The sequence below is a fragment of the Impatiens glandulifera genome, chromosome 7 (assembly GCF_907164915.1).
Source record: "Impatiens glandulifera chromosome 7, dImpGla2.1, whole genome shotgun sequence".
Lineage (NCBI taxonomy): Eukaryota > Viridiplantae > Streptophyta > Magnoliopsida > Ericales > Balsaminaceae > Impatiens > Impatiens glandulifera.
In genome coordinates, this window is record NC_061868.1 from 29,933,478 (window position 1) to 30,005,566 (window position 72,089).

General features: G+C 30.7%; 3 protein-coding genes across 3 annotated transcripts; 2 read left to right on the top strand and 1 right to left on the bottom strand.

The window, feature by feature from the left end:
• The first annotated feature begins 8,671 nt into the window (after positions 1 to 8,671).
• LOC124945472 (plastidial pyruvate kinase 4, chloroplastic) lies at positions 8,672 to 12,959 on the top strand. The gene is made up of 5 exons (XM_047485918.1): positions 8,672 to 8,880; positions 9,036 to 9,108; positions 10,242 to 10,627; positions 10,702 to 12,270; positions 12,766 to 12,959. Exons 2-5 carry the CDS (start codon positions 9,049 to 9,051, stop codon positions 12,893 to 12,895), a joined length of 2,145 nt encoding a protein of 714 aa, XP_047341874.1. The 5' UTR covers positions 8,672 to 8,880; positions 9,036 to 9,048; the 3' UTR covers positions 12,896 to 12,959.
• Positions 12,960 to 30,454: 17,495 nt separating this feature from the next.
• On the top strand, positions 30,455 to 35,879 carry LOC124909709. The gene is made up of 4 exons (XM_047450361.1): positions 30,455 to 30,613; positions 30,695 to 30,905; positions 31,007 to 35,749; positions 35,860 to 35,879. The coding sequence occupies exons 1-4, from the start codon at positions 30,455 to 30,457 to the stop codon at positions 35,877 to 35,879; spliced, it is 5,133 nt and encodes a 1,710-aa protein (XP_047306317.1).
• Positions 35,880 to 62,126: 26,247 nt separating this feature from the next.
• LOC124945288 lies at positions 62,127 to 65,395 on the bottom strand. Its single transcript, XM_047485689.1, has 2 exons — positions 65,207 to 65,395; positions 62,127 to 64,625 (listed from the first exon to the last, which is right to left on the bottom strand). Exon 2 carries the CDS (start codon positions 64,541 to 64,543, stop codon positions 62,510 to 62,512), a length of 2,034 nt encoding a protein of 677 aa, XP_047341645.1. The 5' UTR covers positions 64,544 to 64,625; positions 65,207 to 65,395; the 3' UTR covers positions 62,127 to 62,509.
• Positions 65,396 to 72,089: the final 6,694 nt, after the last annotated feature.

The following is a 72,089-nucleotide window of genomic DNA, read 5'->3' on the forward strand; positions in this document are numbered from 1 at the left end:
ATGTCAAACTCTCATGGTTGTGTTCGTTTTAGCCATGGAACACGCGCCTGGTTCTTTGAAAGGGTCTAGAACTGAGCTGTACAATTCTTTCAAAGTGGCCCCACTTCTCCCTCACATAGGTGATCTCTTTGCTCACAAAGAATCATTAAAAGCGATATGTTTATCCTCGCTAAAATATATATTGTTTCGTTATAAGATTAATCATCAACAATAACTTTCCAAGTCAGTACAATTATGTTGTCCCATTGAACCTAGTTCTTGGGATCTCTAGTCTGTATAGGTTGAGTTTTTCTTCATACCAACTTATAGTAAGCTCATGTTTTAAAAGACTTTCAAACTAACTATATATTCAATAATTTGATTAGTGGATCCACAATATTATTTTTAACTTACATAGTAAAATTTGATAACTCCATTAGAGAGTATAGTCTAATAACATTATGTCTAAGACGTGTATGTCTAGATTTGTCATTGACTCTAAGCTTGTCTAATTTCAAATTACTATCACAATAATTAGAGATTTATGTTGGTGCATTCTTAGTTAACTTTGGAACATCTTCTAATAAGAAGCATAGTCATTCGTACATGCTTATCATTTAATTTTTTTATGAAAATATTGTTTAATTGGTTAACTAGTAGACAAAATGTCTGTGAACTATTCTGCCTTCGTGTATACGATTATATATTTTGCATAAAATTATTTTATTTTTCGACATAAGTCAAAAATATAGATTATAACGTTTAATCTATCCATCATAATTTTCATAGAAGATTTATATACGTAGATTGCACTTTTAAGTGTAAACATATTCACTTTTAGACGTAAAATCTTTCATTTAATAATATAAATATATTATTTGAAAACAACATGATATTTTGGGTAGTGCAATTCACATCCTTAATCGATTTAATCATTTTTATCGTAATTTTCAACGATAAAAATATTATACAAAAGACACGTAATGAAATAATTTACATTGTCTTCATGATATATATAATTGTCACATTCACTTTTAATCAGAGTATGATCAAATTTTCATATCATTATTAAAAAAAATTATAAGTCATACAAAAACTTTGTAAACTTTTTTTTCATCTATTTCATAAAATCATTTTGAAGACATTGGTTCTTCAAATTTTTTATGAAAGTAATGTCACAGAAATGACACGTTTCTTGATCTTAAAATTCTCAAATTTTAAATATTGATTTGAGCACCAACTCAGTAAATATAAACAAGACATTTTCTTATTATTTTATTTCTTTTGTCAAGTTGCGCAATTTTATCTTTTATAGAGAGCATATTTCTCTAACAATAAATTATTTTTTTACATAATATACACAATTATTTTTGTGTTATTATCAATAAAATATTTGCTCCCACATTCGTGTTGGTACTTTTTTTTAAAATCACACACATTTATAATTTAAATTAATAATTTTCTAATCAAGAAATTGTCACACAATTCTTTTACAAATTTCTTTTTTTTATAATTATCCTACAATGAATAAGATAACTATATTATAAATATTTAATTGAATAAAACATAATTTCTATACAAGAGATTAGAATGTTTATTTATATATAATTCATTCTTCATATAATCTCTACATAAGAAATTGTAATACTTAATCAATTAAAATATTTATTTCATCACATTATTTCTATAAAAGAAATTAAAATATTTAATCAAATAAATATTCACCATGTCACATTATTTCTACAAAAGAAATCATAATGTTTCAAGCATTTTTGCCCAAAACCGCTTAAACATTTATATTGGTTGCACGTTTGCATCTTATAATGTCGGTATGTTTGGCACATTATTTCTCAAATCAAACACAAATTTTCTTGTAATTATTAGATTTCAAAAACATCAAATTAAACAAGTCTTTATGATGAAATTGAACCATGTGTATCAAATATATAATCGAATAACATAATCAAATGATATGTCATATATTTTATAGTTACTTCATATATCATTAAGCAAATATATACCTTTCTAAAATACATCAATAATTGACAATTTATTTTTAATCAAATATAAAATAATTAATTATTATAAATAATTATTAATGTCATCAATTCCTCAATTTCTTAATTAATGATGACTTTTAACTTTCTACGGGAGTTATTATATACCAAAAGACACAATAATTTTATGAAAAAAATTAGAATTTTTTATTAAAATAAAATAGATATACAATAATCTTTATTCATGTATGTATATAAATAACAAGTTAATCATACATATTATGAATTAACACAAGTTATCATATTATTAGCTAATATGCATGTTAAATATATAAGCAATCACTTAGAAACACAATATATAACTATAAATGTACTTCATATCTGTCATGATTCATCACATAATTTCTATAGAAGAAATTAAAATACTTCAAAATATTAATGATAACATCATTTTGACAAATTAAATTTCTATATAAGAAAATCATTAAGTGTCCCAATTCATTTCATAATTTCTACACAAAAATTAGAATGATTCCAACATCCATGATTAAAATCATTTAACGGACCTCATTCATCTCATAATTTTTCACACAAGAAATTGGACAATGACTAGAGTCATTTTGACATATTTAATTTCTACGAAGAAATCATTGACAATCTTATTCATCTCATAATTTCTCCACAAGAAATTAGAATGATTTTCACATCAATGACTCAAGTCATTTTAAGGAGTCTGGTTTCTATAAAGAAATTATTGACTACCCCATTCATCTACAACATCAATGGATAAAGTCATTTTAAGGAGTCTGATATCTATAAAAAAGTTATTAACTACCCCCATTCATCTACAACATCAATAATGACTAAAGTCATTTTTAACTAGTCTGATATTTACCAAGAAATCATTGACTATCCATTCATCTCATAATTTCAAACAAGAATTTGGAATGGTTCCAACATCAATGACTAAAGTCATTTTAACGAGTCTGATTTCTACCAAGAAAATATCATTGACTATCTCATTCATCTCATAATTTCTAAAAAAAAACATTGGTCATTCATCTCATAATTTCTAAAATAAAAAACATTGGTCATTCATCTCATAATTTCTACAATAGAAATCATTGGCTGGATTTGAACAGGGGACCCTTACGTCCGAACTTTGAACCATTGCACCAACGTGCCTTTTCATCATTCTACTATTTTTGCAACCTTTTGTCTTCTTTCCGGGGATAACTTATTCTTCATATTTGACTCAACTCTGTCAACAAACGAATATATATACTTATATAAGACAATATATATACTTATATAAATAAATATATTATCTATTCTTAGTTATCAATAACAATATAACATTTTTATTAATTATCACGCTTAATTAATTTAAGAATGTATATATATTATAATTAATTATTTTAAAACTAAAACAGTATGTTTCAATTATAATTAATTTTAATTATTATTAATAAATTATAATATTAACTTTTCTGAAAATTAAAAGCTAACTTTTTACTTACTTTTTTATTTTCATTTATTATTAATAACAATTTTAGTAACTAATAAACATTTAATTAAAAAGAAAACAAATTATTATTTTCTATATAACTTTTTTATAATGAATATATATCATTTTTCTTTAGATTATATATCTACATCAAAATATATTAGCTTATAAAATTAAGTTTTTACAAAACAATGTGTTACGACTTATTTTGTAACTAGTGTTTTGAGTTCTTGATTTCAAGAATCGAGTTCTTGATCTTTAGGACCGTGTGGGAAATATATAATCAAAGTGCAACGGAAGGGTTTTGTAAAAAAGATTCTAGATGAGAGGAAAAGAAGAATCAAAGATGAGAAAATAATATTGTTAGTCTATACCAATCAGTCCAAAATAAAGGTTCAAAACATAATATAACATAAGTCCTCAAAATGCAACTAAAAAAAATTAGAGGGGGGTCACAGGGGGTGTAGAACTTTCACAAGAAATTTCATATATTCATTATTCGATGGGTCCTTGGGGAAGAGGGATCAGCCTTATATAAGTGCTGATTTACCCAGAATATTCAGGATTATTTTTGCAACAATATAACAGAATTTAGTTTGAGAAATAACAGAAAAAAGAATAAAAACAAAATATTAAACAAAAAATATAAATCTAGCCCAAGTGCACAATAAGACCGTGGAGGGTGCTGAAATTATTTTGGGACCGCAACATTAATTTCCAGACCGTAACATTATCTCCCCCTTCAAAATTCGTCGCCCTTGACAAAAAATTCGTGGCCTGGTCAGCCTTTAGTGCGCATGCTCCAATCTTCAAAGAGAACTCTTTTCTCTTGTTGTTCGGTCGGATTTTTAGTAGGTCCAACAAGGGTCGGAGTATAGGACCACAATCCTTAAAAAGTATTCGGTAACATCTTTTCAATTGTGCAGCTGGTCGGGTCCTAGTATAGATAAAAATAACTTCTTTCAACTCCTCTTATACACTTGGGTGTTATCAAAAATCCAGGACCAATCCTTCTTTCGGTCCAGCACCATAGGGGCAGCAAAGGAGCCATTCTTCTTCCGATCATACTCTAGAGTGTCATCAAAAATTCAAGTTCAGTCCTTCTTTCGATCCAGCACCCCTTGATCAACAAAATAGCCATGGCTTCTAATTATTCTCTTGACTGATGATCAGTCTTCAGGTTGCTGGAATAGAGCATTGAAGCCTTCGATTATGTGTTGGGATCTTCAGGAGTGTCTTACAATGTCATTGCCACGAGTGAAACAATTTGGCCTTCGTGTTTACTCCTTATTTGCACCATAGCAGAAACATTATATTCTTCCAAGGGCTTCTCTAGCTGGTCTATCATGTCGACATGTGCCTGAGGCATACCCTGCAAGACCATCAATGCATGCAAAGAAATGACGGGTTCATCCATTGTCTCAAGCAGCAAAGGTGGATCATCAAAACCTGGTTCTTGAGTGGGTTCTTGGGCGTATGGTATGACTCTTTGATGGTTGGCCGAGACCATGAATAATTTGGATCTGCACCTATGGTTGGGCTCTCATTTTTCATTGCAAGTATAACATAGATCTTTCTTGGGGTTGGTTGTCCAGTTGGTGCTTATTTAAGAATCGTCTTGCTCTGATACCAAGATGTTACAACTTATTTTGTAACCAGTGTTTTGAGTTCTTGATTTCAATAATCGATTTCTTGATCTCTAGAACCGGGTTAGAAATATATAATCAAAGTGCAGCGGAAGAGTTTTGTAAAGAAGATTCTAGATGAGAGGAAAAGAAGAATCAAAGATGAGAAAAGAATACTGTTAGTCTATACCAATCAGTCCAAAATAAAGGTTCAAAACATAATATAACATAAGGGTGTAGAACTTTCACAATAAATTTCATATATTCATTATTCGATGGGTCCTTGGGGAAGAGAGATCAGCCTTATATAAGGGCTAATTTACCCCAGAATATTCAGGATTATTGTTGCAATAATATAACAAAATTTAGTTTGAGAAATAACAGGAAAAATAATCAAAACTGAATATTAAACAAACAAAATAATTTATCCCAAGTGCACAATAGGACCGTGGAGGGTGTTGGAATTATTTTGGGACCGCAACATTAAATTCCGGACCGTAACACAATGTTATTAATAATTAACATTATATATATACAATAAAGACTTATCTTATTAGTCAATTCTTCTATTCCTTCAAATGAATAACTTTATCTTGTCGAAATAAAGCATCATCACAACTCGTATTTCTGAAACATCAAAGACAAAATTTCGACGGTACAAGCTAGTAAATAACTTAACACAATTAACTGTTTTAAAATTGTTAGATATCTTGTCTTTAAATAAACATAAAATATATGTACATATGATTTTACAAATAAATTAAATAGAATTAAATATACGAAGAACGAAATCACCGATTAAGATGTCAATTCGAGGCATGTGCTTAGCACATTTTCCTTAAAATAGTTTCATCGTCTCCCGTTTGTGATGGAGTTTATCGTAGATGACTGTCTCCCAAAGTACAACGAATCTAGTAGTGATTTTGCACTAGAATCACTATACATCGAACTTTATTTATGTACCTGAACTATTACCGAGTTTCAACGAAAAATATCGAGCAAAGAACTCGAAGAACACTCACAAAACAAAAGAGAGCTTTTGGAATTCTAGAGTGAGAAAATATATGAAGATGAAATAAATTTTAGATTGGAGATGAGAAATTTTATATTGTTAAAAAGTTAAACCATTAAATAAAATCATTAATTGTTCTAACGGTTGACATTGTTTGCCTCTTCATTAACCTTAATGTTTTTCTCTTCATTATAGAGTAATTATTTGTCAAAATAATTAAGGCATTTACAAAATTTAATATTAACGTTTAATTGTTTTCCAATATGTTAATAATAATATTAAATTATCATAACAATCTATATATATATATATATATAATATGATGTTTAATTTCAAATGTGTCTGGATTGTCGGGTCAAGAATTGTGGTTAATTTGAATATATATGTGAGAGTAAATGGATACTTAGGTCGGATTGTGGGTTGACCCACCCATAAACTTAAAACGGTTAAAAATAAAATTAAAAATATTATATGTAATTTTTGAACTTGCAATTTAACAAAAACAAGTACAATCCTTTAACCAACTAGGCTAATAATATTTTATATTTTAAATTCAACACCAAATTTTATGAACGCGAGACATTTTAACAATATAAATTCAATTTTTTAACTAACTAATATATATATATATCTATATATATATATAATGATGCTTAATTTTTAAAGTGTCCGGATTGCCGGGTCGAGAGCTGTGGTTATTTTGGATACTTGGGTCGGATTGTGGGTTGACCCGTTTTTAAATTTAAAACGGTTAAAAATAAAATTAAAAATGCTAGAGGTATGTTTCGAACTTGCAACCTAACAAAACAAGTACAACTCTTTAACTAACTAGGCTACAAAGACTTTATATTTTAAATTCAACACCAAATTTGATAAACGCGGGACGTTTTAATATTAATATAAGTTTAACTTTTTAACTAACTAATCTATATATATATATATAATGATGCTTAATTTTTAAAGTGTCCGGATTGCCGGGTCGAGAGCTGTGGTTAATTTGGATACTTGGGTCGGATTGTGGGTTGACCCACTTTTAAATTTAAAACGGTTAAAAATAAAATTAAAAATGCTAGAGGTATGTTTCGAACTTGCAACTAGGCTACAAAAACTTTATATTTAAAATTCAACACCAAATTTGATAAACGCGGGACGTTTTAATATTAATATAAGTTCAACTTTTTAACTAACTAATATATAATGATGTTGAGTAAATGGATCCTTGGGTCGGATTGTGGGTTAACTCACCCATAAACTTAAAACGGTTAAAAATAAAATTAAAAATGTTATCCGTAATTTTTTTCACGGTTTTTTATATTATTATTCGTGCAAATGCACGGGCTAAATGCTAGTTTATATAATGATGCTTAATTTCAAAAGTGTCCGGATTGTCGGGTCGAGAGTTGTGGTTAATTTGGATATATATGTGAGAGTATATAGATACCTTGGGTCGGATTGTGGATTGACCTGCCCATAAACTTAAAACGATTAAAAATAAAATTAAAAAATGTTATATGTTTGTTTTGAACTTGCAACCTAACAAAATAAATATAACTTTTAACCTAACAAAATTTGTTTTTTTTCTTGATTTTTATATCATTACTCGTGTAAATGCACAGGTTACTTAATAATAATAATAACAAACTCATGTAAAATTATGTTACAAATTAACATTTTCATCATTAAAACATTTTAGATCAATTAATTAATTTAAATTATACATTTAGATTAAATTTCACTTTTTAATTCATGTAAATTTGATTTGACTTAATTTTATTACTCACCTTTTAATAAATTAATTAATATAATTTATAAAATTAGTTTAAAAATTCAAACATATTAATTGAAACATATTAATTGATTGATTCAGGAAGGAATGAATATATGAATCTATAATTATTCTTGTGGCTCTCCTGAGAGAAGACGGACACATAAATCATAATTTTTTCTTTAATTTATATAAAAAATAATAATATAAAATTCTAATTATTAATTTGACATGGTAAAAAGTTAACTCCATTTAATTTTGTTCAGTTAAATTAACAAATTTAATAAAGTTTATCAAGTATGTATACATAATTAAATTAAATTTAAATAAAATATTTAATACTTTCGTCCAACTTATACATAAATTGAAATCTTCCATGAAATTAATATGTTTTTAACTTTTTTTTTTCTTTAAAAATAAATGGAGAAGATAGTGCCACGTCAGCTCTCCAATTGAATCAGCAGTGTTGACTGAATCATGAAACTTTGTTTTATATATATATATATATATATTAAGTTTTGAAAATTTAAACTATTACACTAATTAAAAAAATTAATTTATATTTATAATTTTACATAAATATATATAAATTGATATGACCTAATGTTAACTTTTATATTGATTCAATTGATGCTCATATTTTAAACTCAAATTATAAATTCCGGACCGGTCCGGTTGGGTTCAGGAAAAAGATTCCTCTACACACGAGCGTGAACCGGCAAATGATTCCTGGACCAGAATCTGGCGTGAGTTTTCCACACGCCGACCTCTCTCTTTCAGTCTTTCTCCTTTCATCGGGTCCAATTCCAATTCCAATTCCAATTCGCTCTCTAAAGAGAGATCAAGAACGATAAGATAACTCCAATATGCTGTAGATCTAAAGACAGATCTCGAGAACGACAGTGGAAAACTTGTTAATGCTCTAATTCTATAGCCTTTACAGTCATTGTTTTGCTCAACATACGGATTTTGGCTTCTTCCACCTCTCCAACCAGGTATCCCGTCTTCTCTCTCTCTTTGTTGTGTGTTCTTTGCAAGGACCTGTTTCCTTTCTATATATCTACTCAAGTTTATAGATTGCTGCTTATGCTTTTGGAATTTGGATATGCTTTTTGTAGCTCATTTTACCGGTTGATTTATTTGTTGTTAGTTTCCTATAGAAGATGATGCTGGATATACTTTCATTTCCTGGAACTACCAACCAAGTCAGACTTGCGAATTCTGTAAGCAACCTTCTACATGGTGCCTTTTCATTCCATTTTATATTACTTGTGTCTTGCAATTGTTAAATATCAAGGCTTTATGTTTCTTGTGTCTCTTCTATCTATTCATGACAATCATACACCTTCTGCAGTTGATTCATTTTGTTGTTTACTTGTCATTACTAATAAAGATGGAAATAGACATTTTTATAGACCATAACTACAAGTTCAGCCTTGTTTTGGAGTCAATAGACGAGTGGACAAGAAGTGATTCTCTAGTTTCATTTTTGTTTACTCAGGTTTATTCCTGTGGTGATTAGCATTTCCCCGTCATGAACCTCTTTATTTCAGAACGTTCTTAGTGAGAATCGAACATGTGAGAGGTCTCTTAGATGAGACACTTCCACTTGAGCTACCTGGTTAGTGGGTTAAGTTCATTTATTTTTATTGAGGTAAAAACACAATTCATTCCCTAAGATTTATCTGAAAGAAACCTTTGAATAACAAGTTGATAGAATGGAAAGTAATGCTTACTGGTCTTCTACTTTATTAGACTAAACTTAACATTAGTAAAACATTACAATTTTCAGGACATTATATACATCATAGAAATGGAAACTAGAACATGTCTGGGAATTGCTTCAGAGAAGACCATAGTATATATATTTTGGATGTCAAATGGGTACTCAAGCCTGTCAGGATGCAGTGTCTTAACACTATCCCCAACCGACTAGGTACCCTAATACCCGAATGTGTTAGTTATGTATAAACTTTCAATAAGTGAAAATGTGATGTAACAAAGCTCAATCCATAACCTTTGATAAGATATTTAGCTCTGAGATTGCAAAAATACAAGAACTGAATTATGTATGTCTTCTTTTTTCAAATTCATGTCTTGTACTTACCTTGTTTAACTCCAATTGTAGTCGATGCAAATTTTGTGTTATTTATGGTTCTTAATGAAAATTTTAATTTAAAAAAAAAAACCTACCCTTGATGTGATACTAGAGCAAGATAACTGAATTTGGGGGTGATTGAAATTCAATCCTTGTTCACCATGTGAAATTACTAAAGACATATAAGCTAAGGCAGCTATAGGAATGCACCCATGATACAATCAAGCTAACATGAATCTCTGGTGTTGCTTTTTGCAGAATATTTTGATAGCAAATGCATCATATTTCACATCCGCAAACTTCTCGGTAAAGTTAGCGTTTCTTTCTTGTAAGCCAGAAGTTGGAGGGGATACAGCCTCAAGGAAACAAAATTTTGCTATCCAATATGAGAAGGGCACCAAAAGGCGAGTTCTTTTATGTTCTTGCAGCAAGGATTGTAGAGCTAAATCTACAGAGAGTGTCGAAAATTTTCCGAGTTATGGGAAGGATATTGTTGCTTCATTGTCAAACAAAGGACCAAATCTTGGTAGCAATAATGAGAAGCCAGTTATCCTAGTAAACCTTCTTGATAAACTAAAAGCTGTTCACATGCATATATTGGCAATGGAAAAATGGAATGCTTCTCAACTAAAACTGTGTGACAGGTAAGCTCATTTTCTAGTAGTTTGATTCAATTACTTTTACTGAACTGAAACACCTTTTTTTTAATGTACTGCAGAAGCTATGCCATGAGTGCAGCTAACTTGATACATTATCTGGCACTGAAAACCCTTGATATCGAACAGTTCAAAGAAGATCTCTCCTCTGTTGGTTTCTTTAACTTGGAAAACATCAATCCACATGTAATTGCTAGTCTTTCTGCTGCAGTTCAAATGTTAGAGAAGATAGGTGAAGTTTCTACCCGTGGTAGTTCGAACGTGAACTTGACAATAAATTCCATGAGGAAAAAGACATTGTTAAACACCAAGCAATTATTGGGTCCACTTTCAGACGATAGAACAGTTTACATCATGGTAACAGTTGGTCATGAAGCCACAGAAAATCAAACCTTTATAACCAATCTTCTCAAGGCCGGAACAAACATAATTCGTATTAACTGTGCTCATGGGGATCAAGATACCTGGAGAGAGATAATCAAAAGTGTTAAAAGATCCTCCCAAATGCTGGAGAAACCATGTCGAATTCTAATGGATCTAGCCGGTCCAAAGCTGAGAACAGGTAAGTTAAAACCTGGTCCGTCTGTTATAAAGATATCCCCTAAAAAGGATCCTTCTGGAAATGTCATATTTCCAGCTCAAGTATGGTTTTGCCCCAAAGAATCAATTCCTCCCGTTTCTAATGCAACAACTATACATGTAGAAGGCCTTAGTGAGCTTAAGATAGGCGATGAAGTAAGGTTTTCCGACGCCAGGGGGAAACATCGCGTTGTAAAAATATCAAACGTTTCTGGAAACGGATTCATGGCTGAGTGTTTTAAAACTGCTTATGTGGAATTGGGTACACATCTATATATTAAAGAAGGGAAAAAACAAAGGAAGTTGGGGGTTGTGGTGAATGTACCTGCTGTAGAACAGTCTCTGAGATTGAAAACTGGAGACTTGTTAGTTATAACCCGAGATAGCTCAAACGAGAAAGAACCAAGTGACCCAACAGATGGTGTTCATAGAATCACTTGTTCATCTGGGTATCTTTTCGACTCAGTAAAAGCAGGTGAGTCGATTTCGTTTGATGATGGGAAGATATGGGGTACTATTCAAGGAACAAGTGTATCGGAAATAGTTGTTTCAATAACTCATTCAAGTCCAAATGGTACTAAACTTGGATCAGACAAGTCTATTAACATTCCAGACAGTAAAATACAGTTCCAAGGTTTGACTTCTAAGGATATAATGGATTTGGATTTCGTTGCTGCTTATGCTGATATGGTTGGGATTTCGTTTGTTCAAGATGTTGAGGATATTGTTGTTCTTCGACAAGAGATTGAGAAAAGGAAGATTTCGAAGTTGGGGATTGTTTTGAAGATTGAGACTAAAAGTGGGTTTGAGAATTTGCCAGTTTTGCTTCTAGAGACAATGAGATGTGGTAATCCTTTAGGTGTTATGATTGCTAGAGGAGATCTTGCGGTTGAGTGTGGATATGAGAGGTTAGGGTTTATTCAAGAGGAAATTCTATCCATTTGTAAAGCTGCCCATGTTCCTGTTATTTGGGCTACTCAGGTGCTTGAATCACTTGTCAAATCCGGCATGCCTACTAGAGCTGAGATCAGCGATGTCTCAAGTGGAAGGAGGTATTATTATTATTATTAAAATAATATCATGTCAAAAAATTATACCTATCCGTACCAAAATTTTGATATACCGAAATCTTGATACGATACAAGTTGCATTTTGCAATATTTGCGGTATACCGAGATTTCGGTACAGTATCAATATTATACCCAGAAAATATTATATTCGGTGAAAGAAATGAATATGTTGAGATTGGTTGATCCGTTGATGACCGAGTCTGATTAATGACCACCTAAATCTAATTTTGAAAATGATCTTTAATTATAATTTATTTATTTATTAGTATTATATTGGTATTTCGATATATGTTTAAATTTTGAAAAATTCATATTGAACCTTACTAATAATTTCGATATCGGTATCATACTACAGTATATGATATTTTTTAATATATTGAAACTTTTCGTTTGCCACCTTATCCTACCCTAGTGTTAGAGAATAAATGATAGAGGCTTATGAATTAATCTAATATTTATAAATGTTTTTTTTGAAAGGGCAAATTGTATAATGATAAACAAGGGAAAGTTTGTGATAGAGGCTGTGGAAACATTGGATGACATTCTGCAGAACAAGTCTAACAAGGTAAAAACTGAATTCAAGCCTCTTGTTTTGCAGACATTTTGAGTGACAATATAGTTTATTATTATATTTTGACATATATTATTGTAATTGTAAAATAAAAGTATGTTTTTGAATGATCAGATCATGATTTGGATATTAATATGAATTTTCTTTTATATTTTATTTGGTATTAATATTGTTTTAGATTATTATGTTATTATTGAATTTATTTGATATAAAAGTTATTTTTTTGAATAATTATCTAGATTATTTTTTAGACAATGTTTCATATTATATATATTTTAGATCAATGTGATATTTGGAGCAAACATAATAAAAATGTGTATGGTTGTAAGAATAAAGTTTGGAAAATCTTATGGTGTGATAATCAATTGTGTAGTGTCTTGCAAAGGATTATACAACACAATGAAGAAGGAATTATTCGAATTGTTTCACAATAAGTCAAAAAGTGCACGATACTCCTTCGTTAGCTTATCTCATGGATTAGAACATACAACGAGATTGAACTATCACTTCAAATCCTTCATCAAGTTTGTCCATTGTCCTATGGTTAGGTCAATGATATAGAGAAAAACCGGATGGAATTGGAGCAGTAATAGGCTACTATCTTGATGGAAACATTGTCGCAATAATTTAACATTGATTGGAGTTTCGGCTACTATCTTGATGGAAACATTGTCGCAATAATTTAACATTGATTGGAGTTTCAGGAAACCAGTTAGATTACAACCAAACCTTAATGTAAATCAGATTAAAAAAACTCTAATTGTAGAGTTCTTTGCATGTTGAAGCAACACTGGTTAAATCTTTATCACTAATGCAATCCAAAATCTAAGAGAAATTTTAAAATAAATAAGTGTTTTTTAATCGAAAAAAATCAGATTGTAGACACCATATTTTACTTCTTACATTTATAATTAAATTTTAAATTTATTCTAATAAAACATAAAAAATGATACAAATAAATCAAATGTGCTAAAAGCCTAAAACTAAAAATGAGAACTTTATCCATTAATTAATTTAATTTATGTATTTTATTTTTCAAATGAAATTATACAAACACTTTTTGGAAAAAAAACTACCTATCTCATTTCTGGCTGGTTTACAGAAGTTCGAAAAGGGTTTTATCATTTCCTCCAATCCCTTACACGATTTGCGGGACCAGTTAAAAGTAATTTAACCGAGGAACATTTGAATAAAAAGTGTTCTTCGAAAATTCGACCGGAATACATGAACTTGAGACTGTGGCTGACTTTAACAACTTTCTAAGATCATTTTAAAGGGTAACCGAATGTTAGAGAAAATGAGAAAATCAAGGACGGCCATTGTTGAATCATAAAAGCTTTCAGATTTGTTCTTCTAGGAGTGAGAGGTCTTAGTTGGCTGTAGGAAAGTTAAGTAAGCTCTTAACTTCTTTCCATTCATCAAGTACAGTCACAAATGTTCAAAAATCTGATTGGAAAGAAAGAAAATAACATTTTCGTGTTTATGTGTTTTGATTTTATTTAATGTTGTAGTTCATCTCTAAATATAATGTATAATGAGTTTAGACTGGATTGAATGTTTGGAATGAGTTAAAAACGAAGAAACCAATTTCAAATTGTTGTAATCCATTGCGTGAATGTATTAATCTTTGAGTTAGGAAAATTTGAGGAGATGACCCTAATAATAAGCCTAAATGTGGAAAGTGTGAGGGTATAAATTAAATAGCGCTGGTGACCCTTTTTTTTCTATTGCGTGAGGCAATTTTTTATTTTTCAAAAAATTTTAATTATGAATTTTTTTGGAAGAAAATGGCCCAGTTGCGTCACGTAATCGCGTCACGCAAAAAAAAAAATCATCTCGCGATTTCGGTTGCGTCACGCAACCTCCGACATGGACAAAATCGTCCAAAAACAGTAAAAGGGATCATCAGCGCTTTTTATTTTTAACTCTGCACTTTCTACATTTAAAACCCTTTTTGAGGGTCATCTCTTCAAATTTCCCTTGAGTTATACCCTCTTGTTTTATTTTTTGCATGATAAACATACTCTAAATGCATTTTTAGTACGTTTGAACACTTGAAAAGTAGTTTGAATCCCTGTTAAAAAATCATATATTCACTTGTTTGAAAATTTTTAGTTTCCATGTTCTTGACTGTTATTTAGTGTGAATTGGTACTGAGAAGTTGAATTTCTATTTGTATGTTGGCTTAGAATCAAGCACAACACACCCTACGCTTAAGCCTCAAGGCTCAAACCACTGCTCCAATGCACCTTTTCTTTCAACCTCTACCTTGCATAATACCTAAATTTCACTATTTTCCAGAAAGTGAAAATCAAATAATAACAATTCCCACAATTCGACCCTGAGACCTCCTACCCCATTCCAATGTCCAACCCTAAGCCATCCAAGCCAAGGCCTCACATGCGTCCATACCTGTTTACAGTTATTTCGACGATGCCCCTCCCGGCGGTGCCCCGATCCATTTATTAGCTGACACGTGTATTATTAGGCTTAACCCTTAAACCCAATAAAAAGTAACTATAGTTCTTCTTCTTCAGGTAAATATCAATTTTTTACCCCGCCTATGCAACTGACCATCCCGTCCGCCGCTGCTTTAGAATCGATTTCTTCTTCAGTTATATATGATAACCCGTCTCCCGTTTGTCGCTGCACCAAAAGCAGGATTCAGGATTCTTCGTCGCTGCACTAGAATCGTCGTCCATCTATTTGTTGTCGATTGTCTTCAGGGCTGGCCCTAAAAATTTGGGATCAATTCAAATTTTAGGGCCCCAAAATAGTAATTTTTTTAAAAATTTTAATAATATAAAATTAAATATAAATAATTAATATATTATAATACATAAATAAGAGATTAAAAAAGAGATAAAAAAAATTATTTAAATATATGGTATAATATATATTTAATATTAAAGGAGAAAAAATGAAAAAAATAAGATTAATAAAAAAAAATACTATTAAATATTAAAAAATGAGACCCTATAAAAATGGGGGCCTATGCAACTGCATAGGTTGCCTTACCCAGGACGCCGACCCTCTTCGAATCATCGTTAGTTGCTGATCAATATATAACTCATATCGTCTCTTAGATTATGTTTTTATCGTCTCTTAAATTATGTTTTTAATTAACTATTTCCTAATCTAACAAACAATTTAATTTTATTGTATGTTTTAGGGTTTTATATTTTATGTGCATTTGCATTAAAAGAAATCTAGATACATATAGGATCTTAGGATTAAAGGTATGTTTATTTCCGTTTTAGTTGATTGTATTGTTCTATTGTTAACCTATTGTATAGATAATGTAACGAGGGATGATTAGTTACATGATTATATTGTTGATTCAATTTTTTTCCAATTTATCATTGAATCTATTAATGAATGAATTATATCTCCTTGTGATGATGGAGCCATGTCTAGATAAAGATTTAAGGGGAATTTCATTTATTGAACATGTATCTTATGTTTTAGATTGTTATTGCATAGACTATTTGTTAATTTGTTGATTTTGGTTGCTACTTATTTTGAATAATGTTTACATAAATAAATAAATTGAGATCCCAAATGCACTTTTAAGTTATATTTATTTGTAAAAAATTGAATTAGGTTTGATTTATGACTTGTTTATCATGTGATTGAAATATTTTATTTTAGGTTCTTATGTTTTAAATTTTTGTATGATTTCAGAAAATCAATTGATTTCTTGATTTAAAATAGAAAATAACTTAGTGTTTCTTAAAGAGTTTAAGAGACACTACAGTCAAGAAGTCTCAAATTTATCAATGCTAATAAATATTGATGATTTATACCAACAAATTTATCCATGCCTCAAGTAACCTTTTGCATATGATGATTTATATCAACAAATATAACACATATCAAATTATATATATTTTTGTTCTATATGTCCTATCAATCAAAAAAATAGGACATCACCAAAATATTCATTTGTCCTCTCGATTGATAGGACATATAGAACAAACAAGTATAATTTGATATGTGCTCCATTTGTTGGTATAAATCATCATATACAAAATGTTACTTGAAGGCATTGATAAATTTAAGGTATAAATCAACAAAAATTTTTGGCATGGATAAATTTGAGGCTTCTTGACTGTAGTGTCTCTCAAACTTTTCAAGAAACACTAAGTTATCTACATTTTAAATCAATAAATCAATTGATTTTCTGAAATCATACAAAAATTTAAAACATAAGAACCTAGAATGAAATATTTCAATCACATGATAAACAAGCTATAAATCAAACCTAATTCAATTTTTTACAAATAAATATAACTTAAAAGTGCATTTGGGATCTCAATTTATTTATGTAAACTTTATTCAAAATAAGTAGCAACCAAAATCAATAAATTAACAAGTGGTTTATGCAATAACAATCTAGAACATCATATACATGTTTAGTAAGATGAAATTTCCTTAAAAAATCAATAAATTAACAAGTGGTTTATGCAATAACAATCTAGAACATCATATACATGTTTAGTAAGATGAAATTTCCTTAAAAGCTTTATGCAGATATGACTCCATCATCACAAGGAGATAAACTCATTCATTAAACATTCAATGATAAATTGGAGATAAATTTAAATCAACAATGTAATCATGTAACTGATTATCTCTCATTAAACGGAGATAAATATACCTTTGACCATGAGATCTTATCTGTATTTAGATTCCTTTAATGTAAATGCCCATAAAAATAGAAAACCCTAAAGCAGAAAATTAAATTGTTTGACATATTAGGTAACAGTATCTTAGAGACGATACGTACATATGAGCTCTACATTGATCAGAAGTTAATGGTGGTTCGAAGACGATCGGCAACGGCGAAGAATCCCGCTTCTGGTGCAGTGACAGACGGGAGACGGGTTATCATATATATAACTGAAGAAGAAATCGATTCTAGAGTAGCGGCGGACGTGAGGTGTAAGGGTACCCTCGGTCTTTGTCCCGTTCCATAGCTTAGCACGTGTTTGTGAGACACGTGACAATATAGAAGGACTACCGCGAGGAAGCTCGAGGTTCAATGCGTTTCAACCTTGGTTTGCATATCAGACATCTTTTAAAATGAAACATTTAGTTTTTAAAAGATTTTGAAATTATTTGGAGCGGTAAGAAATTAATTATGTAAAAATAAATTTTCATTTGTTCAAAGTTTAATAATATAGCCGGCTAAATAACAAGTTAACCATAATTCAATTTAAATTAATTAAACATAATCAATTTAAAGATTATTTATTTGAAAATCAGAGTCGCCAAGAGATTTTATGAAAATCAATAAAATGATACGTGTACAAACGTATTTATACTAGAGTTTCTAAAAAAGATGGTTCGTTGTCTGTTTACGCTCGGGAAAGGGGTTTCGTGCTATGTCATATGCGCCCTTTTAAGGACGGTTTTCAAAATCTTTCTAAAATAAACAAAGTCTAGCTTCTATAAATATAATTATAACATTCATTATCTTTAATTAATAGTTCAGGGGTCCTAAATGAGGATAAACTTTAAATAATTGTACAAAATTATTTAAAGGAGATGTGTGTACCTGTTGCGTTGATGTTCAGATTTAACAAAACCTGAAAATATCAGAGAAGGGTGTAAAAGAGTATAATCAAACAAGGCCTTATCAAAAACATTTGCTTTGATAAACATCCCAGAGATTCTTGAGAGTTATTTTCTGACCTCAGGAATACCATTTTTAGAAAATGGGATTTGGTTCCAAAATAGTTTTGGATTTTTGAAAGTTGGAACCAAACTGGCCTAAGGATTAAATCCTAGGTTCGAGTCCGATTTTGTCAATCTGGGCTTAGTAGGGTTTGAGAGGTTCAATCTTGAGTGAGGGTTCGAAATTAGGCCTAGGGTGGGGGTTATGTGTAACGGGCTTAGGCTAAGTGGGGGTTCAATCCTAGGCTAAGGCTTGGTTTTGTCGGTCCTAGGCTAAGATGAGGCTATGCTTAATCGTTGGTCTTAGGCTAGGACTAGAGTTTGGTTTTGTAAGTCCTAAGCTAAGATGAGGCTTGGTCCTAATATTGGAAACATCGGTCCTAGTGCTAAGGCTAGGGTTTGGTTTTGTCGGTCCTAGGCTAAGATGAAGCTAGGTCCTAAGATTGGAAATATTGGTCTTAGTGTAAGAGCTAAGGTTTGGTTTTGTTAGAACTAAGCTAAGATGAGGCTAGGTGATGTCGGTCCTAGGTTAGGTGTTAGGTTTGTCGGTCCTAGGTTAAGTGTCAAAGTTAGTTTTATCGGTCATAGGTAAAGTGGAAAGGTCGGTCCTAGTTAATTTGGTCTAGGTTTTTTTTTACCAGTCCTAAGCCAATTCTACCGGTCCTAGTCTCACGGTCCTGAACAAATTCCACCGGTCCTAGGAGAATTATGTCGGTCTTGAGTGAATTATGTCGGTCATGGGTAAATTTCCTCAGTCGGGCTCCACGGTCTTGGGTAAATTTCATCGGTCGGGCTCCACGGTCCTAGGTCAATTTCCTCGGTCCTAAGGCAAAATCTTAGGACTGAGTGTTCTTATTTTGGTCCGAAACTTTAGAAGCCTATAACTTTTGATTGGGATGTCGAAATCACAATATGTAAGCTATAGTAGGTTCATATGATCATGAAAAACAAATTCCCTAACATAAATCACTATTTTGAAGATCTTAAGAGGATCAATTTCAAAGCATTATTTTTAGGTCAAATTTTAGGATCTTTTAAATTAGTCCATTTCAATGCCTGCTTTTTTGTTTCATTAGTTTTAAAATGATGAATATAGTTGATCTAAACCAAAACAAAAACATTACAACAACATTAAAACAATTTTTGAAAATTGAATCAAAATCCAATTTTTTCCAAAAACTTAATTTGATCAAACATGATCAAATTGATGAAACAATCGCTTGGGATTCATCCCTACATGTTAACAAACATGTATTGCAACTAATTGAATCAACAAATTCAGATTACAAGCAAGAACACGAAATTTCAAAAATCTATTTTTTTGAACTTTATTTTCAAAATTTCAGTTGAATCAAACATGATCAAAACTTGATTACAGTTACTTAGAAATCATTCAATCATGTTTATAAACATGTATTGTAACTAATTGAATTAACAAAATCAGATTAAGACATGATCAAAACTTGATTACGGTTAATTAGAAATCATTCAAACATGTTTATAAACATGTATTGCAACTAATTGAATCAACAAAATCAGATTAAAAGCAAGAACACCGGATTTTAAAAATCCAAATTTTCAAGTTTTTTTTTCTCAAATTTCAGTTTGATCAAAACTTGATTACAATTGTTTGGAAATCATTCAAACATGTATACAAACATGTACAACAACTACTTGAACCAAAAAAAAATGAATTTAACCCAAGAAAATAAGATTTAAAAAAATCCAGTTTTCAAGTTTGATTTTCTAATTTTTTTGATTCATATAGATTTGATCCAATTTCTTTCAACAGAAAGCATATATGTGATATATAGAACGATTCTCAACAAAGAAATTTCATAATCAACGTTAATAACAAGATCAAATCGATAAAACAAGAAAATTTGAAAACATTCAAAATTTTCAATCACAAATCGAAATTCAAGGCTTCTAGAATCATACCAATAACTGGAGAACACTCTTGGAGGTGTTGGAAGTGATCTAGAAGCCTATATTGAAGCTTGGCTCACCGGAGAAAGTTTTGACAAAAACTGTTCTTAGTCGGAATTTATAGGTCTTTGTCCGAGGTGAATTGGGGTGTAATTGATGGCTATTGTTTGATGATTTGGTAGTGGAAGGGTATGAGGTATTTATAGTAGGGGAAGGTCGGCTGAGGAGGGTTAATTTGAGACAAAATTAACCTTCGACGAGCTTATCCCTAAATCCTATCCAGCAGCTGGCAGCTTTATCAACAATGGGATAAGGCTTCTAGATAGAAGACTATCGTAGGCGCTGACGAGAGGAACGTGTAGGCAAAAAAATCAGCAGATTTGATCACCTGTTGCCAAAGCTAGAGCTTCTAAAAGATTGGACGCCGACAAGGTCGCGATTCCGACGAGCGCATCGTTCCGGCGAAGAAGACGGTTGAAACGACATTGTTTTGCCTGACGCTGTCTGTGTTCCATCCGCGGTCAGCGGTATTGACTAACGGGGTTAGTCCATCCCGTTAGTTGATCCAATACGGGCGCGTGCGCGTGGCTCCGTTATATTCGGCTGCGTGGGAGCGTCTAGGCGCTCATTAGATGATCCAGAATCCTGCTGCAGAGATAAACATAATTTTAGCTACACAAGATTATGCAATTATATTTTTATTTAAAATGTTATTAAAAATCGTTTTTTAATTCCTTTTAAATCCATTTTTTCACCAAATATTTCACACAAAAATATTTCTAGAATCATAATAACAATTATGATCATGTTTTATTTTTTTGGAATTTTTTGGAATTTTGGGTTATTTTATTTAATTGGTTTAAGTCATTAATTAAACATAAATTATGAATAAATCATAGTTAAATAATTTTAACCCTTTCCTTGGACTAATTTGAGTAAATATATACAAATATTTTTATCTTCAAATTATTTTTAAATTTTAAAAAGTGTCCTTAATTAAGGTTTAATTATCACAATAATTAATCCTTAATTAGGTTTTAATTCCATTTTAAAATTATTTTGAATATATAAAAATCCAAAATATTGTTTTAATATTATTAAACATAATAATATTATTTTGTAAATAGGGTAAGTCAAATTTTCATGCTTACAGGAGGGTTAACTGAAAATAAAGAAGATGCGTAGGCGGGGTTTAAAAATTGACATTTACTTGAGTTTAAACCTGAGTTACTTAAGTTTAACTGAAAATGAAAATGAACTATAGTTACTTTTTATTGGGTTTAAGGTTAAGCTTAATAATATATGTGTCAGCTAATAAATGGAATGGGGCACTGCTGGGAGGGGGTGTTGTCGAATTAATCTCGTTTACTTGCTCGCGCCTGTACCATGCCACCTCATCCCACATATGACCTTGGGATAGTTTGCTTTCCTTTGTGTTAATTTTTTTTTATCTTTTTCTTTCTTTTAAACAAGGTTTTGAAAACCGTTCCGGTTACCGACCCGATTTTCAAGGCGAACTCCGGTTTAACCGGTCCAACCGGTTCAACCATTGGTTGGACCGAATTTTAAATTCATTAAATTTAAGTTCTTCTTCTCGGTGGGTCCACCAGAATTCCAAAGGTGAAGCAGCTCCTTCAAGATTTTATCGAATGTAGCATATGTCTTCGATGACCTGCTACTTTTTTAGTGGTGTTACATCTCCCACTGATGTCTCCTTCATGAAGAGGCCGATGATCACTAGGTTTAGGTTGATAAACTAGTAGAGAGAGAATAAGAGATAGATCCAGCTGAGCCCTTCTTGAAGGGCCGATGATCACTGGGTTTGGGTTGATAAAATAGATCTAGTAGAGAGAGAAGAAGAGATAGATCCAGCTGAGAGCTTCTTGAAGGGCCGATGATCACTGGGTTTGGGTTGATAAAGTAGATCTAGTAGAGAGAGAAAAAGAGGTAGATACGGTTGAGAGATAAAGAAGAAATGTCCAGAGTTTTACTATTGACCTTGACCGGATATTTCCGGTTCATTTTTTCGGTTGAACCGTCCGGTTGGACCGGATTTTGACCGGTTCGAAAGCTGACCGCATTAAAGTCAAAAATCGGACCGTCTTCTCAATCGTTTCACGGTCGGACTGGTTGAACCGACGGTCCGACCGCGTATTTTAAAACCTTGCTTTTAAATGCCTTGATTAATTTTTAAAAAATCCCAAAAAAATATAAAACACCAAAAATAATATTATTTCTAACCAAATAAAAAAATAATTTTGTATAAAGGTTTATTTGTATAAGAGTCTTTTTCTTTTAAATGCCTTATTAATTTACCTAAAGTATTTGAAAGTGTGAAATATTTTTCTTTTATAATTTCTTGAGGAGAAAATTATATTGTGAATTTAAAACAATCAAAGATAATCTAAATCGACGATATCATATGCACTATAGTCGTGCCTACCATATCGTTTTCTCATCTGACTTGAGATTCGAGATAACGGTAAGTTTTATGTGACACGAATATCGAATCAAAAACCCATTTTTGTAAAGGGTTGATTTTTGGCGTTACAACTTCTAGTGACTTTGCTGGAGCTAGTAATCGATGCTTAGCTTAAAATAAACTTTTGAAAATTTTTAAGAATATTATACACTTTTAACAAAAAAAAAAAAACGGTTAAAAGTATATTGATGTAGAAACCCTTAGGGACTATTTATATTGGTCTAAGGTCGGTTGAGGAGGGTAATTTAACTTCAATTTGACAAAATCTAAGTTTACCCTAATTATATCTTCAACCGTGACAGCCTAGTTCTAGGGCGAGATGTCCAACCTAGTTATAGGTCTATCATAAGCAATTACGGGAGAAGGATAAGGGCAAAGGAATTAACGGATAAGGTGGAGAAATACCTCGCTATCCTTCTAGAAGAAATGCCCAGCGACGATCGCGAATCCGGCGAGCCTTGCGTCCCAGCGAAGAAGAAGATCGAAGACAACGTCATTTCGACTAATGGGCATCTCTCCGTTAGGGCGTTCCTTTAGCGTCCTGCGTTCTAGGCTAACGGTCGTTAGCTAGCCCGTTAGTTGATCCGGTGTGCTAGGCGCGCGCTTGATCCATTGTAGCGGGGTGCGTCTGGGTTGTTGGATGATGTCTGGGCGCTCATCTGATGGTTCAGGATCATGCTACAAAATTTTAACAAAAATTTGGCCTCATTAGATTATCAATTTTTTTTATAAAAGGATTATTTAAAATCGATTTTTAATCTCCTTTTCACGTTTTTCTTCACTAAAAATTTCACAAAAAATATTTCTATTAACATAATAAAAATTATGTTCATATTTTATTTTTTTTTGGTATTTTTGGGAATTTGGAGTATTTATTTAATTGTTTTTTAATCATAAATTACACATAGTTCATGATTAAATCTTAATTAAATATTTTAAACTCCTTCTTTAACTTAATTTGGGTAAAATAAATATAATAATTTAACCTCAAATTAATTTTGGATTATTGAATAATTTTTCTAATTAAGGTTTAATTATCACAATAATTAACCCTTAATTAGGTTTTAATTATTCCTTTATATTATTTTGAATTAAAAAAAATCAAAATAATATTTTAAAATTATAAATTTAGGTATGTTGAATTTCTATGTCTACATCTCCCAAACATATATTTTGACTAAGATCATGTCTAGTGTTTATTTCTAAATCCTAATATCTTTTTATGATATTTTTCAAGTACGTATTACTTAATCTTATACTACACGCAATTGCATGCACCGCGTTTATTAATTTTGTATAATTATTTACATTTTTCGTACCGAACCTTGTTTAGAACCCCAAACTCATAATTCGAGAAAATAAATGTTATAAATAAATTTTTAGCCACCTAGACTTTTAAAAATAAAATTGTTTTATAACGGGCACGAAGGACATAGCGCGAAAGTTTTTTTCTGAGTGTAACTAAACAACGAACTCTTTTTTGGACACTCTGGTACTATTACGCTTTTACATGTAAACCCAACGATTTATTTTTAAATCTCCAAACCAAGTGCCAATGCTGCATTTTTGTACAAATTCTTTTCTCAAATAATGTTTTATTTAAAAGAGATTTTTGGCGTGTAAACCGAGGCTATATTTTTATACTTTTGACTAACTCAGTCCGACTTTTAAAATTAGAACTAAAATTCCAAAGAATCGGACGAAAAACCGGATACCGTAAGGGACAATACGAAAATGGGCGCGTACACAGGTGTTATCAAAATATTTTAAAATAGTGTTTTATTTTAAAACGATATCGACACGCAAACAAATGTTGAAATCATCAAACATCGAGTCACTCTAGACTCACTAAGGATTTTCTAGAATTACCATGTCTCAACGCCTTCTTTTTCTTTCAACAAGTCAAGTTTCAGACAAGTTGTTAAAAAATGTATAGTTTTATTATTTGAAAGCAACTAAATAATTATTACAATAATTAAATTTGACTTTATCAAACCCTTGAATCATCACTTTAGTAAAATTCTCCTACTTTTATTTATATATATATATATATATATATATATATATATATATATATATATATATATATATATATATATTTATTTTAAGAATAACATTTTAATCATTCATTGTGATCGATTGTGAACATAGGCTTTTCACTCATGGAACTTAGTAAATTTTTCTTCACGAAAGTAATGATTGCTCGTTTAGTGACAATAATATAAACAACTAACCATATTTCAATGTTACAAAATACATTTCATAGATATATTTAACTATTTTCATAAACAAATGACATAATTGTTTAAGAAAATAGTTAAATATATGTGTGGAATGTATTTTATATATATATATATATATATATATATATATATATATATATCAACTTTAGAAACATGTTTAGGAAAATGAATTATCTTACCGGTAACAGTCGTGATGATCTAGAAATAGGGATTGAAAAATGTTTTGGGTAAACTTAAAAAAATAAATAATTTTTTTTGATAAAACTAATGCATAAATATACGTTATTTTTTTTTTAGAATTAGAGAAGCAATTAATAAAGTAATTGAAAAATAAAATAAAAATTAAGGGTTATCTCACCCTTATACCTTATCACATATAAACCCTAACATATCTGCCCTAAAATCAGTCAATTAAAAATTTGTCATAGAGGGAAAGTTCTTTTGATATTAATGAATCAAGACATAAAAACGAAAGAAAACATTACTTTTTTTTGGGTGAATCTAAGCAAGTTGATGACGAATTTAATTATCGACAATTAAACTGGATAAATAAAACCTAGCGGACAGAGTTTATGATAAATTAAAGAAACTAAGAGGCTTTATTTATGCAAATACAGTATTTAAGAGTCTTTTTGAGTATTTTGTTTTTTACCTACACGGTCAATTTCTCTTAAACATGTTACTTATTTTTTTATTTATTAATTTTGTTGTTCATTTTTAACATTATTATGTTTAACACATATATATCACTTTTGAAAAAAAAAAAACAAAAAAACATATTTTACACAGCACATAGTCACATTTAAAGTTGGAATAATATATAATTATTGAAGACAAATTATGTTTCTTTTTAATTGAATGGATAAGCTATCAATTAGTTGTTTTTTTAATTAGAAATATATCTACCAATAAAGTTCAAGTCCTTTACCAAGGAGAAGAAATAGTGAATAATAATGGTGAGATGTGAGAACAATTAATTAATTACATCTATAAGAAACTCAAAAAATAGTAGAAAGAAAACCACTCATCAATTATCAAGAATTCATGTCTACTGAAAAATGTTACTTATAATATTACATATATATTTTGATTCTATTTAATATTTAAACATTCATCATCATTATTATTATTTTGAGAAAAGGATGAACCTTTCATTTAATCTTATACTAGTTATTTAATGCTCCAATGTGATAATTAATCTTTTGTCCAAATCTAATCTTGCCAACTTTGTAATGAAAAATCCTAATCATGATTAATAGTCTCATCGTATTCATAAAGATAGTGTAATTTAATAATTCTCAATTCCAATTTTTTTAGGTCGGAATTATAATTCCAAATTAAGATATTTTTCACGTTTTTGACATGTTTAACACGTTTTTCACACATTAAACACGTTTAACACGTTTAAAACGTTTTTAACACGTTTAACACGTTTAAAACGTTTTTAACACGTTTAACACGTTTTTCACACGTTTAACATATTTTGGCACGTTTAACACGTTTTTGACACATTTAACACGTTTTTTACGTCATCAACACGTTTAACACGTTTTTGACACGTTTAACACGATTTTCACGTTTTTAATACGTTTAACACGTTTTTGACACGTTTTTGGCACGTTTAACACGTTTTTAACACGTTTAACACGTTTTTAACACGTTTAACACGTTTTGACACATTTAACACGTTTTTTACGTCCTTGACACGTTTTTGACACATATAACACGTTTTTCACATCTTTGACACGTTTAACACGTCCTTGACACGTTTAACACGTTTAACATGATTTTCACGTTTTTAACACGTTTAACACATTTTTGGCACGTTTTTGACATGTTTAACACGTTTTGACACATTTAACACGTTTTTCACGTCCTTGACACGTTTAACACGTTTTTGACACATTTAACACGTTTTTCACGTCCTTGACACGTTTAACACGTTTTGACACGTTTAACATGATTTTCACGTTTTTAACACGTTTTGACACGTTTAACACGTTTTTGGCACGTTTAACACATTTTTGACACGTTTAACACGTTTTTGGCACGTATAACACGTTTTGACACGTTTAACACGATTTTGGCACGTTTAACACGTTTTTGGCATGTTTGACACATTGTTGACACGTTTAACACGTTTTTCACGTCCTTGACACGTTTAACACGTTTTTAACACGTTTAACATGATTTTCACGTTTTTAACACGTTTAACACGTTTTTGACAAGTTTAACACATTTTTAGCACGATTAACACGTTTTTGATACATTTAACACGTTTTGACACATTTAACACGTTTTCACGTTCTTGACACGTTTAACACGTTTTTCACGTCCTTGACACGTTTAACACGTCATTGACATGTTTAACACGTTAAACATGATTTTCACGTTTTTAACACGTTTAATACGTTTTGATACGTTTTTGGCACGTTTAACACGTTTTTGACACATTTAACACGTTTTGACACATTTAATACGTTTTCACGTCCTTGACACGTTTAACACGTTTTTGACACATTTAACACGTTTTTCACGTCCTTGACACGTTTAACACGTTTTTGACACATTTAACACGTTTTTCACGTCCTTGACACGTTTAACAAGTTTAACATGTTTTTGACACGTTTAACATTATTTACGTTTTTAACACGTTTAACACATTTTTGGCACATTTAACACGTTTTTGACACGTTTAACACGTTTTGACACATTTAACACATTTTTCATGTCCTTAACACGTTTCACACGTTTTTGACACATTTAACAAGTTTTTCATGTCCTTGACACGTTTAACATGATTGTCATGTTTTGGCACGTTTAGCACATTTTTGATACGTTTAACACGTTTCTATATTTTTGACATGTTTAGCATGTTTTAAACCTATCAAAACATGTGAAAAACATGTTAAACATATTAAAAATGTCAAAAACGTGTTAGATGTGCCAAAAAGGTGAAAAACATGTTAAAAACATGAAAAATGTGTGAAAACATGTTAAAATGTGTAAAAAACGTGAAAATTGTGTGAAAAACGTGAAAACGTGTAAAATGTGTGAAAAACATGTGAAAAACGTGTTAAACTTGCCAAAACGTGAAAAACATGTTAAATGTGTCAAAATGTGTAAAACGTGTTAGACATGCCAAAAATGTGTTTAACGTGCCAAAAACGTGAAAAATATGTTAAATGTGTGAAAAACGTGTTAGATGTGAAAAACGTGTGAAAAATGTGTTAAACGTGTGAAAAACGTGTTAAATGTGTCAAAACGTGTCAAAAATGTACAAAACGTGTTAGACATGCCAAAAACGTGTTAAACGTGTGAAAAACGTGAAAAACATGTTAAACGTGTGAAAAACGTATTAAACATGTTAAAAACGTACAAAAGCGTGAAAAACATGTTAAACTTGTTAAAGTGTGTGAAAAATGTGAAAAACGTGTTAAACTTGTTAAAACGTGGGAAAAATATGAAAAACGTGTGAAAAAGGTGTGAAAATGTGAAAAACGTGTTATACTTGTTATAATGTGTGAAAATGTGTTAAAAACGTGAAAAACGTGTGAAAACGTGAAAAACGTGTGAAAACGTGAAAAACATGTGAAAAAAGTGAAAAATGTGTTAAAACGTGTGAAAAACGTACGAAAAACGTGAAAAACGTGTGAAAAACATGAAAAACATGTTTATTGTGTGAAAAACATGTTAAACGTGAAAAACGTGTTAAATGTGCCAAAACGTGAAAAAACGTGTTAAACGTGTTAAAAATGTGTAAAACGTGTTAGACATGCCAAAAACGTGTTAAACGTGTGAAAACGTGAAAAACATGTTAAATGTATGAAAACGTGAAAAACATGTTAAACGTGTGAAAAACGTATTAAACATGTTAAAAACGTGTCAAAAACGTGAAAAACGTGAAAAACTTGTTAAAACGTGTGAAAAACATGTTAAACGTATTAAAAATATCAAAAACGTGTTAAGCATACCAAAAACGTGAAAAACATGTTAAACGTGTGAAAATGTGTTTTAAGTGTGAAAATGTGTTAAACATGTCAAAAATGTGTTAAACATGTCAAAAACGTGTTAAACATGTCAAAAACGTATTAAACGTGTCAAAAACGTGAAAACATATTTAAAAAGTTAATATTTTGAATCGATATTTTATTTTACAAACATAGGAATTAGAATTGAATTACAATTCTATCATTTTCCCAAACATAGGAATTGGAATTGAATTACAATTCTATAGTTTTTCCAAACATAGAAATTGAATTATAATTCAATGTCAATTCTCATGGAATTGGAATTAGAATTCCAATACCAATTCCAATTCCAATTCCCCTCATCAAACACACCCTTAATGTTTTTGTAAAAAAAATAAAATTGTAAATGTATAATAATTTTAAAAAATAAAAAATATTGTAATTAATTATTCAAATGATTTAATTGATTAATGAGTTTGATGATTAAATAGGCTAAATTAATTATTTTTAGATCTGAAAATTATTGATATTATCGGGTATATCGAAAATATTGTACTGTAAAAAAAATATAAAGTATTATATCAATACCGAAATTATTAGTACAGTACAAATATGAAATTTTCAAATTTTAATATATGAAATACCAAAATAATATTTATATATTAATATATGTATATATTATATATTATATATATATATATATATATAATATTTATAAGGAAATAAATAATCACTAATGAAATTATAAATAATTAATAATTATGATTTAATTAATATTTTAAAAATTAAATTAAAAAAAAATGCCAAGAAATTTTAATAAATTTATTTACTTTTTTTAACATATTTTCAAAATATCAATTATGTCTTTATAAATTTAATATATATATTTTTTTTTATTTTTCAAGCTGATTTTATTTTATGTTAATTCAATTATAAAACATAATTTTTAATATCAAATCAAAATATAATCTCTAAACATTCTAATCCTATATATTAAAATGAAGTAACCAAAAATGTATGTAATATACTTTTATGTTAATACTTTTTTTCAAAGATTTTATAATTTTAATTTTGGTAATTATTGATATATATTCAAAGATATTATTGAATAACCCATAGTTAACTTTTAGCGGGTATAACTCTAGTAATGTTCAAAAAGGAAAACACCCAAGAGCGGGATTTTCTTCAAAAACAATACCGAAGAAGATCTTCATGGCATGCAAAACTGAATCCTACTAATCGTTAAAGGAGCGAGTGAAGGTGAATCGGAGAATACTGTAAGGATTTGATAATGACGACACCGAAGAAACACATAGAGACGATTCGGAGCCAGAAATTCTCAATCGGAGGAGAACCCAACTCACTGAGAGATGATTTGAATAGTGCGGTTACTTATCTCTCCACCGAACTCTACGCTAAAGATGTTCATTTCCTCATGGAACTCATTCAGGTACGTATAAGTTATAACCCATATTTTTTTAGGTTAATTTTGATGAAGAAAATAAATTCATATCTGTATGTATGTGTGTAGAATGCTGAAGACAATGATTATGATGAAGGCATTGCACCTTCATTGGAGTTTGTGATAACGTCTAAAGATATCACAGCCACTGGAGTTTCCAACACTTTACTCATCTTTAACAATGAGAAAGGATTCTCATCTAAGAACATTGAGTCCATTTGCAGCGTCGGATCATCCACCAAGAAAGGAAAACGCACAAATGGCTATATTGGGGAAAAGGGTAATCAATCATCTTCTTTCATTGTTTCTTTTAGTTCAACTTTTTTTTTTATACTTTCTTTTGATTTGGCTGGCTTGGCTTGTTTAATTGGTTTAATTCAGGAATTGGGTTCAAGAGTGTGTTCCTAATAACGCAACGTCCATATATATTCAGCAATGGTTATCATATAAAATTTAATGAAGAACCTTGCACAATGTGCAATATTCGGTATATAGTTCCAGAATGGGTTAACGATGATGATCGGATCATGTCTAATATAAGGGAGATCTATGGTTCAAAAAATTGCTTACCAATAACTACAATTGTGTTGCCCCTTAAACATGATAAAATCGAAGCTGTGAAGCATCAACTATCAACTATTCACCCTGAACTTCTATTATTCCTTACCAAGATAAGAAAACTTTCGTTCAAGGAAGATTGTGAGGATTCTGGACTTCAGAATAATACTTCAATAACTATTTCTAGTGAAACGAATTTTCATTCAAGGAAAAATAGTGATGCAGACTCTTATTTGGTCCATCTCTTCGCTAATGGAAATGGGAATGTTGATCAGGGACTAGGAGAATGTGGTTATCACATGTGGAGGCAACGATTTCCTGTAACTGATGAACACAAAGTGGATACAAGAAAGGAAGTAGAAGAATGGGTGTTGACTTTATCTTTTCCTGTTGGGCAGCGACTGAATCGAGGATTGAAATCTCCTGGTGTCTATGCATTTCTTCCTACTGATATGTGTACTAATTTCCCCTTCATCATTCAAGCAGATTTTCTTTTGGCTTCATCTAGAGAAACAATTCTAATGGATAACAAATGGAACCAAGGAATTCTTAACTGTGTGCCCTCAGCGTTTGTTAATGCATTTTGTTCAATGGTGAAAGTTGCAGTAGAAGATGCTCCGATATCTACTTTGGTATCCATGTTTCAGTTCTTACCCATAAATGAATCTTCTTATTCTATGTTGAATGACGTGAGGGATACAATAAAAGCAAAATTGGTAGAAGAAAGTGTAATTTCTTGTCAGTCATACACGGCACAAAGGCGTTGGAACAAGTCAAGTGAAGTGGGTAGGCTTGAATCTGATTTTCAAAATATATTGGAAAAGGCTAAGAAGCAAGGTGTTAGCTTACATAGTATCTCATCCCATGGGATAAATATTTTACATTCTTCATTTGATAAACCTGAACATGATAAGGTGTTGGATTTCTTGGGGGTTAAAAAAGTTGGAGTTGAGTGGTATGCAAAGTTTATTAGAGACTCTAATTTAGTTATGGGTGTATCTGAAGATGTGTATCTAGAGCTTCTTCTTTTTCTAGCTCAGAAATGGAATTTATTATGCAATACCGGCATGAAGGACATCCCAATTCTAAAGTGTGTGGGTTACAATGGGGAAATATCTTTGTTCACCATAAATCAAGCTTTACAAGACTTTATACTTAGTTTGTCTACCAAATTTAATCAAATTTCATGGTTAATTAACTGGAACAAGGAATTTATATCTGCGACAGATATGTATTTTATGTCTGCTTCAACACAACAATCACTCTATAATTTTTCTCAAAAGAAGGTGATTCAAGATTGGCTTTCGACTAGCACAGATGTCCTTATGATGGATGTTAGTAAATATGTTTTTCTTTGGAGGCATAATATAATCGAAGATAATAAATTTGTCATTTCTTTAATGCATTTCTTGTATCATTCGCATAAACTGGGCTATTTATCAGACGAAAACATTAGAGAATTGTGTATCATGGTGCCTATCGTGGATAATTGTGGGGTTCTACATTTGAATTACAAAGGCATCCTCGTCCCTGCTTGTAGTAGTAATTGGGTTGGCTTACTTGGAACCAATCCATGGACGGCAAAAGGTTATATTGAGCTATCAGAATGTTATTTGACTTCTGGATTATTTTCTGGTAGCAGCACCTCTCCAAACGAGCTTATACAGTTTCTTAAAACTTATTTTGCAGCCTCTGATCTGCCAGATATGTCTCCTCCTGATACCACAATTCCCGCAATGTCAGGACCTCTTACAAAAGAAAATGCTTTCTTAGTATTTAAGTGGATCCGTTATTTGATACGCAAAGCAGGTTGCATTCCGGACAAATTGTTAAATTGCATAAGAAGTGGGTGTTGGATGAAGATATCTCTAAGAGGATCCACTGGATATAGGCCTCCTTCACGGTCTTTCATGCCAAGTTCTTCATGGGCAAATCTTCTACAGAATGATGAGATTTCTATTTTAGTAGATATTCCAATAATTGATGAGAGATTTTATGGTGATGAAATAGTTGAATACAAAGAGGAGCTTAAACAAATTGGTGTCATGTTTGAATATGGAGAAGCATGCAAATATGCTGGGAAGCATCTTATGAGTTTGACAGCTTTTTCTACATTAACTAAAGAGAATGTATTTTCAATACTGAAGTTTATTAGATTTCTAAGGCAAAATCTGTTGTCTCCTGTTGATTTTATTGACAATGTCAAAGAAGGAAAGTGGTTAAGGACTTCTGAAGGCATCAGATCTCCAGTTGTTTCTACTTTATTGAACAAGGAGTGGCATGCTGCAACTAAGATCAGCGACATCCCCTTCATTGATCGTGATTATTATGGTCCTGAAATGCTCACTTTTGAAACTGAACTTGAATTGTTGGGTGTTACAATTAAGTTCAATAATAATTACCAACTTGTTTCTGACTTTTTAAAACCTTCACCATGCTTTGAACCTGACTCTACTTTTTTAATATTGGATTGTATTCGCAACTTAGAGTCAGACAACAAGATTTTTAATGCTGTGAAAGACCAAAAAATATTCAAGACAAATAATGGATACATGTCTCCATCTGAGTCATACTTGTTGCATTCTGAATGGGGTTGTCTTCAACAGGTTTTCGATGTAGTCTCACTAATTGACCATGAATTTTATGGTAACACTATTTATTCGTACAAGGATGTTTTAAAGAAGATTGGTGTCAAGGTGGATTTTGAATCGGTATGCGAAGACTTTAATAGCATCTTCAAGAATTTGGCATCTAGAAATGGCATCAGTAATGATAATGTTCTCTCATTTTTGGCGTGCTGGAATAAACTTAATGCTTTGGGTTTAACGTTTTCAGAAAATCTTGTGAGGTCTATCATAAACGTGAAATGGTTACGAACTTCTTTAGGTGATTATCGAATGCCAAAAGAGTGCATTCTTTTTGGGACTGGATGGAACTCTATATCAGCAATTGCTCGTCTCCCGTTTGTTAATGAAGAGTACTATGGAAAGGAGATATACAAATATAGGAATCAGTTGAAGAGCATGGGAGTTAATACTTCTCGAAAAGAAGGTTATCACTTTGTGTTTGATGGCCTTTCTTTACCCTCAGATCTGAGCAATGTTAGTCCAGCAAGTGTGTACTCTCTTTTGAAATGCATCAGAATCTACCAATTGAAGGACAGCCCTCTGCCAGAGCTTCTTGTGAAGAACTTGACTAAGAAATGGGTTAAGACGACTGTTGGCTATCGGGCTCCAAACGAATTCTTGTTCTTTGACTCAAATTGGAAATCTTTGGAACGACTTGATGGGCCATTTATTGATGAAGAATTTTATGGGAAAAAGATTACATCATACGTGGATGAGTTCAAGGCCTTGGGAAATATTTCTAATATCACTCTTCTCGCAAGACATTTAAATTTCCATTCCAATTTTGATAATATCACTCGCATATACAGTCATCTGAGTAATTGTAATTGGAAGTGTGGAGATGATGAAATGATAAAAATTTGGATTCCAATTGGTTTCAATCAAGGAATATGGGTGGACGCTGAAACTTGTGTAATATGTGATCAAGATGATCTCTTTGGTACTTCATTCAATGTATTGGAGAAATTCTATGATAAAGCATTGCAAGATTTCTTCTCCAATGCATTTAAAGTGAGGCATTGTCCTTCATTAGATGATTATCTACGACTCTGGAAGACTTGGGAAGGTTCACGGGAAACTTTGTCCCATGAAGAATGCTATGCTTTTTGGCGGGTTATTTTCGAGAACTGGACTTTAAATACAGAAAAAACTTTGACTAATGAGTTGGTTAAATTGCCTGTTTACTCTGGGTTGAGTGATATCATGCTTTGTGGTAAGGAGGATGTGTTTATTGCTGATGACCTTGAGCTAAAGGATCTCTTTCAACGCACTTGTTCAAAACCATTGTTTGTGTGGTATCCTGAGACCAGAACTTCATCACTGCCCTCGGAAAAGTTGCTAGAAATTTACAGAAAAATTGGTGTCCGAACTATATCTGAATCCATGACAAAAAATTATTCGGGCATTTTGGATGAGGATAAGTTGAAAGAAGTTAACCCTCGCGAGCACAAAAATTTTATTTGCAAAGGCCTGTTGAAACTCATTCTTGGTTTTCTGGGTAATTCATCTATGAAAATGGAACCAAAGGAAAAGCTTAAATCTGTTACCAACCTCCTCAATGCCAAGGTGTTTCAAACAGAGGAACCGGTGACCATTAACTACAGTTTGTGTTTGTCAAATGGAGAGAATGTGAGTGCTACTATGACAAGAATGATAAGAGGAGATAGAGAAAACTCCAAACTGTTTTATCAGAAGAGTAATGGGTCAAATTGCAAAAGAAGAAAGTTAGAATATGCAACGAATTACTCTGTAACAATTTCTGAATTTTTGTTGTGGGAGCACGAGGAAAGCAAGAACGAGCTGGCTGAGCTGATCAAATTGGGGTCAGTTCTCGACTTTAATGACGATGCAATTGATTTCTTGATGAGAACTAAAAATTTACAGCTTCTCGCGGAGGATCATGAGTTCCTTTCTAAGTCATTCCGTTCTTCATTGAAAGGTTATCTCCATTTCCTCTAGTCTTCTGACAATGTGTTAGCCAATATTGTTTGTTACCTTGTCCTGCAAATTGTATTGAGATGCTTTTGTTTTTGTTTGTTGTTGTTGCAGATTGCAGGAATAAACATTGATTTCACCATATGAACTCTTCTGATATATATGTGTAGTTGTAGCAATAGCAGTAAGAGGTATGACTCAAATCTCTCTGTATTGTTTCTCTAATATTAGGCAATTATGTCATCAAATAATGGTTGGTTGATATTTTGTGCAGAAATTACAATGATGCATCCAAATTGTTGATAAATTATGAGCCATTGTTGTTTCAATAAGTATGGAAGTGCATCTCTCTTAAATTAAAGTGTTTTTAGATTTTACTTTTCTTTTCTGAAAATTGTTTTAATTCTCTAAACTTTGTTAATAGACTTATTTTAATTTATATGCTTGTTTTGACGTAGATTCTCATTTTTTAGAATAATTCTGAAACATCAGTAAAATATTTTTACTTGCCTAAAGCATCAGGATGGTCTGGGCATCTTAAATAGTAGTGGGTAATTTAGAGGCAGGCTGAAATTCATCATTCCACAAAACAACATTTTTTTTAATATATTTTTCTTGTTCTTTTTCAATTTTTTTACAAAATTGTAGTACTTTGTTCATTTTTTTAAGTTTACTATTCAAATTTAATTTTTTTTAATATTATAACTTATTATTAAATTTATTTTAAATTTAATTATTTATATGATTTTTATACATTTAAATTATTATATAAATTTAAAGTATTATTTTATATAATATAATATAATTATTATCATAACTTTAATTATTGAATTCTCAATTTCTATATTTTATTTTTTAATATTTGTGAATTTTTAAAAATAGAATTTTAAATTATATTTATATTATAAAATGATTTAACAAACTTTGTATTACAACAAAAACAGAAGTATACAGTCCTTTATTTTAACAAACTTTTGATTACAATAATGAAAATGATACCAATTATTTTAATTTTTAATTATTCAATTTATTTGTATATAATTTCCTATTTTATGAAAACAAATGACTAAATCAATACAAAATAATATATATAATGGTCATTATAAATATATCAAAATATAAATAAATAACCTAATAAAAGTTTACAATAGAAAACATATCCATTCCCAATGGGTGAGAATATGTGTTCTTGCTGTCTCAGAGATAAAAACGATGTAATAAAAAAAAATATATATAACATAAATCCTAAACACTAAATCCTAAACTCTAAATTTTAAAATATTATATATATAATATTTTATTTTAATATTCAATTTTTTCTTTCCTTTATATAACAAGTGAGACATTTTCTTGGGACATACTATGTCTTTTCTCTCCGATTTTGGCTAATGGATGTCTTTGTCGTCTCGGTCTACAATTTACAAAAATAAACTCACCGCTGAGGTTTATTTTCAATTCAATTGGCTTGTTTGAAATCAGTTATTTCGTTTATAAATAGATTTTTAATTTATTTCTAGGCCCGATTGATTTTCTAAAACACTGGAAAAAAAAATATATAAAATAATTTTAGAATAATTTTTTAACCTAAATAAATAATTTCACAACTTTTAGAACTCGTTTAGAATATTTCTCAATTTTTCTAAATTTCAAAAAATTATAACTTAAGTTCTACAAACTCATGAGAAAATTTCTTAAAAGATTATTGTAATTTATACGACATATAACTTCGAAAACTTATAAATTAATTTATATTTCAACTTAGTTTGTTCAAAATATAATTTAATGTTTATATAGTAACATTATTAACCACCTAATTTCATATTATAAATATTTTGAATGACAATATTTACTGCAACATTTTTTCTAAGAATGTAAAGTTTTACAAAATTGTTTTTTTCAATATAATTTGAAACATCATTAATTTTTACAATAATTGATTTTAACACTAAATTATGGTAAATATTTTGTTATTTTGTTTGTTACATATTATATTTTGATAAATTGTCAAAAATAATTAATTTATTTTGTAATATATTTTATGTGACACGAATATCGAATCAAAAACCCATTTTTGAAAAGGGTTGATTTTTGGCGTTACAACTTCTAGTGACTTTGCTGGAGCTAGTAATCGATGCTTAGCTTAAAATAAACTTTTGAAAAATTTTAAGAATATTATACACTTTTAACAAAATAAAAACGGTTAAAAGTATATTGATGTAAAAACCCTTAGGGACTATTTATATTGGACGTCCTTCATTGTTCTTCCTGTAGGTTGTGTCAAAGGAAATAACGTCTCCGAAATTGGCATAATCAGCTCTCATCTTAGCATCAGACCAAAAAATATTAGTTATCAAGTCATCTTCATCAACTTGAATAGAATAAAAAAAACTAGAATCATTAAACTGCATTTTTTGCAAATACTCCAATACACCTCTAGTATCTCCCACCATCATATTTCGTGTTCTTTTGAAACGTAAATATTTTTTGTAATCTTCAGGAATAAATCCTAAAAACTCTCTCCCACCCATTTGTATCGCCATAAGAGCATGAGATACCGTTGGTCGAATTCCAACAGCACTTGCCACCTCAATATGTATCGCAGTAGAAGAAGATATCTTTCTATGACATCTATGGATGTGCGTTTTGTTTGGACTAGAAAGGTAATGATTATGATTCTTTACAAATTGAATCACACTAAACTTTCCATTTCTTTGACTACAAACCTTCATTTTAGCCTCACAACCAAGTCTTATTTCAGGACGACTATTTTTCACATTAAGCTATCATCGTTTATCTTTTTTCCCTTTTACCTTGAGCAGAACCACAAAAAATTCTATCCAATATTTTAGCACATTTATCCCTGTGATTCTTATGTCAAACTCAACCCTTTTAGCATACAACAAATAAAATTGGTAGGCAGCTTCTTTAGTCTCAAATTCCAAGTCAATGTTTGGTTCATCCTCTATAATAAATGAATCAATATTCCCCAAATCTTCTCTATAACCTTTATTTGTTTCAAAAAATAACTGACGACAAGTTATAGATTCACCTTCCATTGTTTTATATTATCCCGAAAAATAAACCACCAACAACAAAATGGTGTGAAATGTGTGTATATATAGACAAATAATTAATTAAAGAGATAATTAAACAAAACAATAATAATAATAACAAAATGGTATGAAATGAACAGTGAAATTAAGCATTTAAGAGACAGCTCAATTAAGCATTTAATAGACCGTCCAATTAAGTATTTAATTCCAAATTTTATTTTAATATCAAATTACAGTAAAAAAAAATATTCATATCAAGTTTTATATCAAATTATATAACCAAACTTTATATCAAATTAAGCATTTAATTTATAATTTCACTTTCAAAATTACAGTAACAAAATATTAATATCAAGCTTCATATCAATAACAAATGATTCATATCAAACTTATAATGTTCACTCTCAACTTTCCTTAATATAAATCCTAATTTAATGTGAAGTCAAGATAAATAACATGTTTTCGAACCTAGATTACTAATATTAACTTTCGTCGAAATAAGGTAACAAGGAGGGAAACAAATTTAAGACGAACCTTAACTTGTAAATGTCATTCGAATGAAATAAGTAACAACTCGTGGAAGGAAGGTAAGTAGTAACCATGGATGAGCAGTCATCAGATGATTCAGCGTTCGGTGAACGAAGGTTCGGTGAACGAAGGACGGTTGTCGGTGGACGGTGACAGCGGTCGGTGGACGGCAACAGCGGTCGGTGGACGGCAACAGCGGTCGGTGGACGGCAACAACGGTCTGTGGACGGAACAGTAATGGGCTTCTTTGGATTTGAAGTCAGAAATTGGGCCGTAGAAAAGTAAAGTGAGAGAACTGATAAATTTAATAAAAATAAATGTAATAATATAATTTATTTATTTTTCTCGATTATCAAAAACTATACGACACAGCTTCTTGGCTGATCCCATATCAGTAATTACACTCTAAGTTTACAAAAAATGCAATATATACATACCATTATTTGCAATTACATATTTATACTATTAAAATATTAACCAAGTAATATTATAATAAATTATAAATTTTATTTTATATTAAATTTATTTTTATTACAATAAATTAGTAAATAAAAATAATAAGTAAATATTATAATACTATTTTAGTTATTTGTAGTTTTTTTATCCCATAATATTAGATAACGATATTTTATTTATTATCATACATTAATAATAAACAATTTAAAATATTATATTTGTTATGATTTTATTTTTATTAGAATTATTTTAATCTTTTTTCTAATTTATATATATATATATATATATATATATATATATAATAATAATAATAATAATAATAAAATTATATAATTATATATATATTTCCTTTTATTTTCACTTATGTTTAATAGAATTAAAATTTTATATAATATATAATAAAAACTTTATTTATTAATTTACCATGCATAGAAAGCCATATTTTGAACCTAAGTTTATTAATTGAATTTAGGTCTATTTAAATAAAATAATAAATAAACTAGCAAATTAAATAAAATTTTAAATAGTTTTATCTACTTAATTACTTAATTAATTTGTGGTTTATTTTGTAGGTTAAGGATGTATAAATATATATATTTATTTCTGAACATCAATGCCTTGACAAATAGACATACCCAAAACAACAAGCTCATCTGCCCTTTCATCTTCTTCAGATCCAGTCATTTTTTCCTTCTTCGTCTTACTCAGATGATCGCAGACAATAGTCTTTCCTCTTCTTCATCAGCAGATCATCTTCTCTCTGGCCTCCTTTATCATAACCGACATGAGCTCTTTTGGAAAAGCTTCAGTCTCGGATCAGTTGGACCAAATCAATTGGTGCAAAAGGTTAAATGACCTATAAGCCACGAGGATGAAGAGGAGAACCTCCTATTACAAAGTAACATTGTTGGGGTGGTTCACACAAAAATTTGTTCTTTAAAGTTCAAACTATTTCAATCACTCAAGGATTGTTGCACAAGGTTCCTTCGTTCGAGAAACCCGGCTTCGATCTGCTCTTGTAGTCGAGAGCCATTTTCTTTATCTTTGTCGTCGTGAACATCATCGTTGGGGTGTTTATGTAAAGATTTATTCATTCAGGTTCAAGCCATTTCAATCCATCGAGGATAGTTGTACAAGGTTCCTTCGTTTGAGGAAACTCGGCTTCGATCAGCGTTTTCTCTATCTTTATCGTCGTGAACATCATCGTTGGCGTGTTCACACGAAAATTTGTTTTAAGCTCCAGGCTACTTCAATACCTGACAAACATTCAAACCACATTCAAAATTTCTCAACATTTTCCAAAAATTCAAAAATATCATTTTCTTCAAAAGTATTTTGTTTGGGAATTTTTAGAGTCCGTTTGACAAAGTCCTAAAGCTATAACTTAGATTTTATGAGTTCAAAAATGATGAAATTAAAAATATTTTCAATGTCCATAAAAATTTAAGAATTTTTTGGATCCGTTTAGAAAAATGTCTATATTTGTAGTGTCATATTCGGAGTTTTATAACTCCGAAAATTCAAAACTCAATTTCTATGAGCTTCTAAAAATATTTTGACTATCATGTGAAGTTTCGAGAATTTTAAGAATCATTTTTGAAAATGACTCGTTTTAAGGTGTTGTATTCAAAGTTTTTTCTAACTCCAAAAATTTCAAAAGGGAAACACCTAGGACTTTGAATTAATTTATTCCTTTTTCTTCTTTTCAAAAGTATAAATTTTTAATCTTTGATCTGAATCCTCATCCTCCTCGTTTACACTCATTTGTTTTCCCTCAGGAATCTTGTTCCACATTCTATTGTTGCTCTAACCTTGTTTATGTCTCGTGAATAAGATTAACTCTTTGAAAAATGGTTAAGATTTTCTCACACGAGCAAAGAGTTCTGAACTCATAACAAAAAACGTAGCAATTATTCAAACATCAACTAGCTAATTACTTAGGAATAAAGATTGTCTGTAAAGACAGGCGTATAGGAAGAAAACTAAAGTGGCGACTTTAAAGTCAATTAAATCGATACATCCGCGAGTGGTCGATTTAAAACCTGTATGGGCCAATTGAGAAGGTCTATGTTAAGGAACTTTATTTTCGATTCCTCGTCCTTTTCCACTTTTTGCGGGATACAGAGGAAGGTAAGTCAAGGGGTTTTTAACATAACTCGTCTTAACACATGAAAAAACTTCTCTTAAAAAAAATAGTGAAGAGTCGAACCTACCATAAAAATCAATCGTCTCCTACTGCGGGAGCACGTGAGGAAGGTAAGATACGGGGTCAAAAAAATTCGGATCGCACAAACTGTGATTAAATAGTATTTCCCTAAACTGACCAGCGACACTTAAATCTATATAATCACTAAGCAGAATTGTGATTAAATAGTATTTCGCTAAACTGACCCGCGATACTTAAATCTATCACTAAGCAGAATTGTGATTAAATAGTATTTCACTAAACTGACCCGCGATACTTAAATCTATAATAATCACTAAGCAGAATTGTGATTAAATAATATTTCGCTAAGCTGGCCCGCGATACTTAAATCTATAATAACCACTAAGCAGAATTGTGATTAAATAGTATTTCGCTAAACTGACCAGCGATACTTAAATCTATAATAATCACTAAGCAGAGTTGTGATTAAATAGTATTTCGCTAAATTGATCAGCGATACTTAAATCTATAATAATCACTAAGTAGAGTTGTGATTATATAGTATTTCGCTAAACTAACAAACGATACTCAAATCTATAATAATCACTAAACAGAGTTGTGATTAAAATGATTATTAAATCTATAATAACTAGCAATCAGCAAACTAAGTCAAGATGTGTAATCATGTACAATCAAAAGGCTAGGCGAGGTGTGTAGGAATATGGTTGAAACTACCAGGCTCGATCTACACGATCGATAAACCAGGAGCGATGCATATTCTAAACAAAGGTGAATCATCAACGAGTGGATGGTAAACCGACTTTTGAAGAATGAAGAGTAAATTACACGGGTCTCCCGAGAGACTCGTCAGGTTTGTTCTTTTTACATTTAAAGAATCCGAAATAAACTATAAGTTGGGTGTTTTCAAAACACAGTGCCTATTTTCAAGCTTGGACATGCATTTTCCTAAAACCGAGTGTTTTCTACAAATTTTGTCCAAGAGGGGCATTCTGTAGACACTCATTTTCACCCCCTCCCAATTTTATAGTTTATGTTTTTAATAAATTCGAGCCTATACATATTTCTCGAATTCATTCATGGGCTCATTGCACGATTTATTTAAAAAAAAAAAACAATTATTTTTTTAGAACACTTGAGTTTTTTAAAATAGTTGATTTTTGGATTCTTAATAAAGTTAAGGTAGTAATTTATTTATGTTACAACACTTAGAGAAGTTATTATAGTTAGAATATTCAAGGTTTTATTTAATTAATTACCTTGAGTATTTATAAAAAAATAAAAATAAAAAAGTTTATTTTAAAAAATATATATTAACGTTTTTATAAAATTTGGTTAGGTATATTTTGTTTTCTTTTAACTAACGAAATTTTATAAAAACGTTAATATATATTTGGTAAAATAATTTTTTATTTTATTTTTTTATAAATACCCAAGGTAATTAATTAAATAAAACCTTGAATATTCTAAGTATAATAACTTCTCTAAGTGTTGTAACATAGACAAATTACTACCTTAACTTTATTAAAAAAATCCAAAAATCAACTATTTTAAAAAATTCAAGTATTCTAAAAAATAATTTGTTTTTTTTAAAAAAAAATCGTACAATGAGCCCGTGAATGAATTCAAGAAATCTGTATAGGCTCGGATTTATTAAAAACATAAACTATAAAATTGGGGGGGTGAAAAATGAGTGTCTACACAAACCGCCCTTAAAGACGGGGTAATGTTCAAGAGAAAAAACGAAACGGGAATAAAAAAAACGCGTATAGTAATATAAATAAATATTTATATAATATATTGTTAAATTAAGTTAAAACGGAAAAAATAAAAAAATTGTTAAATTAAGATTAAAGGGGAAATCATTAATTAAGTTGAATTATGAAAAACGATTTTAATTGATTAAAATGAACTTAGGATAATTAAAATGAACACACATGGTTTTTTATCATAGTTTCGATGAATGAATAAAACTAAGTTCAGCAATGTGTTTATGCGTATGTAAAACTAAATAAGTGCTAACATCAGAGGTGACAGTAGCAGATATGCGCTAGCAGTAAAGTTGACATCAGCAGTCCCGCTAACAGCTGAGTAGCCAACAGCAGAGTTGCGCTAACAACTGGGTTGCGCCAACAGCAAAGTTGCGCTAATAACTGAGTAGCCCAACAGCAGAGTTGCGCCAACAGCTGAGTAGCTTAACAAATGTGTTGCGCCTGAGTTTCCATCAGTAGGGTTGCGCCAACAGTTGAGTTGCCATCAGCAAGGTTGCGTCAACAGTTGTGTTGTGCCAATAACTGAGTTTTCATCAACAGAGTTGCGTCAACAACTGAGTTGTCATCAGTAGGGTTGTGCCAACAACTGTGTTGCGCCAACAATTGAGTTCCTCAATAGTAGAATTGATCATCAGTAGTGCTCGATATCAGTTAAGTTCCACGTTAGCTTAATACGACAAAACGTACTATATTTCATTCGCCTGCGCACTACCCAGTACAAACGAATATTTCATTCTCCTATGCACTACCTCGTACAAACAAATATGTCATTCACCTGCACATTACTCCATATGCCAAGCGTACTACAAACGTACAAGTGCCACGTGTCAACAGAATGGATTCGACCATTGCCATAACTGAAAGATAAGAATGCATCAGAGAACAATGGTGGATTCTCTCGGTTCTCTCAGTTCTTTGAATACTCTCTTTTTAGCTTGTTTTCGCAAGTGCATACACATTACGATATACGTTAAGAGATAATCATTTGTATTATTACATAAATAGTTGATTTGTGTAAGTTGAACAAAATGTTGTTTGTTCAACAAGATAGTGTGATAGCTAGGAGTTCAGACAGACAATTGTTAAGACATGTGATCTAAGTGGATTTGTGTAGAGGCTATACAAATCAAAGTCTTCTAGTGGAATCTTCTGAAAACAGAAGAAGGGGTGACGTAAGTGTTTTATCTACAAACATCCATAAAATATTGTGTCGTGTTTTCTTTGCTTCATTTAGTCTTATATCTGCCGCTTCAAATCTCGCAAATATTTTCTGCACTTGAATTCGTTCAAAAATTTGTTACGATTTGTTCAAGAATAGAAAAAGAATTTTAATCTCTAACATGATTAAAATCACATTTAAGTGAAAAATTAAACAACAATTTTCAAACCCCTTTTATTGTTGTATTCGATCCTAATATATATAATAAAAACTTTATTTATAATTTTATTTATTAACTCACCTCACCGTGCATATAAAATATATAGCTTATTTATATAATTTTATCTTATTATATATATTTATATTTTATATATATAAACAAAATTACATATATTATTTTCTTTTTTTCTTTTTAATTATTTATATTTATACATAAATATATAAATATATATATATAATAATTTCAAGAAATGTAATATTTATATGTATAATATATTGTATAAAAAAATCATATTAATTTATATATATATATATATATATATATATTAATGATTATAGAATTTATATCTTTTTCCTTTTTTTATTATGTAAAATGTTTCATAACTATATATGTATAGAAATTAAAAATTAAGAAATCAGAAAATATATATATATTATATATAATGATATATTGAGAAAGAAATAAAAAAATATTTTTTATTTAATTTTTTTGTATAATTATTATTAGAAATATATTTTTTTTTAATATGTAATATATGTATATTTTTTGTATATCAATAAAAAATATTATTTTAAAATTTTGTAAATTATATTTTTAGTTTGAGATAGATCTAAAATAATGAATTAAAATTTTCAATACATTAATATTATTTTTATTTATACATAAAACTTTATATATATATATATATATATATTATAATTTTAATAAATATGATATATTTAGATTTTGGTTATATATATAATAAAAACATTTAGACATATCAATGTCATGATTCTCGTTTTTGAACCGGTCAAACGAAGCATATGTTTCTCATTTTACAACTAAGTTGTTTATTTATATTTTTTTTATAATTTCTATATTTGTCTTTCGTTTGGTTGTGCAAGGCATTGGTTTAACAATAGTTATCCTTTAAGTAGTTTATTAACTATTCTAAAAATAAAACTAAACATGCTAACAAATTGTATTCTCATTTTTATTAATTTTACAATAAATATGTGAAATAAAACAAATTAAGCTAAATTTTATCTGGAAACAATTAATTAAATAAATAATAGTTGATAGTTAATTTCTATGTTAATGATCTCATACTTATACTGATGAGAAAATGATAGACGCCTTTAAGAACTTTATAATGAAAGAATTTGTTATGACAAATAAGAGAAGAATGAGATATCTATTGGGTGTTAAAGTTTTACAAAGTGAAGGGTATTTTATATGTAAAATAAACCCAATTGTACCAAGTTTAAAGCCTTTATTATGAAGATGAAATTAAAAAATCAATTATATTGTTTACAAGGAAATGGACCTGACTTGATTGTAATCAGACCAGGTTTGATGTTTGTTATTTTGGTCACTTTAGCAAATTTATATTTTTTTTAAATGTTAATTTTTTTTATTATCGTTCCTTGAATTAATTAAAATATGATTTTAAATATTTTTATTTAATATTTTTTTATGCAAATAATTCGTGATAAGTCATTTAGCTATTACAATAATTTTTATGATCACGGCTCACGAGTCACATGTATAGGACCAACTAGGTATGATAATGACTTAAAATATATTTTAGAAGTGTATGAAGGCCCATTTACATATTAGGGTTACAAAAACTTATATGATATAGTTTACCATTGGACCCATAAATTATACATTGGAAGAGTCAAACTGTTTCACTTCTATTTGGGTCTTTCAATATCTATAGGTGGATTGTTTCACTCAAGTATTTTTCAAAAGGTGAAAAAGATAAAGAGTTGTTTTCTGAATCTAAAAGAGTATATTTAGATTTTTCCAATAAATAAAAAATGTAGCATGTCTGATTCCAATTGGGATTCAAGGTGGTGAATGAGATGGATATAATAAATAGAAAATATAATTTTTTTTCTATTATTTATGAATTTTATTCTATAATTATATTCTTAATTATAATTATTATATGATATTTTATAATAATATCATGTACGAATACTAAATGGAAGTACATGTTCTATGAAACTCTCTCATTTCCCTCTAGATTCTAATCTAGAAGAGATAATATATTATATAATAAAATTAAATTGATTGTTTTTATAATGAAATTAAACTATTACTTTTCAATTTTTTATGATATTATTAACTTTAAATCAAGTAATCAATACTTGTTTTCAAACTAGTCACATCCTTGTTTTCTAAGAAGTTACTATCCTCGATTGTCGAGCTAGTGTGCAAAACCCTTGAACTTGTACAAGTATAAGACTTACAAATTGGCTAATCAGATTTATAGTCAATCTAACAGAGTTTCATCTTAATTCAATAAAGTATATCCTTCATTATATTAAAGATACTATTAAACTTGAGATTTTATATAAAAATGGAATTGTCAAAATTGTCGACCTGGTGTGCTAAAACCCTTGAACTTGGGCAAATACTATTGGTAATTTTATCTCATAAAAATTACACGTAAATAATATATGAAAATAATACAATGATAATAAAATAGATACAACAGATTATTTAAGTGATGAAGAAAAATCTTCTCGTTTGCTCCAAGGCCTGTGGAATCACAGTTCCCTTAAAACAGTTTCACCGTCTCCCGTTTGTGTTGGAGAGTTTCGTCGGTGGCTGTTTCCCAGGGTACAACGGAACCTGCAATGATTTAGTACAGAAAAACCACTACAACAGCGAACTAGACAAAAGTACCTGAATCACAATCACCGGGTTTTGCACAAAAATGGTCGAGTCAAGAAACTCGAAGAACACTCACAAGAACACTCACAAGAATACTCACAAGAACAAGGAAAGACTTTAGAATTCTAGAGTGAGAAGTGATAAGATAATGTGTGGAGAGGAATGCAATGTGAAGGGATATTTATAGTTGAAAATTAAACTCATAATAAATTCTTTAATCCAACGGTCACTAATCCCTTATCCATTCATCCAACGGTTATCGTTGCTTGCCTTTTCATCATCTTTGTAAGTTACATCATACAATAAATATTTTGTAGTTACCATAGCAATTAACATCATTTGTTAATTGCCCCATTCAAGACATTTATGTTAATTGTAACAATTAATAAATTTAATTCTCAATGAATTTGATGTGAATTTCATTTAGATGAAATTTCACCTTAATTCACATTTGAATTTCATGTGAATTTCATTTGGATTAATTTCATTTTAATTCACATTTGAATTTCATGTGAATTTTATTTGGATTAATTTCTCTTTAATTCACATTTGAATTTCATGTGAATTTCATTTGAACTAATTTCACTTTAATTCACATTTGAATTTCATGTGAATTTCATTTAGATTAATTTCACTTTAATTCAGATTTGAATTTCATGTGAATTTCATTTGGATTAATTTCACACTTAATTCACATTTGAATTTGGTGTGAATTTCATTAGCCCAAATATCATTTCCATTTAATTAATGGAATTAGTTTAATTCCAACAATCCCCACATTAATGGAAATTGAAAGATTAACCCGGTGAAAGGTTCAACAGTTAAATTCTACATAGATAGGTAGGTGTAACCTTTTGAACCTTCCCTTATGAAAGTATATAACTTTACTAGCCTATTATTAGACTCGATGTCCTTGAACTATTTTGCCTTTTGTGTAAACGATTACACACTTTCACATAGAAATCTTCCTGATACATGATTGTGTTCGTTTTGGCCATGAACACTCGCCTGGTTTAGTGAGAGGGTCTAGAATTGAGCCGTGCAATTCTTTCGAAGCGGCCCCACTTCTCTCTCACATAGGTGATCTCTTTATTCATAAAGAATCATTAAAAGCCTGTGTGTTTATCCTTTCCCAAAATGCTATTTTATCGTAGGATTTTTTACCCATAGCAATCTACCAAGTTTAGTATAATTAGGTTGTCCCATTGAACCTAATTCTTGGGATCTCCAGTCATCATAGGTTGGGTTTCCCTTCATACTAACTTATTGTAGGCTTAAGTCTGTTATACCTTGTAGTAGAATTAGGTATAAATCTTGAATTATATTGAGATGAGGAGTGAAGAATTAATGAAGGGAGAAAGAACTCTAACTGATAGGGAGAAAACAATAAGGAAGAGATAGAATTTCTAACTAAATCATTTCCTAACATTTCTAAACAACCAATACTCTATTTATACTACTCTATCAATAACCCTAATATTCTTTCCCCTTGTATCATTACCCTCTCCTTCACTTCGTTCGTCCGCGAACGACAATAGTCGAAGGTTCCGTTGAAACTCTAAAACATCTGGTGGCTCTTCGAACCATATGAATAGACGGAATTGTTTCTTTAGGCTATCGGGTGGTTCTTCAAACCATACAAACTGTCCCACAAGATTTATCAATTGTAGCCCATAAGAATAATTACAAAACTCTGCATCAGGTGGTTCTTCAAACCATGATAAGTACTTGCATCTCATCCATGTTTTATGCCATAAAAGTGTCTGAAAACAAGATCCAATGTCTTGTAATTTCTCGAACCACAAAATCTGGACGCAATTTGGACTTGGCGCTAAGTATGCTTGAGAAATGGGATCAAACGCCAACATCCTATCTTCAAGGCCCAAAACATCTTCAAACATTTTTTCAATTTCAGCTTCTCCCAAGTCACCCCGATAATGATCATCATTTTCAACGTAGGTTGACTTCGTCTTCTCTCGGTCATCGTACACTAGGGAGACTTGCAATTGAATAAACGAAGAACATGAATTATCGTAAACTTCTTCATCAAGATTGAGATTGTCGTGTTTTGTATCATTAGTATGTGGAGTCTCCATTTCTTTTTCATAATAAAAGTCATTGAAAAGAGGCTCGTCTTCCACTTTAGAACAATCGTCATCAAAAGAGGTTTCGTTGTTTGGAGTCGAATGTGTCAATGGGAAAGGTGTTGATTATGACATATCTTTTACAATACCATGTTGCTTGCCATTTTCCAATAACTCATCGGATTTCAATATCAATTTTTCACGTTCGCTTTCCCATTTTTGCCTTGTCATTTCATCATCGACATTCTGTTTCTGTATTTTAGGTTCATCAACGATCCTCCATGATTTTAACAAGTCGGTTATATGTCGACCTTGTTCCGCGATCAACTCCCATGATTCTGTCTGCACCTTCCTTTGCTTATGTTGTGGATTGTCCCTTAAACGTAAGCCAAACTCGTGTCGCAATAATCGTTTCAGCTCTCTCCACGTCAATCCCTTGCTAAGAGTTTTCATGACCACATGTTCTCTAAGCCATTGTAGTGCTTTTACCCTCAAGTGAGTTGTGGCAAGAGGCACCTCGTCTTCTTCGAACGTACCGTTAATTTGAAAAAATCTTTCAACATCATAAATCCAGTCTTCCACATCTTCGACCTCTTCTCCAAAGAATTTGGGAAAATTCATTTTCAAATCGACGAACTTTTCTTTTATGGTCCAGAATTCAATCCAATTCAGTAGCAGGAATATAGTTAAGGATTAGTCAGAAAATGATTCAAACAGTAATCAAACCAGCCTTCTGCCTTCTGTGCAAGTCAAACCAGCCTTGCAAGTCAAATAAACCTTCTCTCTAGTTAGTACACTTCCTCCATTAACCCAGGTAAAGATTGCACAGTAAGTAATCAAACCAGTCTTCTGTGCAAGTCAAATAAACGTACACTTTCTCTCTCCTCAGAGATAATTAACCAGGTAAAGATGAGATTGCACAGTAACTTCAAATTTGTGATCGTATTTACCTTAGTGGTGATCTAATACCTTCAAACAAACAGGCATGGGCTGGAATCTTTTTCCTTCGTCTTCAGCCTTCGATAGCCTTCGATGAACAAATCAAACTCAGTCTTCCATCCATCGCCCGAAATTGAAAACCGCCGGAACTATCAAAGTCAGTCGTAATGGAGCTTTACGGTTTGTATCCTTACTTATCTCTACAATCTTAATTGTGTTGCCACAGTTTCAAGATCGGAAGTTCAAGTTGCCTGAATATGACGATTCCTTCTGCAAACGAACGTCGTCTTCACTTCTTCTTTTTCTCCGACTAGCCGGCAACTCCACACGTAGTCCGATCCATCAACAAGTACGATCCATGAACAATAATGATCCAATTCTCCTTTAACTCTTACTGATTTCACTTGTGAACGGTTTCTATGCACGACTAAGGAAATTGAATCACATTCAAGTCTGTTTCAGCTATATACCTCATAGTACACACCATTTTGCCAAGAACGAGCTCTGATACCAGTGTTATACCTTGTAGTAAAATTAGGTATAAATCTTGAATTATATTGAGATGAGGAGTGAAGAATTAATGAAGGGAGAAAGAACTCTAACTGATAGGGAGAAAACAATAAGGAAGAGATAGAATTTCTAACTAAATCATTTCCTAACATTTCTAAACAACCAATACTCTATTTATACTACTCTATCAATAACCCTAATATTCTTTCCCCTTGTATCAAAGTCCCATTCCTTATGAGGACTTTAACACCAACTCTCTGTTTAACCCTTTGGTTAGCGGATCCGCAATATTATCTTTTGATTTTACGTAATCAATTGAGATAATTCCAGTAGAGAGTAATTGTCTAATGGTATTATGTCTACGACGTATATGTCTAGACTTACCATTATACATATGAATCTTAGCTCGTCCAATCGCAGATTGATTATCACAATGAATAGAAATTGTTGGTACGGGCTTAGACCATATTGGAATATCTTCTAAGAATAGACGTAGCCATTCAACTTCTTCACCACATTTGTCAAGAGCTATAAATTCAGATACCATCATGGATCTAGCAATAACAGTTTGTTTAGAAGATTTCCAAGATATAGCTGCACCTTCAAGTATAAATACATATCCACTTGTTGAGTTAGAGTCTTTCATATCTGAAATCCAATTAGCATCAGTGTACCCTTCGATAACAACAGGATGTCTCGTGTAGTGTAGACCATAATCACGAGTATTTCTTAAATACCTAATAATCGTAAAATGGCTTTCCAATGATTATTACCTGGATTACTTGTGTATCTACTTAGTTTGCTTACTGCATAGGCTATATCTGGTCTTGTACAACTCATTAAGTACATTAGACTCCCAATTATTCGAGAATATTCTAATTGAGAAACACTCTCTCCGCAATTTTTAGATAGATGTTGACTCGTATCTATCGGAGTCTTAGCCAATGCAGAATCATCCTTGTTAAATTTTTCAAGGATCTTATCCACATAATGTAATTGACTTAGAACTATTCCTTCCGATATTCTAATCACTTTGATTCCAAAAATCACATCAGCCAATCTCATATCTTTCATGTCAAATTTTGAATTTAACATATCTTTAGTGGATTTAACCATTTTATCGTTACTTCTAATGATAAGTATGTCATCTACATAAAGACATAAAATGATGTAACCATTTGTTGTGTCTTTAATATAAATACATTTATCACATTCATTGATCTTAAATCCACTTGAGATCATAGCATGATCAAATTTCTCATGCCATTGTTTTGGAGCTTGTTTTAAGCCATACAATGACTTAACCAATTTACAAACTTTATTTTCTTGCCCTTGAGAAGAAAACCCTTGAGGTTGATCTATGTAAATATCTTCTTCCAAGTCTCAATTTAAGAAAGTTGTTTTTACGTCCATTTGATGAACTTCTAGATTGCGCAAAGAAGCAATCGCAAGAATCAATCGAATAGAAGTTATTATCGTAACTGGAGAATATGTATCAAAATAATCAAGACCTTCTCGTTAGCGATATCCTTTTACCACCAATCTTGCCTTATATTTATCAATTGATCCATCAGCTTTCATTTTCCTTTTGAAAATCCATCGGCAACCTAGTGGTTTATTTCCCGGAGGCAAATCCACTAGTTCCCATGTATGGTTTTGTAAGATAGATTCTATCTCACTATTAATTGTCTTTTTCCATTGAGGCCCTTCAGATGAGGTAATTACCTCATTATACGTTTGAGGTTCACTTTCCATTATGAAAGTAATAAAATCTGGACCAAATGATTTTTCAGTTCTAGCTCGTTTACTTCGTCTAAGTTCAACCTTAATTTCATTATCCTTTTCTTGTTCATCTAGTTCAAGAAATCTTTTTGGAGAATGTTGTTCTTCATTAGACTTATATGAAAGTATATGTTCAAAGAACGATGCATTTCTCGATTCCATTATCGTATTCTTATGAATATCTGGAATGTCCGATTTAAACACAAGAAAACGATAAGCACTACTGTTATGTGCATATCCAATAAATATACAATCAACAGTTTTTGGTCCAACTTTTACCTTTTTAGGTAATGGTATGGCTACCTTAGCTAGACACTCCCACATTCGTAAGTATTCATATGATGGTTTTCTTTCATGCCATAACTCATATGGACTCTTATCTAGCTTCTTTCGTGGAACCTTATTTAAAAGGTAATTAGTCGTCAAAATAGCTTCTCCCCACATGTTTTGTGGTAGACCAGAACATAATAGAAGTGAATTCATCATTTCTTTTAATGTTATATTTTTTCTCTCAATCGTACCGTTTTGCTGAGGAGAATAAGGTGCTGTCGTCTCATGGATTATACCATGTTGAGCACATAGCTCGACAAAAGGTGATTCATATTCACCTCCTCTATCACTTCTTAACACCTTGATCTTTTTACCAAGTTGGTTTTCAACCTCATTTTTATAGAGAGTGAATTTCTCTATGGCTTCATCTTTACTTTTAAGAATATACACATAACAATATTTTGTGTTATCATCAATAAAAGTAATGAAGTATTTTCCTCCACCACGTGTTGGTGTTCCTTTTAAATCACACACATTTGTATGAATTAAATCAAGCAGTCTATTACTTCTTTCAACGTTTCGAAAGGATGATCTCGTCAATTTCGCTTCAACACAAATTTCACACTTGTGTTTCTTATTATTTTTGAATGTAGGTATACTATTCAGTTTTATTAATCGATGCATCGAATCATAATTAATATGACCTAGTCTACCATGCCATAAAATGGAAGACTCCAACAAATAAATAGAAGACTTATTATTTTCATTTATACTTGGCTTAACTTCCATTACATTTAGCTTAAGAAGTCCATCGATAGCATAACATATACCTACAAACATTCCACCTTTGGATAAAATAATTTTATCCGACTCAATCACAATTCTAAAACCATGCTTACTTAGAAGAGATCCGGATATCAAATTTTTCCGAATCTCCGGAACATACAACACATTAATCAATGTTAAATTTTTTCCTGAAGACAACCTTAACACCACTTTTCCTTCACCTTGTATGTCAGAAGTGGTAGAATTCCCCATGAACAACTTTTCACCATTCTTCACTTCTTCGAGGCTTGAAAATACTTCTTTGTTGGAGCAAACATGTCTTGTAGCTCATGTGTCAACCCACCACTCTCGTGGATTAGACCCCACAAAGTTAACCTCAGATATCATCGCACATAGATCTATGTCCGATAATCCTTGAGTCAAGTTAGCCTCTCGAACTCTTCTCGGCTTCTTACAATCGGAAGATCTATGGCCCATGCCATTGCAATTGAAACACTTGCCCGTGAACTTCTTAGAGATTCCTCCTTTAGGATTAAGGCTCCAGTTTTTGACAAAAGAATTGTGTTTCTTCTTGTCTTTACCTTGCTCAACCACATTTGCTTTAGCCACATGTTGACTAAAGTATTTCTTTGAAGCGCTTTTATTTTCCTCTTCAATGCGTAGACAAATCACCAATTCTTCTACGTTCATCTCCTTTCGCTTGTGCCTAAGGTAGTTCTTGAAATCGTTCCAAGACGGTGGCAACTTCTCAATAATAGCAGCCACTTGGAAAGTTTCTCCCAAATTCATGCCCTCAGCATGAATTTCATGCAAAATAACTTGGATCTCTTGAACTTGTTCAATGACTGGTCTTGAATCTACCATTTTGTAGTCCAAAAATCGACCAACCATAAACTTTTTTGCACCCGCATCTTCTGTTTTGTACTTACGTTCAAGAGATTGTCATAGTTCTTTGGTCGTATTCTTCTCACTGTACACATTGTACAATGAATCTGATAAGTCATTCAACACGTAATTTCTACATAAGAAATCTGAATGGTGCCAAGCATCAATGGCCGAAGCCGCTTACACATCAACTTTCGGATGCACGTTTGCATCCGACGATGAAGCCACGTTTGATTCATCGATTTTGGGAGTGGGAGGATCCTCCGTGAGGAATCGCGCAAGACTTAGGGTCATGAGGTAGAAGAACATCTTCTATTGCCATCTCTTAAAGTTTGAGCCATCAAACTTTTCTGGCTTATCCAGATGGTTAGCTGGAACCGACATCCTCATGTTAGAAGTAGGTGTTTTGGTAGTCATTTCTGAAACAAATCCAGAAACGTGTAAGAATCTGAGATAAGTAATATTTGATATTGTTTAAAGATTGTTGGTAATCTTATCTCATAAAAATTACACGTAAATAATATATGAAAATAATACAATGATAATAAAATAGATATAATAGATTATTTAAGAGATGATGAAAAATCTTCTCGTTTGCTCTGAGGCCTGTGGAATCACAGTTCCCTTAAAACAGTTTTACCGTCTCCCATTTGTGCCGGAGAGTTTCGTCGGTGGCTTCTTCCCAGGGTACAATAGAACCTACAATAATTTAGCACAGAAAAACCACTACAACAGCGGACTAGACAAAAGTACCTGAATCACAATCATCGGGTTTTACACAAAAATGGTCGAGTCAAGAAACTCGAAGAACACTCACAAGAACAAGGAAAGACTTTAGAATTCTAGAGTAAGAAGTGATAAGATAATGTGTGGAAGGGAATGCAATGTGAAGAGATATTTATAGTTGAAAATTAAACTCATAATCAATTATTTAATCCAAAGGTCACTAATCCCTTATCTATTCATCCAACGGTTATCGTTGCTTTCCTTTTCATCATCTTTGCAAGTTACATCATACAATAAATGTTTTATAGTTACCATAGCAATTAACATAATTTGTTAATTGCCCCATTCAAGACATTTATGTTAATTGTAACAATTAACAAATTTAATTCACAATGAATATGAATTTGATGTGAATTTCATTTGGATGAAATTTCACTTTAATTCACATTTGAATTTCATATGAATTTCATTTGGATTAATTTCACTTTAATTCACATTTGAATTTCATATGAATTTCATTTGGATTAATTTCACTTTAATTCACATTTAATTTCATGTGAATTTCATTTGAATTAATTTCACTTTAATTCACATTTGAATTTCATGTGAATTTCATTTGGATTAATTTCACTTTAATTCACATTTGAATTTCATGTGAATTTAGTTTGGATTAGTTTCACACTTAATTCACAATTGAATTTGGTGTGAATTTCATTAGCCCAAATATCATTTCAATTTAATTAATGGAATTAGTTTAATTCCAACAAGTACAAACCTTACAAATTGGCTAATCAGATTTATAGTCAATCTAAGAATGTTTCATCTCAATTCTATAAAGTATATCCTTCATTATATTAAATATACTACTAAACTGGGTATTCTATATGAAAATGGAATTGTCGATTGTCGGGCTGGTATGCTAAAACCTTTGAACTTTGGCAAATATAAACCTTTAAAATTGGCTAATCAGATTTATAGTCAATCTAACAGAGTTTCGTCCCAATATAATAAAGTATATCCTTCGTTATATTAAAGATACTACTAAACTTGTGATTCAATATGAAAATGGGATTATATGAAAATGGGATTGTTAATTGTCGGGTTAGTGTGCTCAAACCCTTAAACTTTGACAAGTATAAACCTTATAAATGGACTAATCAGATTTATAGTAATCTAAGAGAGATTCATCTCAATTCAATAAAGTATATCATTCATTAATATTAAAGATACTAATATGAAAATGGAATTGTTAATTGTCGGGTTGGTGTGCTAAAACCCTTAAACTTTGGCAAGTATAAACTTTATAAATGGGCTAATCAGATTTATAGTCAATCTAAGATATATTCATCTCAATTCAATAGTATATAAGTCATTATATTAAAGATACTACTAAACTCATGATTCTATATGAAAATAGAATTGTCGATTGTCGGGCTAGTGTGCAAAAACCCATGAAATTGGGCAAGTGTAAAACTTATAAATTGGCTAATCGGATTTATAGTCAATCTAACAGAGTTTCATCTCAATTCAATAAAGTATATTCTTCATTATATTAAAGATACTATTAAACTTGGATTTTATATAAAAATGGAATTGTCAAAATTATCGGGCTGGTGTGCTAAAACCCTTGAATTTGGGCAAGTACAAACCTTACAAATTGGCCAATCAGATATATAGTCAATCTAAGAGAGTTTCATCTCAATTCAATAATGTATATCATTCATTGTATTAAAGATATTACTAAACTTGGGATTCTATATGAAAATGGAATTGTCGTTTGTCGGGTTGGTGCGTTAAAACCCTTCAACTTGGGAAGTATAAACCTTACAAATTGGCTAATCAAATTTATAGTCCATCTAAGAGAGTTTCATCTCAATTCAATAAAGTATATCATTCATTATATTAAAGATACTACTAAACTCAGGATTCTATATGAAAATGGAATTGTCGATTGTCAGGCTAGTCTGCTAAAACCCTTGAACTTGGGCAAGTATAAACCTTACAAATTGGCTAATTAGATTTATAGTCAATCTAAAAGAGTTTCATCTCAATTCAATAAAGTATATCCTTCATTATATTAAAGATACTACTAAATTTTGGATTCTATATGAAAATGAAACTGTCAATTGTCGGGTTGATGTGCTAAAACCTTTGAACTTGGCCAAGTATAAACTTTACAAATTGGCTAATTAGATTTATAATTGATCTAAGAGATCAATTCAATAAGAAAATGGAATTGTCGATTGTCGGGCTGGTGTGCTAAAACCTATGAACTTGGGCAAATATAAACCTTATAAATTGGCTAATCAGATTTATAGTCAATCTAACAGAGTTTCGTCTCAATATAATAAAGTATATCCTTCATTATATTAAATATACTACTAAACTTGTGATTGTATATGAAAATGGAATTGTTAATTGTCGGGTTAGTGTGCTAAAATCCTTAAACTTTGGAAGTATAAATCTTATAAATGGACTAATCAGATTTATAGTCAATCTAAGAGAGATTCATCTCAATTCAATAAAGTACATCATTCATTATATTAAAGATACTAATATGAAAATGAAATTGTTAATTGTCGGGTTGGTGTGCTAAAACCCTTAAACTTTGGCAAGTATAAACCTTATTAATGGGCAAATCAGATTTATAGTCAATCTAAGAGAGATTCATCTCAATTCAATAAAGTATATCATTCATTATATTAAAGATACTAATAAACTCAGGATTCTATATGAAAATGGAATTGTCGTTTGTCGAACTAGTGTGCAAAAACCCTTGAACTTGGGCAAGTGTAAAACTTACAAATTGGCTAATCAGATTTATAGTCAATCTAATAGAGTTTCATCTCAATTCAATAAAGTATATTCTTCGTTATATTAAAGATACTATTAAACTTGGGATTTTATATAAAAATGGAATTGTCAAAATTGTTGGGTTGGTCTGCTAAAACCCTTGAACTTGGGCAAGTACAAACCTTACAAATTGGCTAATCAGATTTATAGTCAATCTAAGAGAGTTTCATCTCAATTCAATAAAGTATATCATTCATTGTATTAAAGATATTACTAAACTTAGGATTCTATATGAAAATGGATTTGTCGTTTGTCAGGTTGGTGTGCTAAAACCCTTAAACTTTGGCAAGTATAAACTTTACAAATTGGCTAATCAGATTTATAATTGATCTAAGAGAGTTTCATTTCAATTCAATAAGAAAATGGAATTTTCGTTTGTCGGGCTGGTGTGCTAAAACCTATGAACTTGGGCAAATATAAACCTTATAAATTGGCTAATCAGATTTTTAGTCAATCTAACAGAGTTTCGTCTCAATATAATAAAGTATATCCTTCATTATATTAAAGATACTACTAAACTTGTGATTGTATATGAAAATGGAATTGTTAATTGTCGGGGTTGGTGTGCTAAAATCCTTAAACTTGGTCAAGTACAAACCTTACAAATTGGCTAATCAGATTTATAGTCAATCTAAGAGAGTTTCATCTCAATTCATTAAAGTATATCATTCATTGTATTAAAGATATTACTAAACTTAGGATTCTATATGAAAATGGATTTGTCGTTTGTCAGGATGGTGAGCTATAAAATCCTTAAACTTTGGCAAGTATAAACTATACAAATTCGTTAATCAGATTTATAATCGATCTAAGAGAGTTTCATCTCAATTCAATAAGAAAATGGAATTGTCGATTGTCGGGCTGGTGTACTAAAACTTATGAACTTGGGCAAATATAAACCTTATAAATTGGCTAATCAGATTTTTAGTCAATCTAACAGAGTTTCGTCTCAATATAATAAAGTATATCCTTCATTATATTAAAGATACTACTAAACTTGTGATTGTATAAAAATGGAATTGTTAATTGTCGGGTTGGTGTGCTAAAATCCTTAAACTTTGGCAAGTATAAACCTTATAAATGGATTAATCAGATTTATAGTCAATCTAAGAGAGATTCATCTCAATTCAATAAAGTATATCATTCATTATATTAAGGATACTAATATGAAAATGAAATTGTTAATTGTCGTGTTGGTGTGCTAAACCCTTAAACTCTGGCAAGTATAAACCTTATAAATGGGCTAATCAGATTTATAGTCAATCTAAGAGAGATTCATCTCAATTCAATAAAGTATATCATTCATTATATTAAAGATACTACTAAACTCAGGATTATATGAAAATGGAATTGTCGTTTGTCGGACTAGTGTGCAAAAACCCTTGAACTTGGGCAAGTGTAAAACTTACAAATTGGCTAATCAGATTTATAGTCAATCTAATAGAGTTTCATCTCAATTCAATAAAGTATATTCTTCATTATATTAAAGATACTATTAAACTTGGGATTTTATATAAAAATGGAATTGTCAAAATTGTCGGGCTGGTGTGCTAAAACCCTTGAACTTGGGCAAGTACAAACCTTACAAATTGGCTAATCAGATTTATAGTCAATCTAAGAGAGTTTCATCTCAATTCAATATAGTATATCATTCATTGTATTAAAGATATTACTAAACTTAGGATTCTATATGAAAATGGATTTGTCGTTTGTCAGGTTGGTGTGCTAAAACCCTTAAACTTTGGCAAGTATAAACCTTATAAATGGGCTAATCAGATTTATAGTCAATCTAAGATTGATTTATCTCAATTCAATAAAGTATATCATTCATTATATTAAAGATACTACTAAATTCGGGATTCTATATGAAAATGGAATTGTCGATTGTCAGGCTGTTGTGCTAAAACTCTTGAACTTGGGCAAATATAAACCTTACAAATTTGCTAATCAGATTTATAGTCAATCTAACCGAGTTTCATCCCAATTCAATAAAGTATATTCTTCATTATATTAAAGATACTACTAAATTTGGGATTCTATATGAAAATGAAATGAAATTGTCAATTGTCAGACTGATGTGCTAAAACCCTTGAACTTGGGCAAGTATAAACTTTACAAATTGGCTAATCAGATTTATAATCAATCTAAGGGAGCTTCATCTCAATTCAATAAAGTATATCATTCATTATACTAAAGATACTACTAAAATTGGGATTCTATATGAAAATGGAATTGATTGGATACACTAACTCCAATTATTCCGGTTACACTCAGGATAAGAAAATTACATTTGGGTAGTCTTTTTACTTGGTAATGTAGCGGTAACTTAGTCATCCAATAAACAACCTATTGTGACCTCTTCTACTACGAAAATTGAGCCATAGTTGTTGTTAATGCATGTAAAGTGTTTTGAAAGAAGAAAGTCTTGAAAGATCTGAATTATTCAATAAAAGATTGTGTAACTCTTTAATGTGATAATACATAACTATTAAGCTCTTGAAGAATGTTTCTATATGGAAGAAGCAAGCATATTATGTGAAATATTATTGTCATATGAAATTTAGGAAACTCAAACAAATTTACTTGTGGATCAAATTGAAGATATTTTGATAAAATAGTTGAAGTTAAAAAAACTTTTGAAGATTTGAGAAACATAATTGTAATACTTGAAACAAAAGAAATAAACTGAAAGTTTTCAGTTTAAGATTGGGAATATTTAGACTTAGTCAATAAATAAAATTATTTTTAATTAAAACTTGTTTCGATTCTGCTTCTAAATTAGATTAGATAGTTGTTTAATTTCAGATAGTTTAGTTTAGTGAAGTTCATTGTTTCCTATTTTATCTACTTTTTAAATTGTGATGGCTATTTGATGCCAATTTGTTTTTTTTAAATAAAGACAACAGTTTTAGTTCTTCTGAATGATTTGGAGAGAAAAATGTATATGGTCAAATAACTCTTTATCATCATCCTCCAGAATAACCTAAACTATTGATAGAATTTCCTTTGAAACATATCATTTGGGAATAACCTTCTGATTCCATACTTTTCTGTCCACTCACAATGTTCAAATCAGTTTTGCTGGAATTATAAAAAGCCTTATGTAAAAGTACATCTCTAACCCCATAGAATAAGAATCTTAACTGAAACAATTTGTCTGGTCAGTTCTCATCAAGAAGAGATATCCCCACATCAAGATTTTTCATGTCCATGAATTATTGTTAACATAGCAAATCTTTTACAATGTCCAAAATATGCATTGCCATATTTCCAAAGAAAGGTTATACATATGGGTTATGGGAATTGGTCTCCAGATTGGCTCGAGCATACACACTAGACATACTCACTAAGACAGCTACGTAAGAAAATAATCAATCAATCAATCGAACTAAGATAGCTTAAGTAGAAAGTGTCTGGCCTAAAAAAAATCAAACATTCAAAGCAGGGGAGGGTCATATTAACCGATTAAGAAAAGAGCAGCAAGAAAATGAGACCCAAATTCTAATCACCACAGGAAGAGCAGACACATGTAAATGGTAACATATGAAAGTATGATAAGAAACAGACTTCATGTGTTTCCTTCCCTCCAAAAACAAGGAAGGTAGGGTACATACATTACATCAAAACTTTGTTCAATATCCAAACAACAAAAAAAAATCTAGAAAATAGTTCATCATAGAAGCTAGAAAGTGTTACTGTATGCACCGCTTCCGAAAACCTAATTCCTTGGCCCAATATTTAAAAAAATGTCAACTTTTCATGATTTTTCTACTCTTTCTTAATCCTAACTGTACCTCTCAGCTGGTGTTGATTGCCAGTAGTCGGATAGTCACCTTCACCTCCAAATCTAACAGCCTATCTGCTTTCCTATTTGTCAGAAGAAAAAAATAAGTTGGCCATTTTTTGTGTTCTTTCATGGATCTCTTGTATTGGTTTCTGTTAATACCCGGAGAAGTTCCATTGAAGTAGCAGCTGGGTCCAACTCATAATGCCCTTCTGGGGCACCCTTACCTTCAACTCCTGTGAGCAAATAACCAGGAACCTGGTGTGAAAATCGAAACATCTCTTCTTTGGGAATCCTTTTCACTTTATCGGGATCTGTACAAGGATGGAATACAGTCTTGAAACCAGGCGCCTTTAGAAGAGGCACAACCGAAACTCCTTCATCTTTGCTGTAATCATCTACAACCTTCACCATATCGTACACATTGATCAGTTCGTCTTGTGTTTGCTCGTCCCAATCTGGAGACCAATTCCTATACAGAGCCCATATGTCGCCTTTCTTTGGAAATATGAAGATGCTGCCTTTTGGACCTTTTTCCCAATTGACTTTGTGAGAAAACGAGTTCAGAGATTTGCTGTTCTCGTATTTCCCAACCCAGAACTCACCACAGGTTTTGGTGAAACCTGAAGTGGTCCATTTCATTGGGCTGAATTCCGATGTACTTTTGGAATTCAACCAACTTAAGCGCAGTTTAAATGGCTTGACAGAGATAACCTTCTGGATTAAAGCATAGAAACGCGGCATACCATCATCGTCATCATACGCTGCCCACACATCCGAATCACAGAAAGATGTCTCGTTTCGATCCCGATCAAAATCATGAAAATCGGGATCTGGGACAGTTATTGAAATCAATTTGGCCTTTACTTCATCAATAACATTAGGATGTGGAGGACCGGATCTCTTGCTGAATTTGTCTTTTTTCTCATTTTCTTTTTTATTTAGTATCTCCTTCCCAGACCCTTCACCTGCCTTACTCACAGAATCCAGCATTTTGAGAATCTCTTTCTGAGCCCTTTTTGTCAGAAGGTTCCGATTTTCCAGAGGAGTCAAATCTCTCATTTTGTTGGACTTGTTAAAGACACCAGGAAATGATTGAGCATTGTTCTTGGTAAAGAAACTAGAAATGCTTCTCATGCCGCCAACTCCATTTCCCATATGACCTTCCGTCATATTATTTCTCACAAAAGCTCTAAAGGTTTCGTTGTTAACTCCTCTTGCCTTCTTAAGGAGGCTTTCATCTTTGGAAACCGGTGCTTCTTGTTCTCTTTTCAAATTATTTGTCTGCTGAGCCGTATTCACTGCTTTTTTGCTTACATGAGGACCCGATGAGGAAGCAGTCGGTCTGGTGTTGAATGTTTGCTGGTTGTTCACATGATTGAATTGGTCACAGTTTGGATTCTGATGCTGCTGCTGATTTGAAGATGAATTAGGCAATTTAGATAAATTGGGTGGAGGAGCAGTCTCTGAAGCAACAAAAGGTTGGTGACAATTAGGGCAAAGGAGAGTATGATTTAGATAGAGTTTGACATATTCATAATGCATTTTGCATCTTCTACAGAGAGTCCAGAATGTGTCAGTTCTCTGACGGGTTGAGGATTTATTATTAGCCTTGGCCTGAGAAGGAGGAGGCCTTCTATCGGCAGCAGCTGTTGTTCGTTGCGTATTTGAATTTGAATTTGTCGGCGCTGGTCTGGAGTGAGGATTATGGAAGCCATTTCCAGCAGAAGATGATGTTGAATTCCCTCTGGGCATCGTTTGGACTTTGAAATTTCTCCTCTGGTTATAAGCCAGCCTTTTAGATTTATCGGATAATAAACTCCAGGCCTCAGAAATAAACTTAAAGGCACCATCAGCGCCTACAAATTTGTTCTTGTCAGGGTGAAGAACCAGAGCCAGTTTTCGATACTGTTTCCTGATTGTATCTTCATCAGATAAAGGATCTACACCGAGAACTGAATACCAATCGATTTCGCCGTTTATTTTATTTTCGCCACAAATGTATACATCGACTGTTGTCAGTATTTGCGAAATTCCATCAAGTCCAGGATATAAAGCCTGTGCTTTCAAGGCAAATCTTTTGGCACCCGCATAATCCTTCTCTTTTAACTTCTTTTCAGAAAGCTCTTGTGCTCTAATGGCTTCCTCCTTATTGCATTCCATGGCTTGAAACTTAACGTACTAATGAAACCGTAAACTTGATTGATCTCTTCAGTTTGTAAGGATATGTATTCAGTTGTTCTACCTGATCCAGTCAAAGTTTATATAGTTATTTCAGTCAGGGTATCAAGAGTATAGCCAAAACAAATCAAAACAATTATTGAAAATTGGACATATTTAAAACAAAATGAGAAGCTTCAACAAGATATTTCATATCAACTAGGGCAATTATTTCATATCACGTAGGCCAGTTATAACCATTCCAAGAATGAAATTAATACCAAAAACGCAAGTTCATGACTTCAAACCATTTGTCTCACGACAAGAATCTATTTCACAATTCCGATAATGTTCGGGACAACCCTTCTAGCTCAAACAAAAGAAATGACCAAACATCACATAAACCCTCTTCAATCTAGGTAAGATTTTCAGATCAAACAACACCACACATAGTGTCAATCGGAAATCACCACAAGACTGATCTAACAGAATCTAGGTTAAATATACTAGGAAATCTGACAAATGATCCATTCCAAAACTCTGTACATTAGTTCAAAAAATTAAAATAAAGTAAAGAACAGCAAGAACAAGAATTTCACAGATGGAGAGAAGAAACAAAGATTTAAAGGTGGGTAATTTACGCAAGTGAAAGAAACGAGTGATTACCGTCGCGATGAGCTAAGTATAATAAGCTGGGGAATTTGAGAATCGAGTGAAATCCTTAGCTCTGATCTGTTCTGGTCTGTTTTGCTCTAGAACCCTGAAATTTTCCCACAACAAGAATTGGAAAGTAAGAACCTTTTGGTCAAATCCCGACCTTACCCATCGACCCCAAAGACAAAACACCTATAAAAACAGGAGACCTCTAAATATAAATAGAAAAAGGCAGGGTGGGGGGAAGAAGGATCCTAGTTGTAACCCAAAACATTTCCCTAACCCTAACTACACATATTAACCATGGTTAATTTTTAACCAAGGATGTAAACTATGGTTTGCGTGAAAAAATAAAATTATTCCCTAATTGCTGGCTCCCACATTTTTTAAATTATTCTTTTTTAATTATTTCAAATTTAAATTCAAAATCAAATTTCATAATAAATTACTATTTAGTATAAATTAATGCATTTATTTGATAAATAAATTTTAAACAGCTGTTTTTTAAATAAATTTTAGGTTCACAAATAGACATAAAATGTTTTTGTTATAAATAAAATAAAATATAATTAATTATAATTAATTTAAATAAAAAATAATTTATATATAAAATTATATAAATTTTAAAATTATATAAAACAAAATCAAAACAACAAAATAAAAATATAGATATTAAATAATAAAGAAATGATAAGGCAACAGAATTATAATGAAAACGATGTCACGAATCATAAGTGGTTTGCCACATGTGTAGGAGAGAAAAGAAAAAAAACAAAAAATATATTTATCTCTCAACTCTCTCCCACGAAAATATATTTTATTCATTTCCCCATCCGGCAACTAGATACTTCATTTCATCTCTCTTTCAACTAGGGATGACAATGGATACCCGTATGCCTGATACCCGTGAGTACACGATAGTTGGGATCGGGTATTTTAAATCGGGGTTGGGTATGGAGAGGAGGAGAAGGTACCACGGGGTCGGGGATGGGGAGACTGTGGAGAGTGCAAAACCCAAACCCGATACCCAACTTTATTAATATTAAAAGTATATTTTTTATTAAAACTTAATATGACTTTTCAAATTCTTCATCATTACAAATATCTCATAAATATATCATTTAAGTTAGTCTTATCCACACTTCACTCCAAATATAATCGTAAATACACTTCACTCCATCTTTAATTTTTTTATATTGCCAAGAAAATATTCTCTACAAAAATGTTGATCTTCAACTTCCTTTAATATCAAAATATTACATCCTTTCATCATTTTTCAAAATCAATCTTTTAACTTTTTTTTCAATTTTTATTTTATTTTTCACTCTAATTTATCTTCTCAACATTTAACAAATAAGTATGTAGGTAAGTAATGTTTTTATTTGTATTTTATATTTTGATATTAGTAATTTTAAAATTATTTATGTATTTTTTCTTCAAACTTTATAATCTCATAATTAGTTTTTTAATCGGGTAATGAGGTATCCGTCGGGAATCGGGTACCTGACGAATCGGGGATAGGGATAGAAGTAAAGATACCCGTCGGGTTCAAGGTCAGGGTTGGAGTCGGGTAGTAAAATCTAAATCTGGTTCGGGGATGAGTACTTTACTACCCGGCGGGTAGGGTACCCGTTGACATCTCACTCTCAATTTTGTCTGACGAAAATATCTTTTGTTTATTTTTCTATTCGGCGACTAACAACTTTCTTCTTTGGCGATTTCCTTCTTCGACTGCGAAAAGAAATGGCCTTGTAAAAATATAATCATGTTCTTTTAAAAAATGAACATTAACTTGTTAACTTGTGTAGAAAAAAAGTTTTTAAACTGAAAATTAAAAAAAAAAACATGGTCGTATAAAAGACATTGCCATGTTATTTTATAAAAAGAACACGAACTTGTGTAGAAAAAAATAACTTAAATTTTTAATGAAAAAAAACTAATTTTTTTAATTGAAAAATGTGTTGAACATGAAATTCAAATGGACTGAACATGGAGTTCATTGACGCTAAACATGGAGTTCAAATGGGTTGAACATGAATTGTTTTCTTAAAAAAAAACTAAGTTTTTTTAATTGAAAAATGACAAGAACATGGAGTTCATTGGCGCTGAACATGCAATTCATTGGCGCTGAACATGATAAACTTTTTATAAAAAAAAAAAACTAAGTTTTTTTAACATAAAAATGACAAGAACATGGTGTCACCGATTACTTCAAATTTGGTTGTCTCTCGTTCGTAGGCCAATTTGAGGCATGAAAGACATGTCTCGTATTTAGTCTCGTTATTGGTAACAGGGCATTCGAGTTTTATGGATATCGGATTATAGGTAAATTTAGGGTCAAGCAATAAAATTTCGATTCAATATCCTTATTTGCATGAGGCTCCGTCAAACATCAATTTTCATGTGTCTAACGTGATGACCATAATTCCATCATCGGGAAAGTCGAGTTCATCTTCTCACTTAAGATTGATAGGTTGATCGGTTAGGAAGTCTGCAACAACGCTTCCTTTTATAGATTTATGTACCATATAGGCTATGTCATATTTAGATATCATCATTATCCATTTGGCCATCCTAGGTGATAGTATTGTTTGTTGGAATAAGAAGTGGATAAGATCCAATTTAGATACCAACTTGATAGCATGGGCTTGAATGTAGTGTCTTAACCTCTTGGTGACCCATGTTAATGCCCAACATACTTTTTCAACCGGCATGTAATTAAGTTCACATCTGGTCATTCTCTTGCTCACGTAATAAACAATGTAGACACTCATTTTTTTCACCCAGGTTTTATAGTTTATACTTTTAATAAATCCAAGCCTATACCAATTTCAAATTCATCAACAGGCTCATTGCACGGATTATTTTAAAAGAGCGATTATTTTTAAAACAATTAAGTTTTCTAAGAAAAATTGATTTTTGAATTTTAATAAGTTAAAGTAGTAATTTGTATAAGTTATAACACTTAGGGATGCTATTATATTTTTAATATTCAAGGCTATTTAAGTAATTAATTACCTTCGATATTTAAAAAAGCCAAAAATATAAAAAATATAAATATTAACAATTTTTATAAAATATTTTGAAAATTTCTTTATTTAGTTTAACTATTTGTTTGTTTTTTTATAATTTAATTAGATTATGTTAGATTAATTAGATTAATTAGATTTAACTAGCATGTAGCCCGTGCATTTGCACGAGTAATGATATAAAAATCCAAGAAAAAAAATTCGTTAAAAATGTGACTTTATAATTTAATTCTATATTTTTTTTTATCTAATTATTAAAAAATATGACAAAATTTACCTTTATCCACTCGTTTTATTTAAAATTATTTTGTTATTTTCTTAAACCTACCCAAAATCATATAAATTGAAAATATTCATTATGCGGAAATAAAAGTAGTTTCGATAAAACAAATTTTCAAACATTGAATTTTGGATCAAATTACCAGTCAAATTTAAAGTTCTAATAGGTTTAATATTACTTATTATTATATACTTATTTGAAAAAAACAAGAATATTAAAAAATTATATAACCAGTTCATTTATGTTTTTATATTTTTTTATATCTATAATGATTTTGATTATTTAATAACAAATTCGAGGGTGCATTCTTAAACATTTGATTACACCTTTAGGTATAAACCCTAAGGTTTTTATCACCAAGATTTGTGTTACTCAAGATGACAATTCCTCCATGGACGAACCTTTAGGTTTTCTCACCAATGTTTGGTTACTCAAGCCAACATTCTCGTTTCCGCTTTATCTACCAATATTCGCGTACACACATATAATAATTAATTCTTTTAGAAGAATTCGGACATTGGTCTTTAGTATGAAATGTTAAACTTTAACCGCTAGACCACTTATGATTGTTGAAATAATTTTATAATTATATATATATATATATATATTTGTAAGTTAAATTTTGAATAATTATATAAATTATCTACTGGGTCTAATATTACTTACTATTATATACTTATTTGAAAAAAATAAAAATATTAATATAATCAACTAACCAATTCATTTAAGTTTTATATCTATAATGATTTTGATTATTTAATAACCAAATTCGAGGGTGTATTCTTAAACATTCTTGGGCATGATCATAAGCCCTAAATCACCCACCGTGGACGAACCTTTAGGCTTTTTCTCCAATATTTGCTTTATTCTAAGCCGTGAAACCTTATATTTTTGTTCACCAATGTTTGCGTTACTCAAGCCAACATTCTCACTTCCGTTTCAACTATCAAGCTTCGCGCACTCACATATAATAATTACTTCTTTTGTAGGGATTCGAACCCTAGTCACCAGTATGAAATGTTAACACTTTGACCCCTAGACCACTTATGATTGTTGAAATAATTTTATAATTTTGTGTATGTATATATATATTTTGTAAGTTAGATTTTTAATAATTATATAAATTATCTATTAGGGTCTAATATTACTTATTACTAGGAAGATTTCCGTGCGATGCACACATATAAAAATATAAATAAAAAAAATTTAGTAAAAAAATTAATAATATGTATTCAATGTTTAAAATTCTTAATAAATTACGAATAATATATTAAAATAAAAAAATAGAACGCTCTCATTGCACATTTTATTCATTTCATTTGTAAAGATTAAAATTATAATAGAACTAAATCACCAATCACGCAATTTCTTCATGGTAACATCATTGATGAACTCATTTGAATCCAATAACAATGAGTGATGAATGCGAATGACCACAACTCTCGACCCGACAATCTAGACACTTTAAAATTTTGGATAATTTGGTTAACCACAACTCTCGACCTAGCAATCCGGACACTTTAAAAAATAAGCATCATTATATATATATTAGTTAGTTAAAAAGTTGAACTTATATTGTTAAAATGTCCCGCGTTCATCTATTTTGGTGTTGAATTTAAAATATAAAGTGTTATTAGCCTAGTTGGTTAAATGGATGTACTTGTTTTAGTTAGGTTGCAAGTTCGAAACATGCATAACATTTTTAATTTTATTTTTCATCATTTTAAGTTTATGGGCGGGTCAACCCACAATCCGACCCAAATATCCATTTACTCTCACATATATATTCAAATTAACGATAGCTCTCGACCCGACAATCTGGACACTTTAAAATTAAGCATAATTATATATATATATATATATATTAGTTAGTTAAAAAGTTGAACTTATATTGTTAAAATGTCCCGCGTTCATTTAATTTGGTGTTGAATTGAAAATGTAAAATCTTATTAGCCTAATTGGTTAAAGAGTTGTACTTGTTTTATTAGGTTGCAAATTCGAAACATATATATAACATTTTTAATTTTATTTTTAACCGTTTTAAATTTATGGATGGGTCAACCCACACCGACCCAAGTATCCATTTACTCTCACATATGTATCCAAAATAACCACAACTCTCAACCCGGCAATCCGGACACTTTAAAAATTAAGCATCATTATATATATATATTAGTTAGTCAAGAAGTTGAACTTATATTGTTAAAATGTCCCACGTTCATCTAATTTGATATTTAATTTAAAATATAGAGTGTTATTAGCCTAGTTGGTTAAATGACTATACTTATTTTATTAGATTTTAAGTTCAAAACATACATATAGTATTTTTAATTTTATTTTTAAACGTTTTAAGTTTATGGGCGGGTCAACCCACAATCTGACCCAAGTATCCATTTACTCTCACATATATATATCCAAATTAACCACATCTATCGACCCAACAAGCCGGACATTTTAAAAATTAAGCATCATTTTATATATATATATATATATATATATATATATATATATATTAGTTTGCATTTTATTTTCATTAAATAAAATCTTTTTGAGATATAAGTATTTCAAATTAGTCTTTTCCTTTATTAAATATTTATTTTAATGGTTAATTAGATTCATTCTTTAGAATAGGAATAAATAAAATATTTTCCTTTTATTTGTTTTTGTTCAACACATTTTTTTAGACTTTTTAGACAAATGAGAGAAAGCGAATAGACTTCAAGAATTTCAGGATCGTCCACGATCCAACCCCAAAGAAGGAAATGGAAGCTCTTGGAAGGTCCTAGGCCGTGAGCATGGAAGGTGGAAAAAAGACTACGTCATTTTTGAATTACAAATTCAAATGACAAATTGTGAAGTCAAAATCAAGGGATTCTTAAATCCCATTGGTTGCAATTTGACATGTCAATAGGAAATTGCCCCTTTTAAAAAATTGATTCATTAAAAGTTGGGATTTATTCCTAACGACTATGTTATTTAGCAAGATGGATTCCTAGTTATCTAGATCCTTCCAATGTAAGCCCTAGCACCCCGTTACCCCATTAGAAAAAGACTCGATTTTTCCATATATTATGCCCCGCACATTTCAAATTAAATCTAAGCAAGAGCATCAACTAGTGTGTTTGTATTTTAAGTCTCTTGCTTAGGATTTTCAGCCCCTATTAAGATAAAAGGAGCAGTCCATATTGTAAGCTTTCTTTGATTCTCCTTTGTATTTTGTTTCTTTGTCTATTATATAAAAAATATCATGCATATTCTTTACTTTATTTAGTGTTTGATCTTTAATTTCATACCTTCTATGTAAATATGTATATTATATAATGTAAATAAACCCAAAAAAAATAAAAAGTTTAAAACAAAAACAAAGACATAATCGAAATAAGATTAAAAAACTAAAAAAATAAGTACCCTTCACGTCCTTAACTTTGTATTTCCGGTTTTTGACATTTCTTACCTCCCCTTGGGCTGAAATTTTATATGCATATTAATTTCTATATATTTTAAAACATATAAAAATTTCAGAAATTTCTGGACTGTTTTAACAAACATAAAAACAGAAAAACCGAAACTAACCAAAAACTTGCAT

Bases quoted from the DNA above. Each gene is read 5' to 3' on its own strand.
- LOC124945472 (XM_047485918.1), top strand. From the start codon at position 9,049: ATGATGCTGGATATACTTTCATTTCCTGGAACTACCAACCAAGTCAGA. The intron at 9,109-10,241 runs GTAAGCAACCTT...TGCTTTTTGCAG, and splicing joins AAGTCAGACTTGCGAATTCT to AATATTTTGATAGCAAATGC. The intron at 12,271-12,765 runs GTATTATTATTA...TTTTTTTGAAAG, and splicing joins GATGTCTCAAGTGGAAGGAG to GGCAAATTGTATAATGATAA.
- LOC124945288 (XM_047485689.1), bottom strand. From the start codon at position 64,543: ATGGAATGCAATAAGGAGGAAGCCATTAGAGCACAAGAGCTTTCTGAA.
- LOC124909709 (XM_047450361.1), top strand. From the start codon at position 30,455: ATGACGACACCGAAGAAACACATAGAGACGATTCGGAGCCAGAAATTC. The intron at 30,906-31,006 runs GTAATCAATCAT...GGTTTAATTCAG, and splicing joins TGGCTATATTGGGGAAAAGG to GAATTGGGTTCAAGAGTGTG. The intron at 35,750-35,859 runs GTTATCTCCATT...TTGTTGTTGCAG, and splicing joins ATTCCGTTCTTCATTGAAAG to ATTGCAGGAATAAACATTGA.